The sequence below is a fragment of the Miscanthus floridulus genome, chromosome 1 (genome assembly GCF_019320115.1).
Source record: "Miscanthus floridulus cultivar M001 chromosome 1, ASM1932011v1, whole genome shotgun sequence".
NCBI lineage: Eukaryota > Viridiplantae > Streptophyta > Magnoliopsida > Poales > Poaceae > Miscanthus > Miscanthus floridulus.
Window position 1 is genome coordinate 15911624 of NC_089580.1, and position 69590 is coordinate 15981213.

The 69590-nt window shown below is 46.6% G+C and overlaps 5 protein-coding genes and 1 pseudogene across 7 annotated transcripts; 3 read left to right on the plus strand and 3 right to left on the minus strand.

Annotated features, from left to right (window-relative positions):
* Positions 1–1718: 1718 nt before the first annotated feature.
* On the minus strand, positions 1719–5218 carry LOC136474172 (uncharacterized). 2 transcript variants are annotated; one of them, XM_066471764.1, is made up of 15 exons: positions 5012–5218; positions 4767–4875; positions 4590–4654; positions 4434–4472; positions 4255–4351; positions 4050–4146; positions 3874–3940; positions 3708–3784; positions 3396–3474; positions 3150–3229; positions 2987–3071; positions 2809–2877; positions 2659–2726; positions 2527–2575; positions 1719–2323 (listed from the first exon to the last, which is right to left on the minus strand). In XM_066471764.1, the coding sequence occupies exons 1-15, from the start codon at positions 5216–5218 to the stop codon at positions 1940–1942; spliced, it is 1572 nt and encodes a 523-aa protein (XP_066327861.1). In that variant the 3' UTR covers positions 1719–1939. The 2 variants fall into 2 exon arrangements, with proteins under 2 accessions (XP_066327861.1, XP_066327869.1); XM_066471772.1 differs by having other exon boundaries at positions 3150–3268; positions 5012–5150.
* A 2401-nt stretch (positions 5219–7619) lies between these two features.
* LOC136474181 (pescadillo homolog) lies at positions 7620–14417 on the plus strand. Its single transcript, XM_066471781.1, has 14 exons — positions 7620–7718; positions 7816–7901; positions 8164–8292; positions 9474–9593; positions 9681–9806; positions 10185–10269; positions 10464–10574; positions 11147–11240; positions 11372–11697; positions 11811–11918; positions 12598–12719; positions 13155–13365; positions 13471–13695; positions 14054–14417. Exons 1-14 carry the CDS (start codon positions 7695–7697, stop codon positions 14144–14146), a joined length of 1860 nt encoding a protein of 619 aa, XP_066327878.1. The 5' UTR covers positions 7620–7694; the 3' UTR covers positions 14147–14417.
* Positions 14418–14995: 578 nt separating this feature from the next.
* Positions 14996–19748, minus strand: LOC136474189 (DEAD-box ATP-dependent RNA helicase 27-like; annotated as a pseudogene).
* A 5336-nt stretch (positions 19749–25084) lies between these two features.
* Positions 25085–28602, plus strand: LOC136474200 (adenylosuccinate synthetase 2, chloroplastic-like). Its single transcript, XM_066471800.1, has 4 exons — positions 25085–25434; positions 27009–27701; positions 27776–28087; positions 28238–28602. Exons 1-4 carry the CDS (start codon positions 25141–25143, stop codon positions 28406–28408), a joined length of 1470 nt encoding a protein of 489 aa, XP_066327897.1. The 5' UTR covers positions 25085–25140; the 3' UTR covers positions 28409–28602.
* Positions 28603–30467: 1865 nt separating this feature from the next.
* Positions 30468–33220, minus strand: LOC136549658 (N-terminal acetyltransferase B complex catalytic subunit NAA20). 2 transcript variants are annotated; one of them, XM_066541126.1, is made up of 6 exons: positions 32755–32966; positions 32584–32674; positions 31888–32020; positions 31091–31160; positions 30869–30929; positions 30468–30775 (listed from the first exon to the last, which is right to left on the minus strand). In XM_066541126.1, the coding sequence occupies exons 1-6, from the start codon at positions 32830–32832 to the stop codon at positions 30684–30686; spliced, it is 525 nt and encodes a 174-aa protein (XP_066397223.1). In that variant the 5' UTR covers positions 32833–32966; the 3' UTR covers positions 30468–30683. The 2 variants fall into 2 exon arrangements, with proteins under 2 accessions (XP_066397223.1, XP_066397165.1); XM_066541068.1 differs by lacking the exon at positions 31888–32020 and having other exon boundaries at positions 32755–33220.
* Positions 33221–33255: 35 nt separating this feature from the next.
* LOC136549783 (F-box protein At1g55000-like) lies at positions 33256–36733 on the plus strand. The gene is made up of 2 exons (XM_066541224.1): positions 33256–33645; positions 36141–36733. Exons 1-2 carry the CDS (start codon positions 33265–33267, stop codon positions 36513–36515), a joined length of 756 nt encoding a protein of 251 aa, XP_066397321.1. The 5' UTR covers positions 33256–33264; the 3' UTR covers positions 36516–36733.
* The last annotated feature ends 32857 nt before the right edge of the window (positions 36734–69590 follow it).

The following is a 69590-nucleotide window of genomic DNA, read 5'->3' on the forward strand; positions in this document are numbered from 1 at the left end:
ATGAGGGGTGTTTTGGTCTTTATAAACATGTACATATCAGGTTTAGTCACCTAACCAAACATGGCTTTACTAAAATTTAGGAGGCAGTTTAGCTGCCTAGATTTAGGAGCTGGGAACCAAACATAGCCTAAGATAGAGTACATGAGCACATACATGCATTAGCATCACCAGTTCACCACCCTTCTCTCCAGCATGCCGGAGTATCTATATGCCATAAAGCAACACCATATTTTTGCTATTTAGACTTACTTGCTATTTACTTGCGGCAGTGTTAACGCCCGGACGTCCAGACGGACGCCTACACTCCTGAAAAAACTAAAACACGTGTGTAGCCATTGCAAACATATGCAAACATCAAGATGAAAACACTTGCAACATACGTATAAAAACACTTGAAACACTTGCATATATACAGTATCTCGATCTAGTTTTGCAACATCCAAATGAAAACACTTACAACATACGTCTGAAACAGATGAAACATTTAGAACATACATTTGAAACATACATGTATAGCCCATTGCAACATGTGCAACATCTTGATCTACTTTTGCAACATACTTATGAAACACTTGCAACAGACCTCTAAAATATCTTAAATATTTCAAATGTACACTTGCAACATGCATCGTATCTTGGTGCGGCCTCCTCCGCTGTGTGCATAGGCACCGCAGCCGTAGCAGGAGGCGAGGACGCAGAGCTTCCATGCCAGGGCCCGACGCTTCTCCTTGTGCAGCGGCCTCAGTGGCTAGCTGACGGCCGAGGGAGCGGTCACCGCGCGTGGGTGCGGCGGTGCTTGCGCCGTTAGGCGAAGCGGGCCGTAGAGCAGAAGCAGCGGGATGGGGCGGTGGAGCAGGGGAAGGAGCAGTGCGGAGTGACCATTGACGACAGAGCAGGCCGCAGAGCAGGAGCAGCGGGGCGCCCGATGGAGCAGGAGCAGGCGGGGTCACCGTCGACATGCAGAGCAGGTCTCTCGTCTCCTTCTCCTTTCCTAATCCAACCGGCGCAACGAAAGAGATGGACACAGATACCGTAATAAAAAACGAGCGGGCACAGAGCATAGGTTTATTGGGCTGGTATGCAGACCCACGAAAGGGCGTCCGGTCGGACGGATACCATAGCATTTACGATTTACTTGCTATTTCTCCGAATAGCAAGACTACATGTATAGTGTGGATATCTATTTTTTAGCCCAATCCAATAACTTCTTTATTTAGCTTAGTATTTCCACTCAAACGGCTAATTTCTAAATGGTGGTGCCAAGCAATACTTCAATATTGCAATGACAGTGTTTCCAACGACTATATCGCTGGTCTGTATAAAACGTAGGAATTTCACAAGAATTTAACAGGAAAAACGCAGGAACAGTATTGTTCCCATGATCCAAACAAACCTGAATGAATAATTTCCCAATGGACACTTTTGCAATAGCTATTGCAAGAATGTAAATGCAAGAGCTTAATTGTTTATTCTACAATGTTATAAAAATATCATATATAGTTTATGAATGGTTGGCCGTAGATTTAAGCTGCTCAATCTTCATCAGTTTCGGCCTTCTCTGTTTCACATTGACAGACAACAAACAGCTGGTATGCATTTTGGCATATGCCCTCATGCAGATCCAGAGTTCAAAGCACAGTGCTCTGTGCTTTAACTGAAAATGCCCTTTGAATTTAGAGATTGACTGAAATATTTCTTCAATTCTGTCAGACCGAGCTCAGTTGAAAAAACATTATTACAAAGTAAAAAGGAGGGTGGTTCTGTAATACTAAATTATGTACAACCGCATTTCCAAATGATCAATAATGAGCTTGACCACAACTAGACCTACAGAAGAATTTCCCAAAATTTGCAGCTGTTTCACCATAAGTTAAAGAGAGCCCTAGTCTTCATGGGTCAGGGCCACTAAGAATTCTGGGGACCAGCTATTTATCAAGATTCAAGATGCAGCACTGGCAAAGTAGTCCCGAATCGTTCTCCGTTTCAATGATGGCGGCGGGCTCAGAACAGAAGAGGGACTGTTCATCTGAGCTTCCGGGCTTTTCCTTGCATCAAAGGCCTCCTCCTGGAACAATGTGAAGGCCCTCTTCTTTGTCGATTCAGGAGTGCCGAAGTCCAGTGCTCTGGGTTGAAGGGGAGAGTGGCAACCGCTTTGCAATTCACCATCACCACTAGTGCAGGCAACTGCATCTCTTGATGTAGTAGCATGCTCATGGCTACTGGACCTTCGGTACTCAGTGTTTGGTGCAGTTATCCGCTTACGAATCACTGTTGGTGAGCTTACATTTGTGCATTCCATTTTCTTGGTACTCCACACACGTACCTGATACACAGAATACAGAATTGTCACATGTTCCGAATTCTGATTCATTTCATACTCTGCTATGCATTGCTTTGCTCACAAATTGTAGATGCTCTTGTCTACAACAGACTGTCACAAACACATATTATATATTGAACAAATGGAGCCATCTTTAGTATGTGTCAAGAAAAAATTTCAGGCATAACCAAACCAAGTAGACTTACCGTAGAATCATCAGAAGATGTTGCTATCTTTCCAACCTCTGACGCACACCTGAAATATAAATTCATATTGAAGCATGAGGATTTGGTTATCAGTAAGGGTTTCACAGAAATATTTATGTTTGTAGATCGTACCAGTCAACTGAAGTTGCTTCGCCTTCATGGCCTTTCAAAACTATAGGAGCACTTTCAGGTTGATCCACCTATATCAATGGACAAGCATGGATGTAAATATTATAATGATGTATAGTGTAAGAAAGCAGGCAACGGATCTGCGACAAGTACCTGCCACAGGTATACATTTCCATCACTTGATCCACCAAGGATGTGAGTTCCATCAGGACTGATAGCAGACTGCATGATACAAAGTTTAGGTGTTTCAGAACATATATTGATCAAACTAAACATAAGCAGCTCTTTTGGAAATTTAAAGGAAGTCAACCCCAGATGGCCACTCACTGACCTTGACAAAGAAAGACTCAATTTTGCTGCCAGTGTAAACCTTTATGGGACCCTTGTTCATATGGAGAACACTGTACAAATAGATTCTGAAATGCATAGTCAAATCAGTATTTACCAATGGCATGAAAACTATTTAGTGTCTGATGGCAAGGTCTGAATTTTACCTGTTATCCATACATGATGCAGCAATGTATGCACCGTACGAATCTTGAGACAGGCAAGAGATGCCATGTTTCACCCCCTCCTTCAGAAACGAAGGACCAGTAAGTTTGTTCAGATTGAGCTAGGAAAACACAGCACACTGTAAATATTGATTCAAATTGGCATACATGTTTATACTCTGAAATACACGATTCTATTGCTTTTTGTACTACTAGTTTTAACATTCTTTAGTGGATAGAGATGTTTACCAAAGGCTGGGCCCCTGCTTGAGAGTTTTTGTTGGAGACCGGCACTTTCAGGTTCCGTGTATCCCATATCTTCACAACACTGGCATACATTTAAAAAGGTACAATATTAGTATTTCAAGATATATGAAAATTATTCTACAAAACTGGATTTTTTAAGAAACAGAATGAGTAGATGGCATGAGGCTAACTCATCATCAGGTAAGTGCATTGTGTTCACAATAATATCACAATTAATAAAACTATACAAACCATACAAAAACTGTGAAGGTTGGTAAAAATTAAAAAGCAGAATAAAATGAAAGAGCAGCTTACTTGTCTGCAGCTCCTGAAGTAGCAATGGAAACATCATCTTTCAGATAAAGAACTGATGTGATACTTGTTGAAGCCGCCTAAATGTCACCAATTTCAGCAAACCAACATAAGCATAAGAGGACATGAGATCATCATAAGCAAAAGCCATATCATGCCGATTTAATACCTTTGCTCGAGACCGGGTCCGGTTCCTCTGTATGGGACTGTGGGCTGCTCTGACAACAGCAGATGACCTAACATGTAGCAGAACTTTCAATGAATTTGTATTGTCGCTACAAACATTTATGATCACTTAAAATTTGTAGTTGAAAGAGAACATTTACTAGCAATAGGACAACATACGTGAGGCACGTTTCACCATGGCTGTTTGGAGATGTAGGGTCACATCTTAAATCCCAAAGAGCAAATGAACCATCCCTTGAACCGGAAACAATGAGCTCTGCAAAGAAAATAAACTACTTAACAGGAGTTTGTGGCCAACCTTTGAGGATTAAATACACAAAAATAAACTGAAAGGCTTCAGCCATTCAGGAAATACATTACTAACCAGAATTTGAAGAATGGCAAGACAGCGACTTCACGCTCCCGGTATGCCCTGACAAGACACCAATGCATTTCCTGTTTCCTACACTCCATATTTTGACCTGATGCAGAACGATCATAATGAGATTTTGCAGAAGACAAGGAATTAGTTCAATGAAATGACGTGATCCTGTTGCGACTTACAGTTTGATCGCCCGATGCAGTCAGCATTTGGGATCCCTCCTACATTAGTAACACGCAAGATGGAAACTCCGTCAGAAAGGTACGCGTATCGCTGAACTTTTAACCTGAGGATCGGCTCTTTCGTTGGACTATTCCAAACAGTGCAAGGGAATTTACCTTGATCCAGCACACGTCAAAGATTGCATTGTTGTGAGCAACCCAGTCCGACACCCTCGTTTCAGCTGCAAAGGACGACGTCAGAATGGAACAGAACGGATCGCACGACCCACTGTAAGGTCGAGAACACTCAAATCTTGGATCAAATCGGGGGAAAAGGGTAGGTTTCCAACCAACCTGATTTCTCTAGTGACGAGGATGCGGAAGGGAGGCGCCAGCGGGTGTCGTAGAGGCCAACGTACCCGTCTTCGTCGGCGACCGCCAGGAGGTTACAGGTCTGTGCAGTCTGGACCGATGAGGCAATTCATCAAAATATTGGTACTCGCAAATCGCAGCTAGAAAGAAGATTTGACTTTGCAAAAGCACGCGAGACGAATGAGATCCCTTGTTTCAAAAAAAAAATCAGATCCCAGGCTCCGAACCTTGCCGAAGGAGATGGCGAAGGGGATGGCGGCGTCGCCGGAGTGGTCGACGGCTATGACCCCACCGCCGCGGCCGCCGGGGTCGGAGGACAGGTCAGCGAGGTACGGGAGCCCCGCCATGGCTCGGGAGCAGCCACTGGAGCCGCCGAGCTCCCGGGCCCGTAGACCGCCGAAGAAAGTCGGAGACAGGCGCCGCCGCGTCGCCATGAGAGTCAGAGAGAAAGAGAGAGATGGGCAGAGGCGCAGACGGAGAGAGGGAAAGGAAATGGCGGGCAGGCATTGAGCGCGAGGGGTTTAATGGAGGAAGGATTCTGCCCCGCTCCGCGCGAGGGGCGCGCCGGCGGGAAGAGCTTTTTCGTAATCGCGCGCCGCGAAAAAAAGAAGCCGCGGGAGCTGCTGCCGCGCTGGTTCTTTCGCTGCTGGATTTCGTGGGCGATGCCTCACTGGCAGGTGGGCCCAGGACGCTCAAGGCTCTTGAGCTCTCTTGAGCTGGCGGGGCACCGCGGGTTTCGTTCCGTTCGGGACAAGATTCTGAAAACTTGCAAAAGACCGGTCTTTGCGGGCTTGGTGTGGATCTGGCCCATTGAGCGTGGTCAATGATGGGCCGCTACGATCAAAATTTGCAAGGTTTCTCAAGAAAATAACCCTCCCACTATAGAGAGAAGTATAGAAAGTTTATGAGGGTGGTTAAAAATATCTTTGTGAAACACGTGCATGCAAACCTTTTCTTATGGTGTATGCACGTCCAACCGTCCAATCTATCTCTAGTACATCATACAGAAGTTTTAGATAGTACGTAGATCGTAATAAAATTAAAAAGTCACAAGAGATATCATTGTATGCAAATGATAAGAAGCAACTAGAAAACCCCATGTAATTTAGAGCATGTTTGGTTTACAGAACGAGGCAATTCAGAATGATTTGAACCTAGAAGCGAAGCTAACAATACTGTTTGGTTTGCAGCGTGGAATCACACCGTTCATAGCCGAGTGCTTCCACGGAGAGTTAATTCTAAGTGATCGTGAGGAACCAACAAACACGTCATTCCATGAAAAGTGCTAGACTGACTCATTCTGCTTTTTGACAAGTTCACCTGATGCCGGATGAATTCAATCGCCAAACCAAATAGACCGTAACAGTTCCACATTTTCCCTCGTGAAGAAATCAGATATGTTTTTTATGAGATAAATATGGCATCGGCCCTATGGGAGATTCAAATGCCCAATGATAGTTGTGGAAATAAAGGAAAACCAAAAATCGTTAAGGACCCAAAATGTTTCCATTTTCTCATTTTTTTCATATTTGTGGCTACCATTTTTATTTATTTTTACCCTAAGACATGGGAAACATCGGAAAAAATCTCATGAGATGGATTTTAATTTTTTTTCCACTTCCATCACTGTCGCCATCGACTATGCTGCCTACAAATAGAAATGAGTCAAAACTATAGTTTGATCGTTAACGGGCAAGGGGTGCAACAACCTTCGGTAACTATCACTTGGTTCTCGATTTAAAAAAGAGTAAAGTGTCATCTCAGCCTTTTGAACACGCAAATTTCTCGTTTATCGCCTTAAACTTGTTCGGTTGTGTCATCTCGATCCCTAAACTCGCAAGTTGTTTGTTTAAATCCTCAAACTTAAGGAGTTTTCATCTCGGTCCCTAGACTCACATATCATAGTTGGGATCAGTGCGGCCATGACATCGCTCGGCTATAGGGGCTTGCTCAGGTAGGGTGGTGGTATAGACCCGTTTAGACTAGTTGTGAGACCCGAGCAGAGACTGGAGTTTTGAATAGGTGATTTGCAAGTTTAGGGATCGACGTGACATGACAGAATAAGTTTGAGGATCTAAACAGACAATTTACAAGTTTAGGGATCGAGATGACACATTAGAACAAGTTTGAGAGAACCCAAATGAGTGACTTGCGAGTTTAGGAACGTAGATGATACAACCGAACAAGTTTGAGGTTCGCAGTGGGCTTTACTCAATTTAAAAGGTATATGTTAAGGTTGATGGACTATCTCATGAAAATGGCAAGAACACAGATCATGCATGTTCTCGATAAAAAGGCATACATACCACCAAATTTAACTAAGCTCCACAATAAACCAAAGACCAACGTAACATCGAAAAAAAATCCTGGGTGTATAAAAAAACATTTGTTAATATATATAGTCGATACATATTCATAAACATTAACCATACATATATGCGTGTTAAGACCAAAGTTGATACTTTCTCATAATCATATGGCATACTCCCTCGTCCAACTTCGTAGCTAGAATTATGTTTTTTTTGACGGATGGAGTAGTATACTGTTTTGCAAACATATAAACTTTAAACTAAACTCATAAACAAATAAGTATAACGTAATAAATAAAAAATTTCAATATCACCCCGATGTATTCGACGTAAATAATTTGTTCGGGCTTAATTTTGCATGCACCGTTTGGCGTTTGCCACTTTCATTTGATTATTTGGTCAAGACAGAATATATTATTTTTTTCCAAAAAAAGGGAAAACTTTGCAAGCAGACGCTTGGGCAGGCCGACATCTTCACTTCTTCAGCCCAAGTGCCAAAGCCTCCGCCCGCCGGTATATAAACCAAAACCCTAAAACCCATCTCCTCCTCTCTTTTCCCCTCCCTTTCCCGGCGCGGGGAGCGACCTCCGCCGCCGCCGCCATGCCGAAGCACTACCGCCCTGCGGTAATCGTCTCATCGCCCTGGTCCTCCCTGTCTCTCGAAGGACCTTCTCTTCATGACGTGCCGTGGTCTCTGACGTGTTGTTCTTGCCATGTCTTAGGGTAAGAAGAAGGAGGGGAATGCGGCAAAGTACATCACGAGGACCAAGGCGGTTAACTACCTGCAAGTTAGCCTCGCAATCTTCAGGTTCGTCACTATCTCCCGATTACCACTGTTTATTGCCGGCGAGCCGTCATCTAGACGGCGTACTATCTTGAATAAGCTCGTGGGATGCTGATGCCAACCGTATAAGCTATAACTGGGATTTTTTGCAGTTATTTTGTCCATCGAGCTTAATTACTACTATTTGTTGTGTCCTTTATGTAGCTACTGTCTTCTACATGGCTCGTGTTAGTTCGAATCCTTGAACTCCATTTTTTTTTTTTTGACATTTTCCTATTTATTGCAGGAAGCTATGCATTCTAAAGGGTGTCTTTCCGCGGCAGCCAAAGAAGAAGGTGGAAGGGAACCACAAGACCTACTACCACACGAAGGATATTGCATTCCTTGCTCATGACCCTTTGATCGAGAAGTTCAGGTAGCTTTTCATACCAAATATTTGTGCCACATTCCTCAGTTCAGGGAGGCTACAGAGGGAGTCACTCTAATTCCTTATTGCTCTATATAGTGCCTGGGGAATATTATAATATTCCATGAATACCTTTGTATATGTATGTTCAGCTTGAAAAGTGATTTTATGTGTGTTAAGTAATGGAACGGTATTAGGGATTGTTTGGATTTTTGTTCTTTTAACACTGAATAGCTTGATCTGAACAGCCACTTATTCATGCTAGTTAACCATAGCCTTAATTTATTTGGTTTTATGAATCAAGAACATCTTTTTTGTGTGCATTAGTCTATTTCCCCTTTTCTGCCATGTGGGGTGAAAATTTGTATTTTCAATTGAAAGAATGAAACAAACTTAGTGTGGGCAACAAAGGCCATTAGCTGTGCATCGTGGACTCTTGTACATAATGCTACAATTTTGGTATATTTGTAAGGGCCTGTAATTTTTTAAAAAGCTATTCTGGATTTTGACTTTGGAAAAGCTGATTTTGGATTAAAATTCTGTATGATGTAGTGTACAACATATGGAATATCACTAGCGCTAACCATTACATCATATCGGAATCCACAAAAGAAGCTCCAGAAGCATGCTGTTTGTTTCAGCTTCTGCTTCTTACTGGCCCTAAGAGTGGTAGCCTCTTGGCTCCTTGTTTGTCGGTGATGAATATCTTACTGGATTATTGTGAGACGAACTAGTGGTGTCTTAGTTACTTGGCTGAATTTGTTTTCTCTAGGAGCGAATAGAGTATATGAACAAGATCATGCTAAGGGCCTGTTTGTTTCAGCTTTTTGCTGGCTTAGCCCAGCCAATAGCCAGAAGCTGAGACAAACAGCCTAGCTCTTGAGCTGGCTTTTGAAAAGATGGAAAGCTGGCTTCCAAGGAAATGAACTGAAAGCTGAAAAGCACGCTTTGAGGAGCTTTTCTGGCTTTTGGTGTGCTGAGAAGCTAAAAAATTATTACAAAAGCTAATAGCAAAAAGCGAACAGCTAGAAACCAAAAATCAGAAAACCAGCTTTTGAGCCAAAAGCCCAAAAGCTGCAGCTCAAACAAACAAGCCCTAAGAATGCTACATTTTTTCCTGAGGAATAATTCCTATTACATTGTTTAATGTGCTTAATTCCTTAATGGTATTCTTATTTCATTTAATTCAGGGAGATTAAGGTTCATCGAAGGAAGGTTAAAAAGGCTGTTGCTAAGAAAAACAGGGATCTCGCAGACAGGCTGTTGAATCGGCCACCAACTTACAAGCTTGATAGGCTTGTCCTTGAAAGGTATCAAGCGAACTAAACATGATTATCCATGAGTTCATCAAGTACTCTCTCTATGCAGCATTAACTGTTCTTTTCTTTATCGAACAGGTATCCAACATTTGTTGACGCTCTTCGTGACTTGGATGACTGCCTTACAATGGTGCATCTGTTTGCGGCATTACCTGCTGTTGATGGTGAACGTGTTGAAGTCAAACGAATCCATAACTGCCGCAGGTATGCTTTATTTAAAATTACCATGTCTTTTTCTTGGCCTGAGACTCATGTCCTTTTCAAGTGCACTAGGTAATTTTGCTCTGAATACCTATTTTTGTTGTCACTATGTGTACAGCTATATCTTGCCTGGAATTTTGGCTTATCACAAAAATTCTATAGGTTTCTCTAATATCCTACATGGTAACCTTCAAACTTGCATGTAATCTGTGGATGTTTGTGGTCCTCACCAAGTCACATCCAAAGTAAAATCACAATTTTATAAATGTAAAAGCGTGTGCTTTCATCATTTCTTTTTATATAGAGGATATTTATTATTTTCTTCTCATATGATGAAGTCATTTCAAATCTTATGTGCTTTGAAATGTTTTGTTTGTATAGGTTAAGCCATGAATGGCAAGCATACATATCCCGAACTCATTCCCTGAGAAAGACATTTATTTCCGTGAAGGGCATATATTACCAGGTAATTATGTATGGGGGAATTCCTTGTGAGCCATTATAAAAGATTGCAATTCCTTGTGAGCCACTGAAAAAGTTCGGTGGACTTCAGTGCCACTGCTCCAACTTTTTTTTGCCCTCCATGCCACATCCCATGATTCTTTTATCTGTCTTTGCATACGTGATGGTCAAAATTCATGATTATGCCACGTAATGCAGGCTGAAGTTCAAGGACAAAAGATAACCTGGCTAACTCCTCATGCTCTTCAGCAAGTATTAACCGATGATGTTGATTTCAATGTGATGCTCTCTTTTCTAGAATTCTATGAGGTAAACAAATATGGACCGCTCCTTAGTTCTTGTGTGTTTCATGTTTTGTGCAACTGTCAATAAATTTCAGGCCAAGACTAATGATATGGTAGTATATTTTATCTGATTTCCGATTATTGGTTATTTGTCTTGTTTTTCATCAAAGATGGGCTTGTTATAGACAAAACGGTGCTGTGGTTTTCCTTGGTGCATAAGCCGCCTTTGGTCGTTCTAACCCGTAATCATGGAATGCTAATTTGCAAAGGGCTGAGAATCCTGTAGGTTCTTGATCAAGACACAGTGATGATATTGTAGTGCTTGCATTTCCATTGTAGGGTCGCTGAGCAATTCATTGTCAATCAAGATATCATATTATGACGTCCAATAACTAATGTGGTGTTTTAGAAGCTATATACCGGTATTACATGGTTTTTTGTTGTTATCTATAACTCCCTTTTCCATGAGCATAGTTTCAATAGTTGGCTATTGACACCATACATGTTGACATTTTCATGAATGCTCCCTTAGAAAGTTCAACAGTGCTATTTCTGGTGTTTGTTTCAACCTTTTGACTGAGCTTGTTGTGCCTGCAGACTCTTCTAGGATTTGTGAACTTCAAGCTCTATCATTCAATAAATGTAAATTATCCTCCTATTCTGGATCCACGTCTGGAAGCTTTAGCTGCTGGTATGTTCTGGTGCTTATTATTATTAATCGCCTCTGTCCATTTTCTTGGATGTATACACTGCCATATTATTTTTCTCTGTTCTCTAGTTTTATGCGGACTCCTTTTCTGATATCATGTTGCGTGGTGCCAGAGCTATATGCATTGTGCAGATACATGTCTGCTGGTTCCAGAAGAATGATTGGGAATTCACAATCTGACGAAGTTATGGAGGATAAGGACGAGAAGACTAAAGCTGATGGAGTAATTGAGGAAGACAAGGATGTGAAGAATAAAGCAAGCTCAAAAGCAGATGAATCTGAGCTCAGATTAGCACAGCTTCAACATCAGCTCCCAACTAATGAACCTGGTGCACTGATGAATCTTGTAGAAGAATCGACTGCTGATGATGCAGATGATGACGATACTAAAGAATGTAAAGGTTTATTTAAGAACTTAAAGTTCTACTTGAGTCGGGAGGTAGGTTATTGGAATTTGTCATTACTGCAAGCCAAATTTGGGGTTGCAGATCAATTGATTTTTCTGATTTGAATATCTTTCAAATGTTTTTAATCCTTTATATGCACTTTCAGGTGCCTAGGGAGTCCCTATTATTTATTATCCCAGCGTTTGGAGGGACTGTTTCATGGGAAGGAGAAGGAGCTCCGTTTAAAGAAGAAGATGAAGATACCACTCACCAGGTTGATTGCATCCTCAATAATATATTACACCAAAGTTTAACTATATAGACGGGGACGTTGATGTACCATCTCTAAAGTAAGATGCCAAAGTACCACGACAGAAATGTCATACTAGGGGCAATAATTACTACAATACAATTTTTGTATGTGACTAACTGTTCAGGTTACACTCGGTACCATCATATCTCGTAATTCATAAACATAAAAGGTGATCAATGAAAAGTGCACAAGTGAAGTAAAATCAAATGGTCCATGGAAGTTTTTTTTTATGCTTGCTAGTATCCCATATTGTAATAAAAAATAGGAGTATGATATCACATCCTCACACTATATAACTTTTTATTTTGAAGAGTCCATGATACGCCTTTGAACAGATACATGATTCACAGTGACAATACTGCACTCATTGCCTGCGCTAAGACTGACTGACTGACATGTGGGGCGGGGATCATCAGTGATGGTGTTACCCCTTCTAAGCCAATACACTATCACGTGTTTGCCCTAGTATAATATCTGTTGTCTGTTACAACCGTTTCGTACGTCTACTTTGAGTTTCTTTTTTTTCCACACTATTCTTTTATTAATTTATGATAGAAGGTTGTTTTATGTTTGTTTGTTTGTTAGGTTTCTTTGAGTTGCATCTCAATTTACTTAACCTACAACTTCTGTTATAATGCAGATTGTTGATAGGCCGACACAAAGCCATGTTTTCCTCTCCAGGGAGTATGTTCAACCACAGTGGGTCTTTGATTGTGTAAACGCTCGTATCATATTGCCGACAGAAGGTTATCTTGTTGGAAGGTATGTCACATGGGGATTGTGATAACTGCGACTTTACCATTGCACCATATGTGGATTCTGTCAGATATGCTAAATTGTAACTGCTTATGCTGTAGAATCTGTTTAGGGACAATGAATATTTAATATGATGCATGAGACATGATTACAAATTTGCCAAGTCCTGCATTCTTTTGGTGCCAGATGCCTAGATTTCCAGTTGCTCTCCATTTGCTACTGATAGAACTTTTTAGCTGTATGCCTAGCCTATTACTTACTAGTTGCTAGCGCTGCTACTAATTTCTTGGTACTGCTACAACTATACCACATGTTGCTGCCAGCTACAATATTGTGTTAATTTTTCGCTGCTGACGAGAAGACCATGAATTATATTGTGCAATAATAAAGAAAAGTAATAATTCGTAGGCAAGTATATGACAATTTTTTTCCATGTTGCAGAGTACCTCCACCACATTTGTCTCCTTTTGTGGACAATGATGCAGAGGGCTACATTCCTGAGTATGCAGAGACAATAAAGAGGCTGCAAGCTGCTGCACGCAATGAGGTCTTGCCTCTTCCAGGTATTGGTGATGAAGATCTAGACAATTCATTGGTAGCAGCAATGATGGATCGAACAGAATCTAACGAAGCTGCTGAAAAGAAGAGGAAGGTGGGTAGTGTTTCTTTCAGTTTAAGTGGTTTTCAATGCTTCTGTTTTTCTTGTATTGAATGCATTTCGTGTAATGATCTTGGCATGTCTTTTCTTTTTCCCTAGTTGGAGATGCTAGAGAAGCAATACCATGATGAACTGAAGATGGAAATTGATGGTGTTGCTTTCTCTAGTCTGTCAAATAAGGAAGGAGATAAATCACCAGATGCCAAAGATGATACTCAGTCAGATCGCGAGGAGGATGCCAGTAAACAAGAGGAGAAGGATGATGATGACATTGGTACTGCTCTCATGTCTCGCAGGCAGAGAGGCCTTTATAAAGCTATGAAGGTATGTGTACTTCTTTTGCTGTATGCCTGTATGCACTACTGGTTTTTAATGTGAATATGGTTACAAGTCCTGATAATGCTCTCTATAGAAATAACTTCCGTTCCTGTTAAAAAAGGTTCTAGTATAGTGCATGACTTAGATTGATACTAGTAAAAGCTTTTCTTGTTGACTTGATAGTTCCCTCTTTGATAATATCTACCTTCACATGCATTTTTGCAATAATTAGTTGACAGTTCTATCATAGATTCGTAGTCTTTGATTTGTCTTGCTTCTGATTGCCTTTCTCTATTATCTCAAATTATTATTAACATCTCTTTTGGATGGTTTTTACGACTATCCTGTTTCTTTGTGAACACAGATGGGCAAAGAAAAGAAAAAAGAGAAAATTGAGCTACTTAAGAAGAGAAAAAAGAACACGGATTCTAGTGCTTCTTCCAAGAAGCGGCACTGATGCTCAGAGTTTGCCAGCGCCACATAAATCTTCATCGCATTGGTGTGGCATCTCTAGTAGAAATGTTGCCATGATCAGCTCGTCTGCGTGCCAAGTCCCCGTGATGAGTGGTTGTCTTTTGATATCTCCTATGTATGCTGAAGATGATCTCAAGGAATATGTACCAGGAAACCTGAATAGAAAAGTTTTGATCTGTCTTTATTATTGTGTACCAGGAAACTTGAATAGAAAAGTTTTGATCTTCTATGTACTAAGCATTTAGAGTCGTTAATTTTGTTTAGCCTGGATATATTGCTTGTCTTTTTTTATATAGAAAAGGTACAAGAATCAATTGTCGTTTTCTATGTACAAAGTTTTTCTCGTTGGCAGGGTCTACTTTTTTTTTTGAAAAGGTAAATTACATTCAAAGCTTAAATACAAAGTATAGAGATGGGGCAAAAATTGTCCCATTCAAAGTTTTCCAGAGCCATCTGGTTAGAACAGTTAGTACAGTTTCTAGAATGCGTCTAAGATTCACAGGAGAACAAGCAAGGAATGTAAATTGGCAGGGTCTACTTGTTTTACGCTCGCACTGGACTGGTTGGCACTTGGCAGGCCATTCCGCATATGCTTGCATGAGTTTGTAGGCGTAGATGAATTACTGGTCGCAACCGAAGTTCAGAGAACATATGACGAGCCATGATTGCTCAGAAAATGACGAGCCATGATTGCTCAAAGAAAATGACGAGCCATGACATTTAGGCGTAGGATGAATTATTGGGCGCCACCAAAGTTCAGAGAACATACGACGAGCCGTCTGTCGTCTAGGAAAAATGCATTACAATTGTTGGTGTCCTACGTTTTTTTTTTTGCTGGTCCAGATACGGGTCTTTTCCTGACGCAAACTTCGTTACAGCCTTACAGGAATCGGAAGATGCAAACTTCGTTAGTCGTTACAGGAATCGGAAGAGGAACCGAACAAATCCGGTATTCGCCCCATCGGATTGCATTACCGTGACTTTCTGCTACCATTACAGAGAGAACCAAACACTGCCTATAACTATAAGTAATGCTTAGAGATCTATAAAAAAAATAAAAAAATGGGGGGCTTCCAGCATCTGATTCCCCTAATGTCCTTTTAGAATCTTGCAAATTTGCTGTGATCATATCCATGTCCTTTTAGAATACCAATAGGGGTTTGAAGGGCCAATTCCATGCCTCTGTCCACTGTACCCTTTCCTCATCTTTCGATGTTTTGATGCACTGCTCTCCAGGTTCAGATTCACTTTAGAAGGCTCCTTAAAACAGAATGATGCTGCTACTTTCTGAAATACAACAATGAGTTAGACATATTCAAACAGAGTTCGTGAAATATCAGCAATTGGTATTTTTCATTGGTCTTCAGCTACCTTGAAACTTTCAAGGGATAAGCTAGGCTACCACTAAATTTAAGGAAATAACAAACGTGCTTCTACTTGACAACTTAAGATTATGTAAACTTGCAATGAAGCAAAATGCTGAGCCAATAAAAATGAACAGAAACCAATAACAGAACATTGAGAAAGAGCGTCACAAACATTTACCTTGAGATCAAGCTGATGGATATCAAAAATATCTTTCATAGAGTGTGAGTTGTATGCCAAAAGGTAGGACCTGTAGGCTTCCTTCGCAGACTTGTTTAGAAAGTAATTCCCAGTAACAATATTCTCCTGTTCCAAAACTCACGTTATAATAAAATAGATTGAAACGACGGGATTGAGTTGAGAAAGAAACACTCACAAGTTGTGATAGCGATTTTGGGACATGCTTTTCACTGAACACATATTCAGTCAGAGAAATTTTGGCTGCCTGCAAGCAAACACTAAATGCGTCACTCCCTCTGTCCAACTAAATGTAGGACACTAGAGCTTCCATGTTACTCGTACTGGACTAGTAAAATTGTAAAAAATGCGTAGCATATAAGATTATACAAAATTCATATTTCAAAGTACTTTCACACTACTGACTTTGTATTTAGACATAATGTCAGAAAACAGCGATCACTTTGAGTTAAGAAAATAGTGCTGCATAAACTGATACACATCAGGTTTCCTCTTAATAAAGGGAGACAGACATATGTCACCGTAACATTAATTACCTGCAGGTGAATGAGCAGCTTTAATTCTTCCGGTAGTAAGAACAGTAATGCACTTCCTTTGCCTTTATCACCTCGGGCAGTACGACCAACTCTGTGAATGTAATCCTACAAATTAAATTCAAATGTCAAACTTAGCAAAATTGACAAATGCATAATTTCTTTAGCATGGTTTGGAAGCACTAACCTTTGGGTCATCTGGAGGATCATATTGCAGAATATAGTCCTAAGCAAGGCACCAGATCCTTACATTAGTAAGGGGATATACCATATACGTAGAAAGGAGTGGTATGAATGGTTTAAACTTACCACATCAGGAATATCAAGCCCACGTGCTGCCACGTTAGTGCATAATAAGATGCCCTTTTCTCCCTTCAGGAATCGGAAGAATGTACTAGTTCGTTTCTGCTGCTTCAGTTGCCCATGGATCTCGTAACACTCTATCCCGAGGAAATGAAGAAGTTCTGCATGGAATTTGACTGAGCTACATGATGAAAAGAACACCATGATCTTCACCTTCTGCTCCTCACCCACTTCCCCTCTTAGGACCTTCACCATCTGCTCCTTGTGAACTTTCAATCTTAGGAAAGTGTACAAAACAAGAAACCTTTTCTCGCTTGGGATGACACAGTAGCCCTGCTGCAAGCCCTCAACTGTAGGCTGCCAGAGCATCAAAGTTATATTTCTCATACCAAATAATCCAGAAAATGTTTTAAAGAGATATGAACAGCATGGTGAAACAGTTGCATACCTTCAATTCAGAATCATCAACTCCAGCATAAACAAGTTTCCGTTGTCTTTCTTCATTTTTCTCAAATGTAAAATTCGCAAAATCTTGAACCTGTGGGATTACAATTTATAACACATAAGCATTTACACCAACAGGGGAAATCAAGGAAAAGTTTGGATAGGATGAATAACTGACCTTTTGAGTCTGTGTAGCAGAAAAAAGAACAGTTTGTCTATCCTGCATATGATCCATAATAATTCCAGGACAAAACATAGTAGTCTCAGACTCAGTAGAAATTTTAATGGCTGCACTATGCACATGAAACGAAATTGGCAGATGGTCACATACCCGAGGGAGGCGTTTAAATATTTGTTTCATATCCTCCTCGAAATTTTGCTCAAGTATCCGATCAGCTTCATCAATTATAAGGCACTGCAACATATGATGAGTTATGCCAGAGAAAATTAGAGGGTGGTAGTGGTCAGTCATGATATTCACTGCCTTAACAGCAAATTCTCATGTTTTTCTTTTCCAAGAAATTCAATGCCATTTTCCTGCCAGATAGGGACCCATATTACATGAGCCAGTAAACAAGGCTTCGCCTTCTCCATGGGCAGCCCAGCACAAAATTAATTGGCTTTAGTATTCTCTGTGCCGAGGTATGAGTGGGCAACAAGATTGATTCCATCCCCGCTCGAAAAGATATTTACAATGCAATTATATGTTAATTTAATTGGAGAACAGAATCAGTTTGGTTTTAAGGATGGTTACGAAGAATAACTTTTAGCTACAAATCCAATACTTGTACCCATACTGTATCGGTTTTGTTTACAGAAATAACAAATAACATTATATGCAATTCCACTTGACTTTTGTCAAGCACAAATTTGCTGCAACTAATAGCAAACAAAGACGAAACACATAACCGAGCTAATATAACAATACGACTTTATCCAAATATAAGCTATTGCCTTTTACAATTTTGCATATACTTGGCATAATGTATGCTGCAATTTGATATATACTCTAATTCAGCATTAATAGGTAGATGGAGTCATGGACAAGCATAAGGTAGATGTACACAAAGATTTCATATATAAAACAATCAGGTAACTGATCATGCAAATAGATAAGCATGAAATTTCTGGTTGTATTTTTTATCTAAATGTGACAATTTAAGTATATGCACTATCTCAACAGAAATAAGGAATTTGGAAAAAAATGATAGTAACCAGAATGTCTTTACCTTTAGCTCTTTGTATTTGAAACTACTGGTACTTCGCAGATGGTCCAGAAGCCTGCCCGGTGTGGCAACTAAGACATTGATCCCTTCTGCGAGCTGGTTGGCCTCACTTCTCATGTTAGTGCCACCAATTACATATCCAAGAGTTTGCGAGTGATACTTCATTAATTCCTTGGCAACATTGTGTGTCTAGCACAAATGAATTGACGAAACACATAAGGATAGCAAAGTGTCAAGTATGAGCCCCTGCCCCTACAGGTGAATAGTCTCAGCAACCATCCAACATTCAGATACACTATAGAAAGCTACCTTTTGAAGCCTCGTTTCAAAAAAAAAAAGCTACCTTTTGAAGCCTAACGATTTGGTGATAAATTTGGTAATATATAGCAACGTGAAAAGAAGTTCTCATAGCTTAATCTTCAAATCAAAATACTGTAAAAACAAACAGCATTGTGTATTTGTGTATTATATTTACACACACGGCATTATGTTAACAAAGAATAACTTAACCTTAGATCAGTTGACACATCTCATTTTGATCGTTTCGCTCGCAGCAAATTCTAGAACAGTCATAAAGCGTGTAAAATCAATCAAAAGATAATTGTTGTGTCATGCATAAACCTGAATGGCAAGCTCCCTCGTTGGGCAAACCACAGCAACTCCAGTTCCGTTCCTCGGCAAGAAGTGCGATCTGTGGAGCAATTCAATCGCTGGTATAAGGAAAGCAAGGGTCTTCCCTGAACCAGTCTTTGCTGAACCCATCACATCACTTCCTTCCATCAGATGCGGTATTGATCTAGCTTGAATCTGCAATCATGAAAATTAAACAACCGTGCATGCATGCCATTGTTACATTACATCAATACTAAAACCCAACGGTGCATGCATTGCCATTGCGGTATCGACTCACATAACACAATCATCCACAGAATGACAGAAGCATTCGACTACATGCAATTGTGGAGTACTTGGACTTGCACCGAGAACAGAAACATGTATATGTTGCCAAAAGATGGTGCAATGGTAAAATTTAGTCGGGTGGGAGCATCACCTTGGTGAGGTGGGTGTAGTTCATCTCTCTGATGACCTTGGCAGTGAGCTCCGAGATGCAGAGCTCTGAGAAAAGCCTGTTTGTCAGAATCCCGCCAACCTTGCCCTTCTTCAGCTTTTCTTCCCCATTCTTCTCCTTCCCCGTTCCCCCCATCTCGCTGTCCTCCTCTCGCTTCCTCTTTCCTTTCTCATCCTTCCGCTTCTCCTTCTGGGGCTCATCGCAGGCCGCCCCTGGGCAATTTTGCACGTCCCTGCTGGTCGTTGGCCGCCTGGGCAGGGCCGCATCGGGTCGAGCCGGCGCGTCGGGCGGCGGTGCCAAGTCGGGCGGAGCAGGTGCTTCGGGCGAGCGGGGCCGCGTCCTCCGGCGTTCGTCCATGGGGTCGCCGGCGCAGTCGCAATCGAGCGAGCGGACAGCGGACGGCGATCGCGTGGCGGCGGGCTGCTGGGCGCGGGGAGACGAATCGGTTTTGCCGGATTCAGTTGCCAGCGTTAATTTGCCCCAGGGGCAATCTCGTCTTTTTGAGTGCTAGACTAGGTGTTTGGAGAAAAATAAGAAAAAATGCGGGAAAAAAAGAGAAATGGTGTAGAAGGTGCTTACTCTTTTTTTTCAAAGAAGAATTATATTATATGATAGATGGGTACATCAACACGTTACAAGCACTCTGAATTATAAAATAGTACCCACGTTGTGAATAGCACAACTCAAAACCTAACATGTTAGATGCTTTGCAGTATGGATGACCATACAGACAAACGCTCGGCAAATGCCCTGAGAACAAATGTCCAACGAACGACGGCCAACATTCTTGTAGGCGGAATTGAGGAACTTCTTCTTTTCTGGTGTCTTCCTTCTTCTTCTTTCTGCCACCGAAGAGTGAGATAGACTGATCTGAAAAAATATTCTCCCTAGTCCTTCATCATGGCCAGATCTAACCACGACAAAATAGAGAAGAGACCGGAGAAAATTATTCCATAGTGGCGACATCATCTCCGCCTTGATGCCGCCGTTCGGAAACAAAGTCTCCATGTCGTCATGTCGATGAAGATGTTGACGCCGAAGTTGTCGCCCTCATCTTCAACGGAGATGCCATGGAGAAGACAATTCCACCATTTCCCTTCACCATCGTCGGAGAGGAGGAGAAGGAGATAAAACTCCAATACCAAGAAATTTGGCACGGAGAGACATTAACCCTAATGACTCGATCTACTAGGAAAAACTTATTAAATTGCATAATAGTTTTTCAAAGCCCGGACTATAATGGTAATTTTGCGGAAGTCCACTCTTGAGAATGGAAAGTAATTAATTTTCCTTTCGGCAAAGCACAAGGAGCGGCAAAGTGCTTCAACGGCTAGGTCGAGCGGCTGTAGGTTCTCACATACATGCCGGTTGGTGGTAGGGCGGCCTTGCCTTCGCTAGATTGTTAAGATCGATGCCCTGTTCGCTTCCCTAAGTCGGCGACCGTCTCTAAGCTTAATGCTTAGAATCACACCAACCACTCCCAAATCTTTCATGTTAAAACTTTTGGATAGAAAGCCTCTAATCTCTTCAATCACATTCAAGTTGGTCCCAAAGATCAGTATGTTATCGACATACATGAACAAGATCGTTCCTTCTCTACCATAGCGATAATACTTCTTTTGTACCAGGTTGCTACTAGAACCTCCATCATCAAACACTTTCTTGCTACGAGTGTCCTTTGCCCTTGCCTTCTCAACACCAAGAGTAGTGCAAAAGCTAGCAGCTAAAAAAGACCTATCAAGAGAAGAGATACCGCCAGCAATCTCGTCTTTTTGAGTGCTAGATGTTTGGAGAAAATAAAAAAAAAGAAGGAAAAAAAGAGAAATAGTGTATAAATCAAGGTGCTTACTTATTGCATGATAATTTCCCAAGGCCCACGGCTAGAATGGCAATTATGCGGAAGTCCACTCTTGAGAATGACAACTACTTCCTCTAGGTTGGTAAAAGAAGTCGTTTTGGACAAGTTTGGATGAAACATTGGAAACATAAATCATGAATAACTTTTAAGTTGTTGAGTTTGGAAATGTGAAAACCATATGAATAGATTTGTCTTGAAATGTGCTTTCATAAAAATATACATATATCACTTCCAATAAATATTTTTATAAAAATAAGAAGTCAAAGTTATACTTTAGAGACCATCTCGCTGTCCAAAACAACTTCTTTTACCAACCTGGAGGGAGTAATTAATTTTCATTCTGGCAAAGCGCAAGGAGCAACAAAGTGCTTCAATGGCTAGGTGGAGTGGCTATAGGTTCTCACGTACATGCCAACTGGAGGTAAGTGCGGCCTTGCCTTTGCTAGATTGTTAAGATCGATGCCCTGTCCGCCGCCCTAAGCCGGTGGCCGTCCCTAAGCTTAATGTTTAGAATGACATGAACCACTCCTAAATCTTTCATGTCCAAACTTTTGGACAAAAAGTCCCTGACCTCTTCAATCACATTTAAGTTGGTCCCAAAGACCAGTATGTCATCGACATACAAGCACAAGATCACTTTTTCTCCTCCACCATAGCGATAGTACTTTTGTACTAGGGTGGCGCTAGAACCTCCATCATCAATCACTTTCTTGCCACGAGTATACCAGGTTGGCGCTAGAGCCTTCATCATCAAACACTTTCTTGGCACGAGTTCCCTTTGTCCTCGAGTTCTCCTCAACACCAAGAGCAGCACAAAGCTAGCAGCTGAAAAAGACATGTCAAGATAAGGGCTTGTTTGGTTCTAAATAAGTCACATACTTATAAGTTAAAAAGTGAAATAAAGTGACTGATTTTACCAAACACCACCAATTTATAAGTCACCCCTGCTTATAAGAAATAAGCTGGTTCACCCCTGCTTAAAACTTATAAGCCACCCTTTTCCGTATGGGGCCCACACCTTTCACTTAACAAGCATGAGCTTATAAGTCATCTACAACCAAACATGCATGACTTATAAGTCACTGGTTTTAAGCCACCTGACTTATGAAAACCAAACAAGCCTAAGAGACACCGCCTTTAAGTAACCTTTGGCCTAGCACATCATCTCCGCTCAGGGCATGGCGTGGTGGGATGCCCCCCCCCCCCCCCCCCCCCCCCCCCCCCCCCCCTCCTCAATTTGTCTACACGAGCACACCAACTTTCTATTTAAGTTGAGCATCTTTCTAGTGCATTTTACATGTTGTACTAATCTCACTCCTCTTATCACTATTGTGGTTCTTTAGAATTGTTTGATTAATTGCTATACTAGTTATAGGTCAAGCCCAAGTAATCCAACCGTTTGAAGGTTTATTAGTGCGTTCGAATATAGGCACACATGTTTGAAACGCCAAAGTCGTCCCACGTTGTAAGTTTTTCTTTGTGGGTGTTTTTTCTTTTTTGAGCCTGGATTCTTTGTGGGTGTTGCTCCAAGACAAGTTGTGGAATGCTGTTCGGCTACAACAACGAGGGCACGAGGCTGGCCAAACTCATACTTTTAATTTGCCAATTACGTTGCAGGAATCTAGAAACAACAAAACACTTGTTTTTGTGAATGCCCAAGCCCAATTGCTCCGAAGGTCTGGGAGGGATCAGCAATGTGGGCAAAACAAGCATGTCTCCAACCTTGTAACTGGCCAGGACTAAGAGCCTGTTTGTTGGCCAGGACTGGGAGTCTGGTTGTTTGAGCTTTGCAGCAGCTTTTGGTCGTCAGCGCACCGAGGCTAACACTTTTAGTGGTTGTAGTATAAATAAAGTGATCTATATGGACTAGGAAATATTGAGACTACTATTCACACGATGTAAACTATCACTATTTGTGGTATGTAAAGAAACTTTTTTCTTTCATCATGCCTCACTTTTATTTTCTCTCTCTTCTTTTTTAGCATGGACCGCCTTCTCTCTCCCCAAGCATATATAGCTTCTGCAAGTCACTATGACAAATATAGAACACCTACTTTTTTATCTGATCCTACGCCCTGTTCGTTTAGGTTTGTTTGGCTGCTAAGCCATGGCTGAAAGTACTGTTGGCTGATTTGATGTGAGAGAAAAATACTGTTCATTGGTTGAAAAATACAGATTATAAGCCAAACAAGCCCAAACAAACAGAGCGCTACATGGTATGGGGCAACAAATAAAAGCATGACGTTGGGGAAGGCCTCAGAAGCTGGAAGCCCAAACAAACAGCTGGCTTTTGGTTCCAGCTTTGACTAGCTAGGAAGCACACCAAAGCCAAATTTGTACACAAAAGCCCTAGAGCTCACTAGAAGAGGCTTCTTTCAGCTTTGGTGGAAAAACCCGCCTTGTCACCGGTTATGTTGCGAAACATTTTCTTTTCTTTCCCCTCCCGTCCGCTACCTTGCGCTTTTTCCCATAGCACCCGCACAAACCCTAGTCGTCGGCGACGCGGGCAGGGTTCCGGGACGGGCGAGTCCTGGTTCCGGCCGTCGCCCCGTGCTGGTTCCGGGCCGCCGTTGCCCCAGCTTGTCAGAACAGGCGCCAGAGATCCCGTTGCCACCCTGGGCCCTGCCATGACTTCTAATTGATCCATGCAATTTAGTGTTTTTTCTAAATAAAGCTATTCAAATACCATGACTCAGGCCCCGTTTGGTTCAAAGGATTTTCACAGAAAAAGTGAAGGAAACAGAAACGGAGGAAAGGAATGGAAGAAGATCGTTTGGAACGGAGGAAACAACGACCGCTTTCCTTTGGAATACTGTAGCTAGATGCTGATTTCACAGGAAAGAAAGAATCCACTCCGACCCCTTGTTTTCTCTTCCTTCGCGGAAGCCCGAGGCAACCTGCGGCAACAACGGAGGCAACTTGCGGCAGTTAAGAGTAATTAGTACCCATATTTGCCTAACATGTTATAATTCATATGTTATAAATTCCTGTGTTCCAAACAACCTAAATTTTCTGTTCCTGTGTTTTGAAATCCCGTAGTTTTTCACTTTTCATCATACCTTATTCCTGTGTTTTTTCCTATTTCTGTGTTTTGGATTCATTCGTTCCAAACAAGCCCTCAAAGTGCAGTGCAGACAGATAGAGATACTTTAGACATTTGAGACCTCGTTCAGTTCATATGCCATCTCAAAAGCAGGGTTGCCAAACAGCCTTAGCTTTTGCACAGGTTAGCTTTCAGAAAGCCAAAGCCAAAAGCTGCAGCTCAAAGGGCACCATGGTATGAGCAGCGCCTACCGCTACCACTGGAGCTCCGGTGCTCGCTAACTTGATATACCGGACAATTTGGAAGAAGATGAATCGGTGTATATATTTTTTTTATAATAAATCGGTGTATAAACTAAGACAACTTTACATTTGAAGAAAAAAACTATTCATATTGATGGGATTCTAGACCAGCTAGGTTGATATCCAAAATTTACCACGTCAAAGATTCGGTAAGCCAAAAGTTAGCAAAAACATTACCATAGATTTAGAGCCAAATATAAAAGTTTGATAAATTTTGATAGCAAACTAAATACTAGTTAAAATCATAGTTTGCTAAATTATTGGTACGACAAATTTTGGAAGCGAAACAATCAAACCCTTTTGCCCGTAAGCACGGACACAATCCTATAGTCGAATAATAAAGGAATGCAACGATTATGGGCATTTATATGTGATCAATCTGCGCGATTGTCAATTATTGAGCGAATCAAACTTTAGATGTAACAATGATTTTTTTTTTATACTGGTAAGTGGTAACAAATGATTTGGTATTGGTAACAAATGATTTTGAAAGAGCAATGCATCGTCCACTTGCGCCCACAACAGTCCAACGCAGGCAGTACATGAGGCCCACCCACCAGCCACTCATCAGACGCCGCCTCCTTTCCAAGTTCCTTACCCCTTCTCCCTCCACCCGCGCCACGCCAACGCCACGCCATGCCGCTAGCTCCTCTGTCGCTGGACCCCGCCCCCTTCCCTCTCATCCGCCCCGCCGCCGGCTGCGGCGGACGCGTCCTCCCGGTCCCGGGGCCTGCACCGCGCCTATGTTGGCCGCTGAGGGCGGCTCCCGTGGCACCCGCCACCACGGATGAGCCGTCTGCGGCCGCGCGGGGCCGGCTGGAGTCGCTGAGCCAGGTGGCCGGAGTGCTGGGCACGCAGTGGGGCGACGAGGGAAAGGGAAAGCTCGTCGACATCCTCGCCCAGCGCTTCGACATCGTCGCTCGGTGCCAGGTCTCTCTCTCTCTCGCACGCGCCTCTCGCGAAGGCGCAATGCTCGCCGCGCTGCTACTGTTTGTTGGCGCGCTGGTGTTCGATGAATTGCATTGCGCCGGGTTGTAAGTTAGTTTCATTCAGGGTTCATGTAGGCGTCAGAGGAGTTTGTAATTCCTTGATATAAACTTGTTTGCTGTAGAATATCTTTCATCATTTTTTTTACATTCTTGATCCGCTGTGCTTCTATCTTCTTTGCATTTGGCGCGGTCCCTTGTCGTCTTAGAACAATGCCATCATCGCGATCGCTGTAGTACTTCCATGGAGGTGGCTAGAGATTAGCTACTCCAGGAACTTTGTTAAGTCTTCACAAAAGCTTTTTTTAGAGGCTCTTCATCTGCGGAAACCTGTTCGGTACTGAGTAGTTACTACTTAAATACTGTCATGCAATTATCTGAATCTTCCAAAGCACATGTCAAGGTAGTTTGATCACAAGTTGTTGAGTCGTGCTTCTTAAGGATAAATCATACCCCTCAAGCTTGGGTGTTTATCATCGGTCCCCAGTTCTCATGAATTGTGTGAAAGATTGTACCGTCCGACATGGTAATTTTAGAAATATTCAGTAATGTGCTCAGTTCAGGTAAAACATGTGAGGTGCCTGTTCATAAACATCCGACTATTTGTGTCTGCTCAGTGAATCAAATGTTTCATCAACCTCTTAGTTCACTGCTAGAACTTAGGCAATGCTAGATCACTACCTTTAGAGTTATGGACGTGATAATAATTTTAGATTGGCAAACATGCAGTATTAGTATATTCATGAGGTTGTATAGAACAAACAACAGGCTGCCACGGTTTTTAGTAGAAGACTAACAGTTGAATAGTTGATTAAAATTCATTACTGCTGTTTCTTACCAGTTCTTGTATATTGATTTGCATTGCACTGCATCACTTTTAACTTTTCTTTATGTAACTTTCCTGTTTCTCAGTCATGTTATTGACTTCTAAACCACAATGATTATGGACTTGAAAACGCTGCATTTTCTCAACATAGACTTTGCGTTCCTCTGTTCTTCAACAAGCAGAAGAACAGTTATGGGTAGTGAAACATCAATATGGTTTCTGTGGAAGCCAAAGTTTTATGTTACTTCCCACTTATGCTGTACTCAACAAGTCATTACTTTTACGGTGTACATATTTTTGATGGCATGTCCTATTAATAAAAATGGGATCATATGACTTAACTTTTGCAATAACAACGTTTCATCCTCTATAGCAATTCACTACCAAGCAACCACTATTAAGAGTGCCAGCTACTAACATGTGTAGCTCCTTGTGGTTTGACATATGGTTATGTATTCGTGTTTCCTTGTGAATAATATTGCCTGTGCAGAGTCCACTCAACTTACTATTTCTTCTGCTGTTCTATGTGGTTATTTGAGGCTCTGTTAGTTTAAGTTGATCCTTCCTCTGAAAGAGTTGGTGACAGTAGTACCAGGACCTACTATTTGCAATAAGATTTGATGCACGAGATTTTTTTTTTTTATGCACCCCTGTTTTCCCCCTTTAACTTGTAGGGTTGTTTATGTTCTTAGGGTGGAGCTAATGCTGGACATACCATATACAATTCTGAAGGGAAGAAGTTTGCACTTCATCTTGTTCCGTCAGGCATCCTTAATGAAAACACTCAGTGTGTGATTGGTAATGGAGCAGTTGTTCATCTTCCTGGATTCTTTAAGGAAATCGATGGGCTAGAGTCTAGTGGAATTTCTTGCAAGGGAAGGCTTTTGGTATCAGACCGTGCCCATCTTTTGTTTGATCTTCATCAAGTTGTTGATGGTCTTAGAGAGGTAGAGCTTGGGAATTCCCTTATAGGGACAACGAAGAGAGGAATTGGACCATGCTATTCCAACAAGGTTACGAGGAATGGACTCAGAGTTAGTGATCTGCGACACATGGATACCTTTGGTGCAAAACTCAACAACCTACTAAGAGATGCAGCTCTACGCTTCAAAGATTTTGAATACGATAGCAAGATTCTCAAAGAGGAAGTTGAGAAGTATAAAAGGTTTGCTGAACGATTGGAACCTTTTATCACCGATACTGTGCATTTCATGAATCAGTCGATTTTGCAGAAGAAGAAAATATTGGTTGAAGGTGGTCAAGCTACCATGTTAGACATAGACTTTGGGACCTACCCCTTTGTTACTTCCTCAAGTCCCTCAGCTGGTGGAATCTGTACTGGGCTTGGTATTGCTCCCAGAAGTCTCGGTGATATCATTGGAGTGGTATGCTCAATTACTTAAACTGCTTAAAATTTCCTATGTCCCTTTCTTCCTGAACGTAATGTTTTTATGTCCAGGTAAAAGCCTACACAACTAGGGTTGGATCCGGTCCTTTCCCAACAGAACTATTGAGTAAGACTGGCGATTTGCTTCGTGCTTCTGGAATGGAATTTGGTACTACAACAGGTCGTCCTAGGCGTTGTGGCTGGCTTGATATAGTTGCACTTAAATACTGTTGCCAAATCAATGGTTTCTCATCTTTGAATCTCACAAAACTCGATGTCTTAACTGGACTCGAGGAAATTAAGCTGGGTACCTCATACTACACCGATGACGGTAACACTGTCCAATCATTCCCGGCAGATCTTGATCTTCTAGAGCAAATAAAGGTAAGGCTCGAAACAGTCTATCCTGTTTTACTGAGTTGTGTTTCATTGGTATAACTTTATATACAACAAAATCAAAGCGGTCTCCGGCATGGCACTTAATTTGGGTCTTGTTTCTCTTGACAACAATTCCTGTGGTCTCTGGTTGTGTAGGTCAAATATGAGGCCCTTCCTGGATGGGAGCAAGACATTTCCTCAATACGAGACTACAGTGATCTCCCAGAAACTGCTCGTCGCTATGTGGAGAGGATAGAGGAACTGGTCGGCATTCCAGTCCACTACATTGGTGTCGGGCCTGGACGTGACGCCCTCATATACAAATAATTACTCGTCTTGATTCAGAGATCCCTCACTTAGCTCAGTAATGTAATTGCTTTGGTTACTAATAAAACAGGCTGATCGTGGAGGGTGTAGAATTTATCATCCTTTGCTAAATGAGTTCAAATCAGCTTCAGGAAGCATCTGTCCAAATTGCCCTTTGCATTTGTTATTTTTACTGGTCACCTAATTTAAGCATATCTTTCCAAAAACTTGAGTGGCCAAATTTGGGCAAGAATTTTGAAGCAAAAGAAGCACCGAATGCTCAGATTTTTTTTTTAATTTGTTTGAAACTCCAATGTCCAAATAAGTTGAAGCATTGCTGAATGAACCCTTTAAAGTCGAGTCTGCATATCTAGCCTCGTCGATCCTACATCCTGAGACCTGGAACTTCCAATAACTCTTTTGTGCTAGCATCGGCAATCTTTCCCGCACCTGCGAACCAACACGCACATGCAACCTGTTCGGGAGGCCGTATCGTATCGTGGATTATTTACTGCTAGCTGGTTTGGTGTGAGAGAAAAATACTGTTCCCGACTGAAAATTTACGATCGTTTACGAGCAAGCGAACAGGCTGATGATCTCTTGCGCAATGTATTGCTGCTTGCATCAAAAGCAGTATTGCTGCTTGCATCAAAAGCAGCGTCAGTGTTGATCACCGCACTTTTCTCTGGACGTTTCCACTTCCAGTTTGGTCTCCTCTTCCCCGACTATTACTTTACAGGCGTGGCTACCGCCCATACGCCCGCTCCCGTCCGCCTTCGCTCCGCCCCACATGTGCACTTCGCCCTGTCTTTGCACCCGTCGGTCGCCCCTGACCCCTTCCTCTCTCCCACGCGGGCAACACTCAGGAGCCGGGATGAGCAGCCGAGGACGAGCACGCCCCAGCGCGCCCCGACCGTAGCACCACCGTCCACCGCCCCCCTCGGCATGTCGCGCGGCTTGCCCTGGCCTTATAGCATAAAACACTTGCAACATGAAAAACATTTGAGTGCAACATATGTTTGAAAGTAGATGAAACATTTGGAACACACACTTGCAACATATGTGTGAAACATCCAGATTTGCAATTTGCAACATGAAACCACTTGCTGCAATGTAAGACTAAAACAACTGAAACATTTGGAACATACTGTTGCAACATGTGTGTGAAACACATGCAACATCCACATAAAAAAATATTACAACAAACGTCTAGAAATTGATGAAACATTTTCAACAAACGCTTGCAACAGACCTATGAAACACTTGCGACATATGCGACATGTGCAACATCATCCGATCTACTTTTGCAATATCAAAATAAAATAATTGCAGCATACATCTGAAACGTCTGAAACACTTGAAACATATGTATACAATGTAGGGAGAGAGAAGGCCGGGTCAGTCCATTCCGGCCGTCGGGGTGGGAGCCGACGGCGAGCCGTGGCGCACGAGCACCGCCCATGCTTGTGTGTGCCCTTGGCTCGGCTTGGGAAGACCTGAGGCGTCACGATACATGTGCCCCAGCGGCCATGGCGGGGTCAGCAACGCGCCCAACGGTGATGGACAACGGACGAACGACGAGGGAGCGAATGACGCAGGTGACTGCCACGTAGGTGAGCGACGCAGGGAGCGAGGGCGCGCAGTGCGGCTGGTGATTGAGGAAGGGTACGGCGCGACAGACCGACGAGCGCGCGCTAGGGAAGGAGGCGGGCGGATGAGCAGCCACACCAAGCGATGCAGGGAGCGAGGGCGCGCGGTGCGGCCGATGACAGGAAAAGGAAAAGGCGCGGCAGCCCAACGAGCACGCTGGAGAAGGGGGCGGACGGATGAACAGTCATGCTGTTTTGGGGCCGGGCGAATAAGCATGAAGAAGTTAAGTGTGGGCTCACAAGGGACGGACGGATAAGCATAAGGAATAGTGATTTATTTTTTTGTTTGGGCCCGCGCCGGACTCTAATTGCAATGCAACTCGCCTATCACCGCTTAGCATGGGTCAAATGTAACTTGTACTGTGCAAGCTGTATAAAAACACATCACACATCAAATCACACAACAAATAGCATCACAGGATAAAAATGGGTGCGACCTCAGAACAAAGAAATTTGATTCCATGCCAAGACATAGTTCCTGCTATTCTCATATAAAAACAGCAGAATTCACCTTGAAAACCTGTCCCCTAACAGGTACGAAAAGGAGAACAATACACTGACAACTAATGACATTACCAGATATTCCAAGCCTGTCAAATTCCACACCGGAGCTTTCAACTTAAGGACCAGGTAGTAAAGTTTTAACATCAATCATATTCAAGTTCATCAGGCGTAATTGGCCTCTTGAGCGGTATGATGGACTTCTTCTCAACATCTTGTGATAATGCTTTTCTCATATCTGGAGCAAAAACATTTACAGGCAGAAGTGCACCATAATAAGCAACAAATTTGGAATATGTATGCCTTGAGATTTGGCACTGCAAATGCTTACCAAGGCCATCTTCTTCCCCTGAGTAGTACCGGAGCACCCTTCGATAAACCACATAACCAAGCTATGAAAAATAAAGGAGTATAATTAGGCAAGTTCACTCACTAAATTAATGTTTAATCAAAAACTTGGTTTCACTGGTTGACATTGATGAATATTAAAAAGTTCTGTTCGGAGCAGCAGAATGGAGTATTGGCAGATCCTGAAATTTGTACACAATATTACCTTTTCGTACATCCTTATCGCTGGCATGTTAGATGCTCTTACAAAGAGATCCACAAAGTAGGCCTTATCCCTGAATAGGAAAACTTGGTTATAATAGTATGTGAAGTAATGCAACTGATAATATGTATGACTTCAAGAACATCACATCTATCCAACATGATAACACTAATGTGGGTAAGTGGGTTGAACATAGCAGATATTCAGTGCCTATTATCAGATTGACAAGTAAACATGGTAGCTTATGTGGGGAAAAATGTAACCAGACTAGGGCACAGAGGGGATGATATGTCATGAATTCAGTTATCCCCTTCAATGCAAATGTGAGAATGGGAGGGTACTATGCTCTTATACCACTCTATATGCCCTGCGAGGAATGACACCTTGTTCTTAACTAGTAACTACTGATCAGCCCTCACATATGCATAACTTGAAATAAGTTGGGTAAGGGGAGAAATGTTCCTTGATCTAGTTAGCAAAATCTGGAACCAAGAAATAGAAGCATGAACCATAATTAATTTTCTGATGGATAAAGTGTGAATCCAAGACAATGGGATTTTTCTTTAAGATTGCCAGAGCATTAAGATAGGAAAAGAATATGAAATATCTGGAGAGAAGAACAGATTATGTCAACTATTAGCATGTCATGAACTATAAACTCAACAAACAACAATTAAGATTACAACAATCATACATTGTGAAGATCCAATAATAGCACAAGAACTCTGTATCCATAATAAAGGGGAAAAAAGATATCATAGGGACTAAATCAGAACGAGAAACAAAAAGATGTTACTTACATCTTATCGCTGATTTCCTCAAGTAAGTTCATAAGCTTCTTGGCTAATTTTTGTCTCCGAAATTCAGAGGCAACAGACACTGCTGTGACGTGTCCATGCCAAGACTCACCTTGCCCTTCAACTTTACCCATGACTGCAAAAGATTTCTAGCTTAATTCCCCTAAACTAAACAAAGGCGAAAGAAAGAAATGGAACGTGCGGAATACTATTGAATTCTATGCTTCAGAAGGGGATAAGATAAAGCTCTAAATTTGATGCTCACCATTCTAGATTAAAACCAACAGAGACAATAGTGAGGTAACCAGTCATCCTATTGCTACCTTCACCAGCCATTTCAGACTTCAAACACTCCTTTTATGAACCAACATCTCAAATCCCAGCATCTTACAAGTGCACTTTGCACTCCTAAAACAATGCCTACTTGGAGAACACAAACCATGGATTGCACCAGGCAGCATCTACATCTACATATGACTAATTGCGTAATGCATAAAAAACATTGCAGAAGAAAATAATCCTGTGCCTTTACACCACTCATGTCTGAACACTCTTAACATCCAGGGTTTGCACTCTACATTTTCAGTTAATTTTTCCAAGCAAAGATGCAGACGCACTAGCAGCACACAATTAGCTGCGAATATATGAGAGGACCGGGACGCCCACACAAGCAAAGATGCAAGGGTACGAGAGACATACTGTAACCCATGACGCGGCCGCCAGGGTTGACGGCGGCGTGGAAGTAGTCGGGCCAGCGCGCCAGGTACGTCATGTAGAACGACATGTTGAACTGCGGCGACCGAATCGTGAGATCAGAGAGGGGATGCGCTCGTATAAAGGAAAGAGAGGGGAGACGCGTCGGTGGCGCACCGTTTCGGTGAGGTGGTCCAGGTTGACGGAGGCGAAGCGGAGGAGGTCGTCGCAGCAGAACCGGCGGATCGTCGTCATGCTTCCTTCTCTCCTCGCTTCTCTCTCTTCTCGGGGCGGCGGCGAGCGGGGCCGGCTCGGCGGGTGGGGGCGGCGCTCTATCCGGATTCGTCGTGACTCTCTCTCGCTCGTCGGATTGCGGCGGTCGGTCGGGCCTAGAAGCTCCGGTGTTGAAGGGTGAAGACGGCCAGGCCCATGTGGAATTTGGATGGAGCAATTGAGCCCATGTGGAATGAAATGCCCGTCCAGGACCACTTAAAATTTGGATGGACCAAATGAGCCCAAACCCAACCGCGAGGAGGAAGAGGAGCACCACGCAGTGGCTAGGCAGCTCTCCGACACCACACGGCCCTCCCGCTCGAGTCCGCCGCCGCCGCGCCAGACCTCCCATTTCGTCACCCGACTCCATCCACGCGTCCCCAACGCCAGCCACAGCACGGGTCTCTCAAAGCCATGGACTCGCGCGCCGTAGACGGCGCAGGCGGGGGTCCCGACGCCTCCTCCCCGGCCGATCCGCCGAGCCCCGAGGCCGATCCGGCCGCGGGCGCGATGGACGCGTGCCTCCCGGCGGACCTGCTTCGCGCCGTGCTGCAGAGGCTGCCGCCGATCGACCTCGCGCGGTCCGCCTGCGTCTGCCGCGCGTGGCGCGCGGTTGCCTCCGACCGCGCCGTGCTCGAGGCCGCCTTCTGCGCGCCCTGGGGCGTGCGGCGCGTCGTGGGCGAGCCGGCGACGGGGGCCTTCTGGCGAGCCGCCTCCCTCGGGAGATTCGCGCTGTCGCATGCCGTCCGCCGCGGGGATACTGTCCCCGGCGTCGCTCTGAAGTACTCCGTGCAGGTGCGTGTTCTGTATCGTTCGCGCTCTATGTTCCAACGATGTGACGATCGACCTATTGTTTGCTGAGGTGATATCCAACTTGAAGCGCCTATAATCCTCACATGAATCTGGTTTTGATCACCCCTAAATATTCTGTGGCAGCAGATCATATGCATTAAGATTTGATCGCTTGTATTGTATGTACTCCGTCGTAGCATTAATTCGGATGTGAGGGTATATGGAAACGGGAGTAGATAATCTGGGGTACTTCCACATCAGGGATGTGAGGCTCGTTCTTGTCATCATAGAAAGACGGAGCTAGTCAAAAACTCAAAATTAATCACCAGTTGGTCATCAGTGCTTGTTGAACTAGTATCCTAGAAGGAAATGAACAAACTGTTAATAATTCGTAGGTACGCGCAAAGCGTGTAAGAACATCCGCCAACTTATGATCAATCAAGCGTGTAAGAACATCCGCCAAACTGTTAATAATTCGTAGGAGTGCCCTGTTCGCTGGGCTTATAAGCCGTACTTTTTCAGCCAACGAACAATATTTTTCTCTCACAACAAATCAACCAACAGTACTTTCAGCCATGGCTTATCAACCAAGCGAACAGGGCACTCATCAATCAAATACTTACTCCCTTTGTTCCAAATTATAGTTCATTTTCACCCTGTCTTGAGTCAAAATTAGTTAACAACTTTAACTTCCACAAGTTCAAATGAATGCACCATGAAGAGTTCAACACATATTTCATGGATAATTTAATGAAACTAATTTGATGTTGATGCATTTTTCTATCAACTTGGTCAAAGTTTAGAAGTTTGACTTAGGACAAGGCTGAGGCTGAAGCTAACTATAGTTTGGAACGATGTTAGTGCATCTGTGTAGTTTGAGATCTGTCATTTTGATGCCTTCTTCACACTTGTGTAGCTTAGTACTTGTGTAGAGTACATTGTTTTTCATGCTGCCGATAACTTTTGTACTTTGAAGTAAATGAAGAGGTGCTCCAATTGGGATTTGTTGATCTGGCAGTAGTGGTCAGGAGTTTTATGTGGCAGATAAATATAGCCATGATTGATTGGAAGGAATGAAGCAATGGGGTTGGAGCACGGGAAGTTTGCTATGTCATTGTTAATGGTGTTGTTGAGCTGGGATGGGAAGAGAGAGGGACCTATATCATATTCAGCATCGAGTATGGTCACTGTGGCTGTAAGGAGTCTTGTGCTCACCGCTGGGTTTCTGGGTGCTTGCAATTACTCCTAGTGTTGAAGGTCGTGGTTTTTTGGTCTCTTAATGTAATGTCATTACTCTGGAATAATAACTATAGGGTTTTATTAGATTAAGAAAGTTTTCTGCCTGTGGGTTGGACATCACTACTGTAACTACTAAGAACTGCAGTTATAGCTGCTATACTGTGTCACGGTGTGTTTGAAGCTAGTGTCATGAGTTTCTGGTAGTCACTTAGGTGGTTGTTTGGACACATTGATTATGTGTATGTTTGATTGTTTTTACAAAACAGTTTTTTTTTAGGATTTTTAGGAAAATTGGTTTTAGGTTGTTAGTTAGGTAGGTCCAGGTTTATGGATTACTTTGTTTGGATTTCGTAAACTAAAACAAATATTCTCTGATGCCATTACATAGCACCAGATCACTTTTCTTCCAATTTAACAATTCATTAGACATTAGGGAAGTAGTATGGATTATGGTGCTTACTTTGTTAAGCACATGACGTAAGATGAAAGAAAAATGAAGCACATGGCACCGAACATGAGGTACAGGAGTTGGTTTCTAAAAAAAGCTAGGAACCATTTTTGTTTTTTTAACTGGATTTTTGGTTATCCCTGTTTTTTTTTAATATCTATCCAAATGGAATTTTAGGTGGTTAGGCTCACATCAGGTAGGAATCTACTTAGCTTGCTGCATCTGACCTTGCTGTTGAGGGATCAGACTTCATACAGATGTTAAGTTTTGGATAAAAGTTCTTATTATCAAAAGCTTTTTGTGTTCATACAGATCAGACTTCATACAGACTAAGAACAGGATGCCAGGTCATATCCTAACACCTGGCATCCTGTTGTTAGGATCTGTTTTGTGTTCGATGAGGCTAGAGTTTCCTAATATAGTGCTTCAGTAAGTTTTTATCAGCTTTATGTATTATTATACATATCAAGTTCGAAAAGCAGATGAGTCTTGAAATATCTCTTTTTGCTCAACCACTACTGGTCTTTAAATTATCATGGTCTCACTGCTTACAGCATGCTTATGCCCAGGATTGTGTTGGTTTGATAGCTTTTCGAAAATAAAATGTTTATTGGATGCACTGCACTATTGAAGGGATGGTCATTTTATTTAGTGACTACTGCAGGATTACTCAGCATAATCATATGCTTAATGCAACTGCAATAAAAAACCATTTACCCTACCAAAAGTTGTCCAACGGGTCATCTACTATAAAAGGACCCTCTCCATTCTTCATGAGACTGCAATTTCATGCTTGTTGAATTGCATGCAGGTGACAGATATCAAACGATTCAACAACATGATGAGTGACCATGGCATCTACTCGAGGGAGAGGCTTCTGATTCCGATCAGCAACCCAGAAATCCTTATGGGCAGCACCTGCTACATCGAGATGGACCATAATGCCAAGAGAGAGGTTGCAATCTTTTACCCTGAGGGACGCCCAGGTGGCAAAACTGAATCCGTGGCAAGCATTGTTGCTGCAGAGAGGCGAAGCCAAAGGATTCTCGAGTCGGTGAGGCGGAGCCTGCACGTCGACGATGGGACTGCTGCGTACTACTTATCTGTTACTGAAGGTGATCCGAGAGCTGCCATGATGGAGTACTCCGAGGACCTGAGGTGGGAGCAGCAACGCGCAGGGCGGTAGATTCAGATCAATGGCATATGTTATGACATTGGTGCTTGATGATGGTTATTGTTTGATGTGTTATATTGTATAATTCGGATTGTTGTAAGTACAAACTTTGGTCTAATGAATATAGATGTATGTATGTAGATAATAATTGCCAAATGGCGTCGGTGTTGAGAACAAAAGTCGTACCGGATGATAATTGGCAGCTGAAAGTATTACATGTCATTCGTGAACCTGCTTGTCTGTAAGTAAGATAGTTTGTTATTGATAAAATTCTCGGGGAATCCTCGATGAAGCTGTCTTTCACTCTTGCTAGTGTTCAAATAATCAACCTGTCCAATCTACTTAGACTGCGTTTGATTTAGTTTCTGAAAAGTGTTTTTTTTTGGTTAAAAAGCAGAAGTTCAAATCAAACAGACAGAATCATAAGTTGCTTTTTCAGAAGCAACTGTTTTCGCATGGTACAATTTTAACAACAATTTAGGCTTTATTTTTTTACTTTTTCAAATGGGTGGAAATAAATAGATGTGTTAACGGCTGTTTGAAGGGAGATAAAGAGAGTATGTTTTATAGTGGTTTCAACCATACAACTACATTTTCACAGCTCACAACTGAATCAAACATACCCTTTTTATAGTGATTATTGCATTTGCGTAGTGAGACTGGTGTGCTCGAGCTCGAGGACGTAAAACGACGCCCACCAATCGGTGTGTACTCGAGGACGTAAAACGGAATTGATGGAACGATGCATGTACCATGTGTCCATGTGCTAACTAAAAAGGACGTGTCATCTGTGATCTGTCATGATTCATAGAGTACGAATTTATTTTGGTTGGTAGTAGTCCTAGCTCCCTAACTTTCAAGCTTGTGAACAATTTCTGCGAGGCCAACCAACAAAAGGGTCCACAAGTTAATTAAGCAGGTTTGCCAAGCTTATTTTTCTCTAGATGACAGATAAAATGTCTTGAGTACGTAAGAACCAATAGGATACTGTTGGAAGCACATGAACGGCCAAATTTATGACCTGTCGCCAATCAAGCACGCTACCTAGAGGACGAGGATGGAGGTAAAGGCTAGAGAAAGATAGGATCTGATACCCATGATAAAATGTTAAGAGCTAGACTCATTGAAGAATGTCTCATATGTTATCTCTTAATGACATGGCAACACATAAGCTAGCAAGTTATTAATATTTAATTTTTGCAAACCACGGTAGACACTCGTACATACGCGCACACTCACCCTATATATGTACGTACGCGCACACTCACGCTATATATGAACGCACGCAAACACTCTGCCTCTATGAGCACATTCGAGAGTCTAATCATAAGATTAATGAAGTCACAACAAACGTCTTGATGTTGATGGACACATCACCTACTACTGAAAGAACAACACCTTTAATCTTTGAAATAAATAAAAATTTACGAGCAACCATCTGAATGCGTAGGTTCACTGTAAAAGAAACTCAACCAGACAGTTTGCAGCAGTTCTCAGCTATAGCAAGTTAACTTATGCCACGCATGCATCATCATGCATCATGCAAGTTAGCTTAGCTAGGGCGTGGGATGCATGCATCATGCATGTGTGGACCTATGAAATATGTGCCAGACTGCCATCATCACCGTGATGCATGTAAAAGAGAGTATGATCGATGCAGAGGGCGGCCGCCCGGGATCATAATAATAGAGAGGTGGGCAAGGACACCAATGAAAAGATTGAGAGCTAACCAAGGGCCCCTTGTTGAGTCGGAGTCGTGCATTCGCGTGCTGCTTATACTAAAATCGCTACACAAACACAAGCATGCGCCATAAAGAAATGCGTATCATATCGACAACCGAAAGGGGACCGATACTTTTGACTAAAACTAATTAACAATGTGTATCTACCCCACCGTCTTGTGTATTTTTTTTAACCTACCGTCTTGTGTATCTAGCTATCTGTTTGGCTGAAACTAACACAGTGCATCTCTGATGTGGTTATGGATATAGAATTCACTGTTTCACATGCACTCTTTCGTCTTATATCCACTCAGTTTAACCATTTCGTACTACTCATTCTGTCTTTTTAAATGTATCCTTGCGCTTAATCTTTGTTTTCTTGAGTATTCAGGTAGTCAACGGATGGGTGAAGCATTTCACTGCTATTAACTCAACAAGAAAAAATAGTTTCTTTTCTTGTCGACATCCATATTTTGTTGCACTAGTTGTATTATACATGTTGAACATGTAGATATCATATTTGTATAATATATGTAATGATAGATCGACCTGATCCCATTCCGACATCAAGTGTGGATTCCATTTAGAAATACAGTGTTATATGCTTGAGATGTCATCTGTTAAATGAATTGACGTATTTTACGAACAAATGAATTATCTGAAACCATTTTGTGTTGGCACATCTAGCGCTTGTCCAATCTCTACTTACTAATATATGCCGGTAATCAATCTGGATCTTTTAGAAAAAAATTACTAATTTATAGATTTTAATTTTCCTATCAGTTAATAGATTCTCTGACGGTACATGGAAAGACAGAAATAAAACGCCCTTTTTGACGTTACTGTACTAAGCAACGACGGGCGATTGATCTTTTTTTTATGGTACTGTACTCACAGGGCAATAATGGGTTCTTTTTAGGGTAGAAGCATATAATTTCTTTCGTGCGACAGGAGTAAAAACCTAGATCTAATTAACAACAATTTCTCTGTCGGTAAGTACCATGGAACTTTTTTTATGGTGGACCGACAACAATTTGGTCGGTTGGTTATTTCCTGTTAGGCACTATTTGGTTCTCAGAAATTGAAAGGAATTGGAAAGTAATCCAACAATGAAATGGAAAGCAGTTTCTAAGTTTTGATTTCAATTTATGGGATCCCATTCTTTTTTCAATTTTCATGTCAGTAGTTTGTATTTCTCCATCGGTTTTGTACCGAAATTAGTTTTGTTTCCTTGTAATGCTAAGAGATCGTCAACTTGTGTTTCAGTACTAATCTCCAATGTATAGTGGCATGCTATTGTACAAGTCAATCATCATTCAAAAATGACGCATGATGGTTGATCAAATTGTCCAAGTTGGCAGAAGCTGACGTGAGACAGTTTTTATAATTTCACATATTATAATACGAGAAGATAGATTATACAACGGATTTCACAATTGGGATTCCTTGTCCTTGCAAGAATAGAATAACGATGGCTGCTAAGACGAGAACGATAATGATAATGGCTAGGAGATCCGATAAGGTTAGGCGATCCTGGCAGGAGAAGTCAGGAGAGGGGCCCTGCTCTCATAATTTCATATATATTTCGTACTACTACATCATCGTGAGTCCATGGGCGGGCTGGATATCCGGCAAAAGTTTCCTTTCCTGATCGGCTCGTCACGTTTCTTCAACCAACACACACCAAGGGCGACGAGTTGATCTGACACGTGCTGCTGCATACGTACGTCCATCGCTCTCGCTACGAGTGAAAAACATGTGCCAGTCCCGTTTCGTCCATTTGCCTGCCTTCATTTTTTTTCCTATGGTCTCGCTACAGAAATAGTACAGCTGCTGGTCTTGGAGCAATGGGCTTCTAAGCTTGATCTTGCACTCTTAACAAAAGGCAACGCTCATGCCAATTTGTGTCAAAACGTAGGTAAAGATGCCTCTGTCTATCTAAACTGATCAAATTATTTGGAGTTTGATCAACTGTATAGAAAAGAACATCAATATTTATGTTGGGGCACGGATACGCGAGTAGTGGAGGCCAATGCAAGCGAGAGCTAATGATAACAGAATTGTTGAAGTAATGTCGTGTAGGGACAGCTGGCGGGGCCTTCGCCCACCATCAGGCGAGGACGGAGGCCGTGGCGCGACAAGCGAAGGCTGTGGTGCCACAAGCGGAGGCCGCCCGACGAAGGCGGAGGTCGTAGCTGAAAGGTCCTAATATGGCTGGAGGGGGTGAATAGCCTATTTAAAATTCTACAAATCAACTAGAGCAATTTGATTAGTAAGACAAATAGAGAAATACAAACTTGCTCTAGCTCTACGAGGGTTGCAAGCCACCTATCCAACAATTCTAATTGTAATTATTACTAGACACACAACTTGCTATGATACTACTCACTAAGAGCTCTCAATCTTGGTACACTAAAGAGTTCCACTAGATGAACTTAAATAACAAAACAAGCTCTCAATTCTAATTACACTAAAGAGTTTGGCACAACTAGTTTGCAAGAATATAGAAGAGTGAGTAGGGTGATTATACCGCCGTGTAGAGGCATGAACCAATCACAAGATGAAGATGAAATCAATCACCAGGAGAATTCCAAAGGGCAAGAGACAACCAATTTTCTTCCGAGGTTCACGTGCTTGCCAACACGCTACGTTCCCGTTGTGTCGACCAACACTTGGTGGTTCGGCGGCTAAGAGGTGTTGCACAAACCTCGTCCACACGATTGGACACCGCAAGAACCTACCCACAAGTGAGGTAACTCAATGACACGAGCAATCCACTAGAGTTATCTTTTGGCGCTCCACCGAGGAAGGTACAAATCCCCTCACAATCACCGGAGATAGCCACGAACAATCACCAACTCGTGCCAATCCTCCATCGCTGCACCAAGCCATCTAGGTGGTGGCAACCACCAAGAGCAACAAGCGAAATCCACATCAAAACACGAATACCAAGTGCCTCTAGATGCAATCACTCAAGCAGTGCACTTGGATTCTCTCCCAATCTCACAAAGATGATGAATCAATGATGGAGATGAGTGGGAGGGCTTTGGCTAAGCTCACAAGGTTGCTATGTCAATCTAAATGGCCAAGAGGGTGAGCTTGAGCCGGCCATGGAGCTTAAATAGAAGCCCCCATGAAATAGAGCCGTTGGGCTCCTCACTGCACTGAACACGGGCTGACTGGAAGCTCCGGTCAGATTGACCGGACGCTGGACCTCAGCGTCCGGTCATACGATGTGCGCCACGTGTCATCGACTTCAAACGCCGATCGCCCAATTTCAATGGTCAAGTAATGACCGGACACATCAGTTAGAAATTGACCGGACGCTGGATCTCAACATCCGGTCGTTTCCAGTAAGGTTCCAAATGCGATATTTCACGATCAGACACGTCCGGTCATGCCCGACTAGACTCACCCAGCGTCCGGTCACACAATGTCTCCTCTGTGCATCTCACGTCAACGTACGTCAGCACTAACCGGACGCACCCTGCTAGCGTCTGGTCACTAAGTGACCTAGCGTCCGGTCATAAGACCGAAACACGCACCCTCTGCTGCCACTGATCGAACGCGCCGGTCCAACCGAGGCCAGCGTCCGGTCACTTACAGTGACCTCCAACCTTTCTGTCTAGGGCACCGGTGAAGTATCTTACCCTTGCTCAAATGTGCCAACCACCAAGTGTATCACCTTGTGCACATGTGTTAGCATATTTTTACAAATGTTTTCAAGGGTGTTAGCACTCCACTAGATCCTAAATGCATATGCAATGAGTTAGAGCATCTAGTGGCACTTTGATAACCGTATTTCAATACGAGTTTCACCCCTCTTAATAGTACGGCTATCTAACCTAAATGTGATCACACTCGCTAAGTGTCTTGATAACTGAAACAAAATGGCTTCTACTATTTATACCTTTGCCTTGAGCCTTTTGTTTTTCTCTTTCTTCTTTTCCAAGTTCAAGCATTTGATCATCACCATGCCATCATCATCGTCATGATCTTCTCTATTGCTTCATCACTTGGAGTAGTGCTACCTATCTCATAATCACTTTGATAAACTAGGTTAGCACTTAGGGTTTCATCAATTAACCAAAACCAAACTAGAGCTTTCAATCTTCCTCTTTTTGGTAATTGATGACAACCCTTTCACAAAGATATAAATTGAGATTTAATTGAATCCACGTTGCTTGCCTAAGCATATTTACTATGTGTAAAAGAATATGGACAAGTTTCATGAACTCCAAATGGTAGCAATTGCTCCCCCTACATATGTGCTAAGAGTTTGGATTGTAGCTTGCACATATGCTTAGATAGGAAATATAGGAGTCAATTTCTACCAAATGATGCTAAGGTATAAGAGATGAACCTTTGAAGCGTGATACCAATCGGAGTGCACCAATATACCATCCTTAGCACCATTAGTAACTAGACATACATAAAAACTAGAATACCCCATGAGATCAATATTACAAGCAAGGGTCTAGTTTCCATAGAATGAACATAGGTCTAATTACTTTAGCCTATGCATGCTAGTTTTTCCTTTCAACATTCAAACCTACAACTAGCATACACCACACAAGCATGGATATTGAAATTAAGAACTTGTACCATGCAAACAAATATATAAAATGCACATTCAAATGTATCATACAAGTTTATGAGCTTACTCCCCCTACTTGTGTGTAATTTTGATTGATCCCCTTACAATGTCATTTCATTTGTTTGCTCCCCCTATCTATCTTACTATCTTTGTGCATTTCTCTCCCCCTTTGTCAACAATTAGCACAAAAGGTGAGTTTAAATTATAGATAGGTTGGAGTGAAACCATGTGAAATGAGGATTATTTTCTAAATTTGGTTCAATCTAGATCACTTGCAAAAGATATTTAACTTGGTTTGATCCAAGAACAAGCTTCTTCACACCTCCAAATAAGGGTTATATTGTACCATGTTGAGTTAAACACTTATAGCTTATTTTCTAGATCAAACACTAGGTTTACAAGCCCACAAACATGTTATATGCTACCACTAGATCATTTCAAACATACAAGCAACAGTGGTACCATACAAGCATCAAATTCATTTGATTTTCATGAATGAGCCTATTCAAATGTGAATTATGTCTAGATGTACTAATCATGTCCTTAGTAAGGATGTATGCTATGCCAATCAACTTTTACCCTAGATTGCTCGAAGGAGAGTCATGTCATATAAATTTGGGGGTGCATCAACACATATTGAAGAAGTCAAGTATGTTCAATTCATTCCTGTGGGGGATATACCCCTGGGTACCACAAGATGGTACATGGGCCGCACCATCCGAGGTGGCCCGGCCCGTAAGATCAAGGCGTGCATAGCAAGATTACAAGTTGTACTAGATATTGTAATAGTACCAAATTGGATACTTTACTTGTAACCTTGTCTCTTCAGAGTATATAAGGAGAGACAAGGGTCCCCTAGAGGACAGGTTAATCTGTATACATCTCAGTACAATACACCAAAGACACAGGACATAGGGTATTACGTCGATCAGACGGCCCGAACCTGTCAAAATCGCTGTCTCTGCGCCTTGTGTCACCATCTAGTTCCTGATTACACGCACCGTCTACCGATAATCTACCACTATGGGCACCCCCCTTGGTGGACTGCCGACCATATTTCGTCGATAGTGGCGCGCTAGGTAGGGCCCCCTTTAGGGGTTGTGTGTGCTGATCCACGGCGAACCAGATGGGATCTCAAGATCAATGTTGTTTGCGACAACGTCCTTCGGCAACGGCGACTACGACCTACAGCGGGACTCGCCGTGCTTCCCGCGTGAACCTTCCTGCCAGATCGGGTCTACATGCATCAACGCTGAAGATTTAAGCGTAACATCATGTCATCACGTGATGACATATCTACACCGCCATGCAAAGCTTCCGTCGGGCACACGAATGGCAACAGCAAGCAAGCTAATTATGGATATCATGGAGACAGAGGCTTCCGTGGATCACCAGATGGATGCATCTACGATGAACCTCCGATTGCTCGGATTACTAATTTGACCCTAGGCCTAGAAGTCTACAGACCACGTCGACCACGTCTCGAGTGGCCCCGCCGAGCTCTGACCATGACCACGTCGACCGCGACCACGTCGATCACGTCCCGAGCAGCTCCGCCGAGCTCTGGCCACGTCAACCATGACCACGTCCCGAGCAGCTCCGACCACATCGGCCACCAGACCACGTCGCAATGATGATCGCTGCGAAGAACAGCGCTACGATAATTGCGACCACAGTCATGGCGACAGGCCGAAAAGCTCGAGGACCGGACAACTTCATCGCGACCAACCAGATGTCTATCCAAAGATAATTTTCCTCAACAACGCCATCCGCGGCAACCCAGCTTCTCGCGGCAGGCGTTCAACGATCACTGTACCGGGGATACATGCAAGAGGTGACGTCAACTAGTATATCCATCGTATTCATGCACGATGGACATGCAATCCAACAAGATCAAGGCGATGACATGTGGAGTTTCGTCAAAATTGCGGCAACTCGGCGTCAATCCGTGATGGCGGTTTTTTCCATCATATCGTCCATGACGGCCCTCATGTGCGTCCGTCATGAGGCCAAAGTTCTGACCAGGCGTCGGCTCAATCCACAGCAGCCTGAAGACAACGCAAGCTAGCCAAGAGTTACGCATATACGTGTATACATCTACACAAGTATACATGCAAGCCATCTCATTGGGCAGAAGGCCAAGACGATTTGTTCACACGCCCAAAAGCTAAGTGAATTCTCAATTAAATATTTATTACTTGATTTCTATTCAATGACACACAAATCTTTTTATTTTTCCTCATGCACCATCTCGCGCGGCATCTCACGATGACCGAAGCAAGATGCGTGCATGATGGGATCATCGACTCAAGGCACACGCCTGCCGCTGGAGCTTGGAGGAGAGGGTGTACAGACACAGGTCGGAACATCAAGGCCAAGTACATGAGCTCTGGAGCACTCAGAAGCCAGATGTCGATCAACTCATGTTGAGCCATCGGCGAGCCGTGTCGATCCGTCAAACAAGCCATCCGAGCTGTCTAGCAAGTCACGACGAGCCGCGTTGAGCCGCGTCGAAGCCGTTGAGCGAGCCGCGCTGAGCCACAAGCGAGCCGCGTCAAGCCATCTCTTGAACATCGCAACACGCCGACTACTCCCACCGGTCGTCAATAAAGCTAAGTATTATTTTTAATTGAAAATTTCTTCGATCATCGTACACCTCCGCCGACCACCCTAAGGGTGCGCTCCGCGTCGAATTTTCTCCATACATACAATCCAAAACATGTATAAGTTTTTACAATGGTTCGCCGATACGTTTTCCTTCTTGCTTGAGAATCCCAGAGCCGGCACTGTCTCTAGCTCCACCCCATGCGTGCATGAGAGTCCGCCCTCTGTGCTACGGGTAGTCGGCAGTCGCTCCCTGGTAACACTGGCACTCTACGCGCGACAGCGTTCCGTACCTCACGCTACGAGATGTTGGTCAGCCCAGGGCTGGCGCATTCTTCAGGACAGGTTAATACATCGCGCTACGCCACTACATAACAAAAGGGCTAAAAACAGCTAATGTTATTTTTCGAATATTAGACCAAGTATAATTCATCGCCAACCAAACACCAAGTGTTTACTTCACCTCCTACAGAGAGGTCAATATATTTCGTACATCATCATGTACTACCGCTCTCCATGTTTATTTTTTCAGGAACACAGTTCGGTCAGCGAGCTCATGCTTCGGGGTTCGCCAAGACCACTACGGTGCTCGAGGACTCTGGCTAGACCACGCTCGTGCTCGGGGACTCTGGCCAGACCACGCTCGTGCTCGGGGACTCGCCAGACCACTCCATGCTCTAGGACTTCTCGCCAGACCACTCCGCACTCGGGGACTCGCCAGACCACTCCGTGCTCTAGGACTTCTCGCCAGACCACTCTGTGCTCGAGATATATCGCCAGACCACTCCGTGCTCGAGATATATGCATGCATCGTGTATGGGTATATGCATGTGAACGTTGTGGCCATGCAAGCAAACAGGAAGCAAGCAGGGACAAGGCATATATGGATATATGCATACATCGTATATGGATATATGCATGCAAACGTCATGGCCATGCAAGCAATCAGGGGCTACACGTATTCATGTTCATGCATATACGTTGCATAGTCGGCCGAGCCTCTTGCTCACTCGTAGCGATGCTCGGCAACCTCTCGCGCCCGTGGTCTACGGCATCAGATCAACACGAGGCAAAGCAGGCAAGGACGTACGACAACATCACCATGAAGCCAACGCAAGCAAGCAAGGCCAAGTATGCATGCATATACGCGTGCCATGTAGCTCTACATCAATTTCCAAGAGCCAAGCTTGATCAACACACAAGCCAACGACGACGACGAGTACTCCAGCAGCGGCAAAGGCTGCTCCTACACCATCGCCAACCACCGAACTGATCGAGCGACCACGTCAACCACAGACCACATCGAAAACGTCCCGAGCGGCTCCGCCGAGCTCCGACCACATCGACTACCAGACCACATCGCAATGATGATCGCCGCAAAGAACGGTGCTACGATAATCGCGACCACAATCATGACAACAGGTCAAAAAGCTTGAGGACCGGACGACTTCATCGCCACCGATCAGATTTCTATCAAAGATAAGTAAACTTCTAATATTTATATTTAACATAATTTTCATTACGACGTTTCTCCACAACGTCCTCGTCATGATTATTCTTCAAATAACATTTGTCCATGTATACCATCTTAAATATAACATACATCTATACTTAATGCAAATCCTCGACCAGTCATGTTGACGCTTGATGCCTCTAGAGACGGCCCTGTCTCCGGCTCCTCCCTACACGTGCACGAGCGTCTGCCCTCTGCGTTATGGGTGGTAGGTAGTGGCTCCTTAGCGATGCCTTGTTCTTCCTACACGTGCACGGGCTCCGTGCCCCATGTTATGGTTAACGGGCTAGCTAGGGCTAGAGACTCAGCTACATACTAACTGGTCGAGCAGTTTATATTAAGTATAAACACAAACTTCACATTAACACTGATGTTTACAAAGCACCAACTGCTTTATCACATCATGCTCATTTGCAAATGACTACTGAGCGTCATACGCTATTTCTTCACCGCTGATTTTTTCTCCATAATTTATTATTTTATACATCATGTACTACTATTCTACATATTTATATTGCAGGAATTTTGAGCTATGCTCGGGGACTTCATCGCTCGCTTCTCGACCATGGCTCGACGATTGCCTCGATCACTCTCCGACCATGGCTCGGGGACTTCGTCGCTCGCTCCTCGACCTGTGCTCGAGGACTGCCTCGACCACTCTCCGACCACGGCTCAGGGACTTCGTCGCTCGCTCCTCGACCTGTGCTTGGGGACTGCCCCGACCACTCTCCGACTATGGCTCGGGGACTTTGCGTCTCGCTCCTCGACCGTAGCTCGGGGACTGCCTCGACCACTCTCCGACCACGGCTCGGGGACTTTGTGTCTTGACTACATGTGACTGGCAACTCGCATACAGTTGGGATATTTTTTCTCACTTAGACCTTGCTACAAGGCTCATACCTCGCCTTCTAGCAAGCTCGGGGACTACATCGGTACGATGCACCTGCCGGTGCATCTCATATTGCTTGTTTGAAAATTGGGTTCTCAACTTAACTGGGAATTCTTTTTAGACCCTGGCACCACGTGCCTACGTCACCTACTACTAGGCTTGGGGACTAAGTGGGCATACTTCACCTTGCGGTGAATGTGTTTGTTTTTCGACCCCTACGCCTCTGATGATCAAGGACGCTACGCTTCAAGATACACTTACATTTCTTTTCAGAAATACAAGTGGGCACACTTCCCGAGACGAAAATCTTTTTCTTTCTTCTTAAGAGCACCATACATTCTTCGGACAACCTACTTCTCCGGCGACAACGGTGGTTAGAGATGTCAAGAACTCAAGCCTCACTGTTTGGAGAAGCTTAAAATGGCGTGTCGCATCAGAATACATGGCGCTCGGGGACTAGCTGTGGGGGATATACCCCCGGGTACCATAAGATGGTACATGGGCCGTACCATCTGAGGTGGCCTAGCCCATAAGATCAAGGCATGCATAGCAAGATTATAAGTTGTACTAGATATTGTAATAGTACCAAATTGGATACTTTACTTGTAACCTTGTCTCTTCAGAGTATATAAGGAGAGACAAGGGTCCCCTAGAGGATAGGTTAATCTATATACATCTCAGTACAATACACCAAAGACATAGGACATAGGGTATTACGTCGATCAGACGGCCCGAACCTGTCTAAATCGCTGTCTCTGCGCCTTGTGTCACCATCTGGTTCCTGATTACACGCACCATCTACCGATAATCTACCACCATGGGCACCCCCCTCGGTGGACTACCGACCATATTTCGTTGACAATTCCTTAGCTTGCAAAACCTCTTTTCATCAAGTGGCTTGGTGAAGATATCGGTAAGTTGATCTTTGGTGCCCACACTCTCAATGCAAATGTCCTCTTTTTGTTGGTGATCTCTTATGAAATGATGGCGGACATCAATATGCTTTGTTCTTGAATGTTGAACCGGGTTGTTGGTGAGCTTTATGGCACTCTCATTGTCATATAGCAATGGCACTTGCTTGAATTTGATTCCAAAATCACTCAAAGTAGCCTTCATCCAAAGTAATTGAGCACAACAACTTCCGGCCAAAATATACTCTGCTTCGATGGTTGAAAGTGCTACACTATTTTGTTTCTTTGATGACCAAGACACAAGTGATCTTCCCAATAGCTGACATGTGCCCGATGTGCTCTTTCTCTCAACTTTGCATCCCACATAATCGGAGTCCGAATATCCAATCAACTCAAATCTTGCTCCTTTGGGATACCACAATCCAACATTTTGTGTATGCTTTAAGTACCTCAATATTCTTTTTGTTGCTTTCAAATGACTTTCTCTTGGTGAGGCTTGGAATCTAGCACACATGCTGTCGGTGTTTCGGACCGGGGGGTCCTCGACCGACTAGTGAATTTGTTCTGCGTGCTCCCGATTTTGGATGGTGATGCAAAGAGACACAAGGTTTATACTGGTTCGAGCAATCGGCGCCCTACGTCTAGTCTGAGGGATGGAACTTGTATTCCTTGCACCGAAGTGCTCATAGTAGGGGGTTACAAGCTAAGGGAGAGAGGGAACTAGTCCCAGGTCTCGGCAGGGTGTGAGTGGGCCGTCTGAGACGTTGCTCTCAAGCGGCTAGAATGTGTGCGTGTGTGTATGTGTTATTTGGTCTTTTTTCTCCTTCTCCTAAGAGGCCCAAGTCCTCTCCTTTTATAGTTGAAGGGAGGACAAGGGCAGTACATGTATCACTATGCAACGTCGTGCCAATAGGAGTGGCACATCCAAACCCTGTGGCCCGTTCCGGTGGTGGCGTGGCTGTAGGAGCGATCCGTCCTTGGAATACTAGAGCGGCGTGGTTGTCCCATCAGGTCCTGTGCGTCGTGGGAGCCCCGGGAATGTCTCGGAGCAGACATGGCGGCGAACGTGCAAGCCCCGGTGGACAGATTGTGCGTGAGGCTGAGGCCTGGTCGGTGCCGAGGCTTATACTGCGGTGGGGGGTCTCGGTAGGCACGAACCCTGAGATTGCCGAGGCCCCGGTGTACAGTGCCGAGGCCTTGAGCGGGCGGCGGGTCGTGGGTGCAGCGTTAGGACACAGTGGCCGGTAACCCCCGTCATACCCTGTCCCAGGCGCTGATCATGGACACAGTGCTGGGACACAGTTACCGGTAACCCCCATCATACCCTGTCCCAGGCGCTGATCGTGGACACAGTGCTGAGACACAGTTGCCGGTAACCCCCGCCATGCCCTATCCCAGCTGGTACAACACTGATGTGACTTCGGGTCGCGTCGGCCATTCTGTGACGTTGAGCCGCTGTCCGGCTGAGATTGCGGGAGTGGTTGAAAGTATTAATGAGACGTGACGCGCTATTGGGAGGGTCGGCTAAGGCGGGGGGCGACGGACCATGGATGAGCCGGCCTCGAGCGACATGGAGAATGAGGCCTCACGCGAGATGGAGATCAGGCTCCTTGCCGAGGCCTCGTGCGAGAGGCCTCACGCGATACGGAGAACGCGCTTCCTGCCAAGGCCTTCCGTGGAGAGCCTCGGGCGGGGCGGAGACGGCGTTCCTTACCGAGGCCTTCCCTAGCGAGTCTCACGCGAAGCGGAGTTGGCGTCAGGATGCTGAGACCTCCTGCTCGAGGTTCGAGGCGAGGAGGGGGAGGACCCGGTGGGCTTGGTCGTGGCGGGTGAGGGGCCCACGACTTACCTTCTAGCTTTTTCTTTTTTGATGGGACTTTAGCAACTCATTTTGATGTTTTGCTTGGGGTACCCCATTCTAAGATACCCGACAGTAGCCCCCGAGCCTCAGGGGGAGTGCGTGCACTCCCCCTGAGGGTTTGCTGAGGCTTGGTTCATACCTGCCCCGTAAGAATTGGGGTTTATTTTTTCGAGGTTCTGGTGGGTGCGCGTGAGCGCACCCGCCGGGTGTAGCCCCCGAGCCCCTGGGGGAGTGGAGTTACTCCTCCAGGGGCTTTCTTCATTTCCGTGTCTGAACGAGTAGTTCTTATTGCATTTGCCGAGCCTCCAAGCGCAAGTTCGGGTTGCGGGGGTCTCGGCGAGGCTGCAGAAGAAAAGCCCTCTAGCCTCCATGCGGGGCGAGAGGTTCGTCAGGGGGCCCCTGACTTTGGGTATGACCCTCACGCTTCCTTTTGCTCGAGAGGAGGGGTGGAATGTGCCAGGCTACCCTCGATGGGCACGAGCATGGACACTTCCGGTGAGCTGTTAGCGGGTGGTCTGAGTGGAGGCCCGAGCCCCATTCGCTGGGGGTCGGCTAGTGGTCCAGAGACGCACTCCAAGAGTACTAGGGGGTTTCTCTAGTGGGTGCCGAGGCCGTTCGTGGGCCTCGGTAGCTCGGTGCCTCCCTACGGTGGGATTCCATTCGGATACTTCCCCGCCGGTCTCGGACACGACTTAGGACGCCCCGAGCGACCGTTCGCTCGGGCCTAGGCCATTCGTAGGCTCGTCCCGATGTCGTCCCTGACTCTGTTGCCCTGGGGCGGCTGTCGAAGCCTTTTGGAGGCCCAACCTTCGAACCCCTGGACCATAACGGGCTCGGCGCCCTTTTATCGTGTTTGTAGCGAAACCTCTAGCGCAGTTTTGGGCTGTTTGTCTTTGTCTTGGGTGTTCTAGCCCTTTCATCTGATCTTCACATGTCCTTCTCGTTTGGACGGAGGGTTAGTTTGCCGAGCCCATTCTAGTCTCAGCGAGGTTGCAGGAAGAGCCCCTAGCCTCTGCGTGAGAGGGCCGTCGGGAATTCTCCTGACTTTTTATACGCCCCTCGCGCGTGAGGGTTTGTTTGCCGAGGCCCCTTTGGGTGCGAGCCCGGAACATGGGGTCTCGGCATATTTGTAGGAGGAGCCCCCTAGCCTCTGCATAGGGCGAGAAGGCCGTCAGGGGTTCCCCTGACTTTTTATGTGACCCTCGCGCTTCCTTTTCGCTCGGAAGGAGGGGTGGAATGTGCCTCGCTACCCTCGATGGGCACGAGCGGTGGCACTTCCGGTGAGCTGTTATCGAGTAGCCTGAGTGGAGGTCCGAACCCCATTCGTTAGGGGATGGCTAGCGGTCCAGAGACACACTCCAAGAGTACCAGAGGATTTCTCTAGTGGGTGCCGAGGCCGTTCGTTGGGCCTCGGTGGCTCGGTGCCTCCCTACGGTGGGATCCCATTCGGATACTTTCCTGCCGGTCTCGGACATGACTTTGGGCGTCCCAATGGTTTCGCTCGCTTGGGTCTCGGCCCCGTATAGGCTCGCCCACAGTCGCCCCTGACTCTGTTATCCTGGGGCAGCTGTCGAAACCCTTTGGGGTCCAGCCTTCGAACCCCTGGATCGTAATAGGCTTAGAGCCCGGTTCCTTCCTATGAAAGGAACAGGCCGCGGGAAATATCTTCCCTATCGGCTCGGCCGCGGGTGGCGCGTCTTTTGAGGTGGTTTCATGGGGAGGCGAAACGACGCCTGCTGCCGTAGTGGCCGAGCACAACGCGATGGACGGGATGTAACTGTCCTCGCATTTAATGCGGGAGACGTGGGCGCGTGGGCCGCCGAAATCGGCTCGTGGTTAACCGCGCCGGACAGGGAAAACCTCCCCGATTTTGTCACTCGTTCGTTTCGCCTCCTCCCTACATAAATACCCGAAGAGTCTTGCCCCTCCTTGTCTTACCTTGCCTGCCACCTCCGTCGAGCCATCGCCAGAGCAGCGAGTGCCAGGAAGAAGAGGAGAGAAGAGCGAGCCTAGGGAGAAAGCGAGAGCATGGAGGGAGAGAGAAAAACTGACCGCCGCGCCCGATTCCTCCATCGCACTCATGGCCGGCAACATTGTCGTTGTCGAGGCGGACCCTTGGGATCCGTCGGACATCACCGAGGAGATGCTCCAGTCGCTTGTCGACGGTGGACTCCTCCGCCCGGTGACCGACCCTAGTAGGCTAGAGTGGATTGCTCCGTACGGCGAGCTGGAGCCGAGGCCCCACGACGGCTACGTCGTGAGCTTCGTCTCCTTCCACGAGCGTGGCCTCGGCGTTTCGGCGGACCGATTCATGCGGGCGCTCCCGCACTACTACGGCGTGGAGCTCCACAATTTTAATCCCAACTCCATCGCTCAGGCGGCTATCTTTGTTGCCGTCTGTGAGGGGTATTTGGGGATCGCTCCCCATTGGGATTTGTGGCTCCACCTGTTCCGGGCGGGGCATACTACCAAGCCGATGGGCATGTCGGGCAAGAGGAAGGCATCGAGGGCCGGAGGCTGCACTCTCCAAGTGCGTCAGGACCGCCTGCACCTCTACATCCCAGCCCAACTCGCGTCCTCCAACCGCCGATGGTACACGAGTTGGTTCTACCTCCACAACGACGACGGAGGGCTTCCCCCTTATACTGGGCGGATCATGGGCAGTTGCCTGGAGAAATGGAAGTGGGGTGTCCCGAAGGTCGACCAGCCCAAGCTGGAGCCGCTCCTGGAGGGGCTGGCGTGGCTGCGGGGCCATGGCCTCACCGTCGCTGTGGTCGTGGCTGCCTTCCACTGTCGGAGGGTGCTGCCGCTGATGGCTCGATGGCGGCGGCTGTTCGAGATGAGGCCGGGTGAGCCCGTTGAAGGCACCTGGATGTCTTCCTCCGCCCTCTCCGACAAGGAAATTCATTGTCGGGTGGGGGAGATGGTAGACGCGAAGTTGAGGGGCGGCAACCTCACCCCCTTCACGATGCGACCGTCGTCGGGGTTCCTTTCGCTGGTAAGTCGAGTGCCGTTGTAGCCTCTGAACCGCCTCAATCTCCCTTTATCCCTTGTTTCCTTATGAGCATTTGTCGTTTCTTCAGGGGATGAGGGACGTGCGCTCCTCCCCGCCGCCCGTTCCCGAGGACGCGGGGCAATGAGCGATCAACCGCGCTCATGCCGACGCGCAGAAGAAGCAGAAGGATGCTAAGGCGGTGAAGCGCATGAAGCACATCCTTGCGCGCGAGGCGCTGGATAAGCGACGCCGTCAGCAACGGAAGGATGGTCTCCTGTTGGAGGAATCCCTGTTGACGTCGTTGTCGACGGAGGCCTCGGACGGGAACGACAAGGGTGAGGTAGGGCGAGGCCCCCTAGACCACCTTCCTGACATCGTGGAGGTGGCGCCCGGGGCGTCGGCAAGCAGCCCGGCACCCCTGGGAAGGGGAGGAGAAGCGGACCCAGGGCCAACGGTGCCCCCCTCCGGGGCCAAGGCCGACACGCCCGAGGCACGGGCATTAGGCAAACGCGCCGTCAGCCTGGTAAGCTCGGCGGTCGCGGTGGAGCCGGTGGCGGTGGAGGCGACGCCACCGGCCCCGCAGAGGACCGAAGGGGCGTCGGGGTCCACTGAGGACCGACCAGCGCCGATGGATACGGATGCGACGCCACCGCCGCCGCCTTCGTCGTCGCGGATGAGGTTTGCTATGGCGAAGCTAGGGCTGCCCCGTTCAAAGTAAGTGTATTTTTGGCTGGGTTATGGTGTCTTCCGTTCGCCTTTTTGGTCTCGCGCTGACCCTGTAGGTTAATTTTCTTTAGTCAGAAATGGCCTGTGGACGACCTCCCCTTGGCGCCCCTTAAGGCGCTTAAGGCGAGCCCCGGCTCCTTTGCCCACTGGGTGGCGGAGGCGCAAGCCGCCATCCAACACGGCGTGGCGTCGGCGAGGGTCGACCCAAAGGAACCGATCGCCTAAGGAGGGGTTGCCGAGGCGGCCCCTACATGGTCAGATGGGGCCATCGTACCCTTTGTTGCCGAGGCTCCCAGGGCCTCTAGGGCTGAGGCGAAGGAGGCCCCTACGCCCATGACCGCCGAGACCGCAGTGTCCGCGGTCGGCGATTCTGCGTCTGCCGAGGCCACAATGACGAAGGCCGGAGCCCTCGAGACCGTCGAGGTCGTGATTGCAGAGGCCGGAGCCCCCGAGGTCACCGTGGCCGTCGTGATGGCGGCGAGGCCATCTGTGCAGGAGGCGGAGATGCAGGCGGCGGAGGCCTCAGCCATGCCCTTGGCTCAGGGCCCGCCGTTGTTGCGGGAGAGTGCCCGGGAGGCGGAGGTCTATCCGATCTCCTCCGACGACACTTCCCAGGCGCGGGAGGTGGTCGGCGCCGAGGAGACCAATGCCGTGGAGCAGCCGGTGCCGCTCCTAGATGAGGGAAGCTCGGCCCTCATGCGTGTGTGACCCGAGCCCCGCGGGTGGGATCACCCGCGGGTACTGTGGTGGAGCCGGGACGACCCTGAGGGGGAGCCTCTGTTCGCCCTTGAGGACACGACCGAGGGCGGGCGCTGGAGTACCTTCGAGCAGTACCGTGAGCTGGCGGAGCGGTCGCTACGGACGGCGCTGTCTGTGGTGGCCGACAAACTGCCCGGAGTTGCTAGGTTCGTGTTTTCCTTTCTCGCGCGACGTTATTCTTTCCTTGGTTTTGTCGCAATCAACGACCTCTGCTCTGCCTCCTCAGGAGCTCGAGACCCGGTCCCTCGGGAAGTCGGTCTTCCTCCGGCGGGAGAGGGGAATCTAGGACTAGCTTCAGAGGCAGAGGGGCCTTCTTGCCGATGCTAACAAGCTTCTGTCGGCATGAAGCGTGGAGGTGGAGGACCTCCGCCTTCGCTGTGCCGATGCGAAGGTCGAGGCGGCCACAGCCCAGATGCAGCTCGCTCCCTTGGTGGCGCGGATCAAGGAGCTGGAGGAGGAGCTTACCCGCGCCGTCAGCGATCGGGATGTCTTCAGATCTCGGGCTGAAGAAACGACGGCCTCGGGCAAGGCCCTCGCCGGGCAGCTGGGGGCAGAGGAGAGTGCGCACCGGCTGACCAAAGGCGCTCTGAATGAGGCCCTTGCTGCGGTTGAGGCCTCGCAAATCGAGGCTGTGGTTTTGAGGGGGGCGGTCGAGGGTGAGTTTGAGTCCCCTTGTTTTGTTTTCTTCCTCTTATGTTCGCTCCCTAACTTCCTTGTATGACGCAGAGCTGGGGAGTGAAGCTTCCAGGGCGGCCAAGGCCTCTCGGGTCGAGGCCCAGTGGTTGAAGGAGAAAGCCAAGGCCTATAAGGCCGAGACCCGACACTGGGAGCTGAAGGCCAAGGGTGAGCTCCGTGGGCTTCCGTCCCTAACTTAGGTTGTTTCTTCTCTGGCTCGACTTTATTCCATTTTCCGTGGTGCAGAGTCTGAGGCGGAGATCATTCGGGCCGCCGAGGCTTCCAGCGCGATGCAGACGGTGCTCGAGACCGAGATCGGGGAGCACGAGGTGCTAAAGCGTGCTGCCCTTTCTGCCTGCGAGGCCCTGGAGGTCAAGGGGGTTCAGTCGGGCAGCTCCCTTGGGAGCCGCTTGATTGCGCTGAGCAGCCAGATGCATGAGCGGCTTCGAGGGGCGCTGCACACGGGTGTCAAGCAGGCGATGGCCGTCATCTCCTCTCACTACCTTGGTGTCGACCTCCCGGCCATTAGTGATGGCTATGTTCTGCCTGATGATGATGAGGAGGCCCATGCGGCGGTTGCGAAGCTGCTGGAGGCGGCGGAAGGCCCTGGCACGGCGCTGGCGACGCTCTTTGAAGATGAGGTGGTTCCTCCCCTGCCATCTGCCGGTGCTGGAGGCCCTAAGCCTTAATCTGGGCCCCGGGGGCTATGTAAAGATAGAATATGAGTTATTTTTATATCATAACGTTTGTGGCCGTCGAGGCCTTTATTTCTGACGTATTTGTGTTTCTTAGTTGTTTTTCTCATGTTTCCGAGCCTTTGCCCTCTGTTGCTTCTGATCAGATTTCGTTTGCAAAACACCCCTGTGGGGCCTAAGCCGTCCCTTGAGCGAGAGGTAGTGAGGGAGTGCCGTAGCCCGGGGGCATAGGCCGTCTCATGACTCTACCAGCCTCTTGCTTAGGAAATGGACCTTGGTCTGGCGAGTCTTTACAAATGATTCGTCAGAACCTGCTAGAGACTTGGCATAGGAATTTTTTCGAAAAGCAACTAAAAAATGGTGCGTGGGACCTAGGGGGAGTCCCCCATCTAGCCCCCGAGGGAGGCTTGGTTCTGCTGAGGCAGAGCCGAGTCTCCCTTGTTGTGTTTATTGTACTGCCGAGACCTACGGTGGGCTCGGGGGGTTTCTCGAAAAGTAAAGACCAACTAAAGAGCGCTTTTTAATTGTATTTCGAGAAACGACATATACAATGCTTGGAAATTTAGGGATAAAAGCGACGTAGCTGTTCTATGTTCCAAGCGTTGGTGAAGATTTCGCCCTTTTCGTTGGCCAGCTTATAGGTCCCAGGCTTCAGGACTTGGGCGATGATGTACGGTCCTTCCCATGGCGGGGTCAGCTTGTGGCGACCCTTGTTGCTCTGTGCTAGCCTCAACACCAGGTCACCTACCTTCAGGTCTCGGCCTCGGACGCGTCAGGCCTGGTAGCGCCGCAGGCTCTGCTGATACTTGGCCGAGTGTAGTAGCATGACGTCTCGGGCTTCCTCCAGCTGATCGAGGGCGTCCTCTCGGGTTGTGCGGTTGCTTTGTTCGTTATAGGCTTGCAGCCTCGGGGAACCATATTCCAGGTCGGTGGGGAGGATGGCCTCGGCCCCATAGACTAGGAAGAAAGGCGTGAACCCCGTGGCTCGGCTTGGAGTGTTTCTCAGGCTCCAGATGACCGACGGGAGTTCGGCGAGCCATTTCTTGCCAAACTTTTTCAACCGGTTGTGAATTCTTGGCTTGAGGCCTTGTAGGATCATGCCGTTGGCACGCTCTACTTGGTCGTTGGTCCTTGGGTATCCTACAGCCGACCAGGCCACATGGATGTGGTGGTCATTGCAAAATGTCAGGAACTTTTTGCCAGTGAACTGCGTCCCGTTGTTGGTGATGATGGTGTTGGGGACTCCAAACCAGTGGATAATGTCAGTGAAGAACAGCACTGCCTGCTCGGATTTGATTCAATTGATCGGACGGGCCTCGATCCATTTGGAGAACTTGTCGATTGATACCAGTAGATGGGTGTAGCCCCTGGGGGCCTTTTGTAGAGGCCCGACCATGTCGAGCCCCCACACGGCGAACGGCCATGTGATGGGGATGGTTTGCAAGGCCATGGCCGGGAGATGTGTCTACCGAGCATAGTACTGGCATCCTTCGCAGGAGCGTACTAGCTGGGTAGCGTCGGCGACCGCCGTCGGCCAGAAGAACCCTTGGCGGAAAGCGTTCCCTATGAGCATCCGAGGCGCCGCATGGTGCCCGCAGGCGCCTACGTGTAAGTCCTAAAGCAGGGTTTGGCCCGCCTCGGAACTGATGCCTTGTTGAAGGACACCTGAGGGACTTCGCCTGTATAATTCGCCATTGTAGAGGGCGTAGGTCTTGGCTCGGCGCGCAAGCCGTCGTGCTTCAGTTCGGTCGTCAGGAAGCTCCCCCCGATCAAGCCAATCGAGGAACGGGACTCGCCAATCCGCGTCCTGATCAGTCTGCGGAGGTTCGGCGTTGACTTCCATGACCTCGGGCTCGGCCGAGGGGGTCTTGGCAGCAGAGGGGGCGTTGGGCTTTGCCATGGGTTCTCTAGGTGGGCCCTCCTCTGCTGTCAAGGTGCAGCCGATGGAAGGTTTGTGAAGGTCTCTGGCGAAGACGTTTGGGGGGACCAGGGCCCATGCCGAGGCCATCTTTGCCAGCTCGTCGGCGGCCTCGTTATACTTTCGCGCGACGTGATTTAGTTCAAGACCGTCGAACTTGTCTTCTAGGCGTCGTACCATTTTGTAGTAAACCTCCATTTTAGGGTCGAGGCAGTTTGACTCCTTCATCACCTGATCTATGACGAGCCGCGAGTCGCCTCAGACGTCAAGGCGTCGTGCCCCAAGCTTGATGGCGACTTGTAAGCCATTGATGAGGGCCTCGTATTTGGCCACGTTATTGGAGGCGGCAAAGTGGAGCCACACCATGTAGCGCATGTGTACTCCGAGGGGCGAAATGAAGAGCAGACCCGCGCCTGCCCCGGTCTTCATCAGGGATCCGTCGAAGTACAGGGTCCAGCACTCTGTCTGAATTTGAGCAGGTGGCAGTTGGGTATCTGTCCATTCAGCCACGAAATCGGCCAAGACCTGAGACTTTATCGCTTTTCAAGGCGTAAAGGTCAATGTTTTCCCCATGAGCTCGACAGCCCACTTGGCTATCCTACCTGAGGCCTCCCGGTTATGAACTATCTCGCCCAGGGGGAAGGATGATACCACAGTCACTGGGTGCGACTCGAAGTAGTGGTGTAGTTTGCGCCGGGCCAGGACCACAGTGTAGACTAGCTTCTGGATGTGGGGGTAGCGTGCTTTGGTCTCGGAGAGCACCTCGCTGATGAAATAGACAGGTCATTGGGTAGGCAGAGTATGTCCTTCTTCCTGCCTCTCTACTACTACGGCGGCGCTGGCCACTTGGGTTGTTGCGGCGACATAGAGTAAGAGGGCCTCATCCATGTCCAGGGGTATCAGAATGGGAGGATTGGTGAGCAACCTCTTGAGTCCATCGAGGGCTTCCTCGGCCTCGGGGTCCAAGAAAAATGCTCGGATTTTCTCAAGAGTTGGTACAGAGGCAAACCTTTTTCGCCGAGGCCCGAGATGAAGCGGCTCAGGGCCGCAAGGCATCCCATGACCCTCTGTACTCCCTTGAGGTCTCTGATTGGTCCCATGCTGGTTATAGCCAAGACCTTCTCTGGGTTGGCCTCAATGCCGCGTTCTGAGACTATGAATCCCAAGAGCATGCCTCGGGGGACCCCGAACACACACTTCTCGGGATTGAGCTTGATGCCCTTCTCTCTAAGGCATTTGAAGGTTACCCTCAAGTCATTCACGAGATTCTCAGCCTTTCTAGTTTTGACCATGATGTTGTCTACGTAGGCCTCGATGGTCTGCCCGATGTTGTCGCCAAAAACCTGGGTCATGCATTGCTGGTACGTGGCACCCGCGTTTCTGAGGCCAAAGGGCATCGTCACGTAGCAGTACATACCGAACGGTGTGATGAAAGAAGTCGCGAGCTGGTTGAACTCTTTCATCTTGATCTGATGGTAACCAGAGTACGCATCAAGGAAAGACAGGGTCTCGCATCCTGCGGTGGAATCAACGATTTGATCAATTCGAGGTAATGGGAAGGGGACCTTTGGACAGGCTTTGTTCAGACTAGTGTAGTCTACACACATCCTCCATTTCCCATTTTTCTTCTTGACTAAAACAGGGTTAGCCAACCACTCTAGGTGGGACACTTCCTTGATGAACCCAACCGCTAAGAGTTTCTGTACCTCCTCTCCGATGGCCCTGCGCTTTTCTTCGTCGAAGCGGCGTAGGCGTTGCCTCGCCGGTCTAGATCCAGCCCGGATGTCTAGGGCATGCTCGGCGACCTCCCTTGGTATGCCCGGCATGTCCGAGGGACTCCATGCGAATATGTCGGCGTTCGCACGGAGAAATTCGATGAGCACGGCTTCCTATTTGACGTCGAGGGTGGCGCTAATCCTCAGCGCTTGGTGGTCGGGGCAGGCGGGGTCGACCGGGATGAGTTTGATGGTTTCAATGGGCTCGAACGCCCCCGCGCGACGCTTGGAGTCAGGCACCTCGCCACTGAGTTGGTCGAGGTGGGCGATGAGGGTCTCGGCCTCCGCAAGAGCCTCGGCGTACTCGATGCACTCGACGTCGCAGTTGTATGCATGTTCGTACGTGGACTCGATTGTGATGACACCATTAGGGCCTGGCATTTTGAGCTTGAGGTAGGTATAGTTGGGCACTACCATGAACTTGGCATAGCACGGCCGTCCCAGAATGGCGCGGTAGGCTCCCTCGAACCCGACTACCTCAAAGGTGAGGACTTCCTTGCGGTAGTTGGAAGGGGTGCCGAAGCAGATAGGAAGGTCGATACGCCCAAGGGGTCGTGTGTGCTTCCCTAGCACGATGCCGTGGAAGGGTGCGACGTCGCCTTGGAGCCTCGACCGGTCGATCTCCAAGAGCTCCAGGGTGTTGGCATAAAGGATGTTGAGGCCGCTGCCTCCATCCATCAACACCTTGGAGAGTCGGGTGTTGCCGATGATCGGGTCGACGACCAGTGGGTACTGCTCGGGATTCGGAATACGGTCAGGGTGGTCATCTCGATCGAAGGTGATCGCCTCTTGAGACCAGTCGAGGTACTGGGGGTGGCCACCTTGACCGAGAAGACCTCTCGATGTTCCCTCTTGCGCTGCCGCGCCGTAAGGCATGCCGAGGGCCCACCGAAAATCATGAAAGTGTTGCGTACCTCGGGGAACCTGTCATCCTTGTCTTCGTCCCGACCATCAGCGCCCTTCTGCTTGGTGTCGTCGTCGGGGAGCCCAAGCCTAGCGTAGTAGTGCCGCAGCATGGTGCAATCCTCGAGAGCGTGCCTGACCGGGCTCTGGTGGTAAGGGCTGGGTTTCTTGAGCATGTCGTCGAAGGGCCTAGGGCCTTTGGAGCCTCGGGGATTCTTGTGCTCTGCGGCCGCGACCAGATCAGCCTCCAGGACCTCCTGCTTCCCCAGGCGCCCCTTTTTCTTTTTCTTAGGGAGGTGGGAGGCTGAGGCCTCGGGGGCCTCTTCCCTCTGCTTACCCTTAGTGTCGGCATCAGGGAAGATGGCTCCGACAGCCTCTTCACCTGAGGCAAAGCTGGTGGCGATGTCGAGGAGCACGGCAGCAGAGCGCGGGACGTTGCGACCTAATTCTCAGACCAAGTCCCGACAAGTGGTGCCAGAGAGGAAAGCCTGGACGATCTCTGAGTTGCCGACGCTGGGTAGCTCGATGCACTGTTTGGAGAAGCGCCAGATGAAGTCTTGGAGAGACTCGTTCGGCTTCTGGCGACAGCTCTTAAGATCCTAGAAATTCCCAGGGCGCACGTATGTGCCCTGGAAGTTCCCGACGAAGATCCTAACCAAGTCGCGCCAGTCGTGGATTTGCGAGGGGGGGAGATGCTCGAGCCAGGCTCGTGCCGAGTCCGACAAGAGCAAACAAAGATTGCGGATGATGAGTAGGTCATTGTCCGTGCCACCTAGCTAGCAGGCTAGGCGGTAATCGGTGAGCCAGAGTTCCGGGTTGGTCTCACCACTGTACTTCGTGAGATTGACCAGCTGTCGGAACCAGGTGGGGAAAGGAGTAGCGCGGATGGCCCTGCTAAAGACCTGAGGGCCTGGCGGCTCAGGGGAAGGACTGCGGTCCTCACCACTGTCGTAGCGACCGCCTCGGTGTGGGTGGTAGCCCGAGCGGGCCCCTTGTTGTCGTGGCGTCGTCGCCTGCTGACCACCTCATGGTCTCCCTACACCTCGCGTCGATTGCCAAGGCGGTCCAGAAGCATAGGGACCCAATGGGCTATTGACGCTCGGTCGGGCTCGGGATGAGCCGGGGCTTCCCTGTCCTACCGAGGTAGTGCTGTGAGAAGGTTTGAGGCGCCCCCATGCCATCGGGAGGCGGAACTCTCAGCCTGCTAAACCGCAGCAGTCTCTAGGAGATCGCGGAGCTCGCCGCGGACCCGCCGCCCCTCCATGGTAGAAGGCTCGGGCATTGCGCAGATCAGCATTGCCGCAGCTGCGATGTTCTAGCTGGCGCGATTGAAGACTGGGGGTTGCTCACTCCCTTCGTCATCATGGATGCGGTGATGCACATCATGGGCTCTTCGTCGGGCTCCCCCGCCTTCGCCACGGCCTCGCTGTTCCTGTTTGAGAGAGTCTCGAAGCTGCTGCAGAAGGAGTTGGTCTTGTTCGACCTTGGCCTGGAGCTCACGGAGCTGCTCTTGGTCTGGGCGCTGAGGTCGTGCAAGAGCGACATTCTCATTTCATGCGGGTGGCAGGACATTGCGTGGGGGTGTGACGGTGCCCGCCCCTAGACGAAGTGGGGAGCGGCTACCTGCCCCCTCATCCTCTTCGCCTGCCCTCGGCATCCCGAGCCCGACGTGGAAACACTCATGAGTGGGGTCGTAAGTGCCTTCGTCGTTGGAGTAAGAGCAACCGAAGCAGTAGTCGCTTGCGGCCAAGAACTGTCGCAAAGCCCTAGGGTCGTGGAGCCCGGAGAAATCCACCCTGGGCCATGCCTCGTCCTCATCCGGAGAGTCGGCATGGGTGCTTAGGTCAAGACCGAAGCGCTGGCAGCGCTCTGAGGGATCCTCGTGAGTGGCAGCGTATGCATAGGCGTAAGAAGCGGCGGCATTTCTCAACCCAAAGGGGTATGAGGATGGTGCCGTTGCTAGATTCTGCTCTGCCAGGGTCGGTTCTTTGGGGAGTGGTGGAGCGGAGCTTGACGACTGGGCGCCATCGCAAGCCACCGGCGATTTCCCTTTGTCCAAGCTCAGGCCAGACAGGTCCCCGGCCAGGGACCCCGTACCAATAGCTGGTCGTAGGATATCGGCAGGGAGTGGCGTGCCACCCCGGGTTCGCGTAGCGTCGGGGTGGCCCTGCTCGCGTCGTGCCTGGCGAGCGCGGCGAGAGCGGCCGCCCGGGCGCCACCTGCGCCTGGGCTGCCGGTGCGTAACTTCATCGTCGGACGGCGGGGCTCGAGGAGTGAGGAGTACCATGTCATACTCATGCCCTAGAGACATGAACTCTAGGCTCCCGAACCAAACTACGGTGCCGAGACGCAATGGCCATACCGGGTCTGCCATCCGGAACCTACTGGGATGACAAAACCAACACGCAGCGCCCCTACCTGGCGCACCAACTGTCGATGTTTCGGATCGGGGGGTCCTCGACCGACTAGTGAATTTGTTCTGTGTGCTCCCGATTTCGGATGGTGATGCAAAGAGACCCAAGGTTTATACTGGTTCGGGCAATCGGCGCCCTACGTCCAGTCTGAGGGATGGAACTTGTATTCCTTGCACCGAAGTGCTCATAGTAGGGGGTTACAAGCTAAGGGAGAGAGGGAACTAGTCCCAGGTCTCGGCAGGGTGTGAGTGGGCCATCTGAGACGTTGCTCTCAAGCGGCTGGAATGTGTGCGTGTGTGTATGTGTTATCCGGTCTTTTTTCTCCTTCTCCTAAGAGGCCCAAGTCCTCTCCTTTTATAGTTGAAGGGAGGACGAGGGCAGTACATGTATCACTATGCGACGTCGTGCCAATAGGAGTGGCACGTCCGAACCCTGTGGCCCGTTCCGGTGGCGGCGTGGCCATAGGAGCGATCCGTCCTTGGAATACTAGAGCGGCATGGTTGTCCCATTAGGTCCTGTGCGTCGTGGAAGCCCCGGGAATGTCTCGGAGCGGACATGGTGGCGAACATGCAAGCCCTAGTGGATAGATTGTGCGTGAGGCTGAGGCCTGGTCGGTGCCGAGGCTTGTACTGCGGTGGGGGGGTCTCAGCAGGCACGAACCCCGAGATTGTCGAGGCCCTGGTGTACAGTGCCGAGGCCTTGAGCGGGCGGCGGGTCGTGGGTGCAGCGTTAGGACACAGTGGCCGGTAACCCCCATCATACCCTGTCCTAGGCGTTGATCGTGGACACAGTGCTGGGACACAGTTACTGGTAACCCCCGTCATACCCTGTCCCAGGCGCTGATCGTGGACACAGTGCTAAGACACAGTTCCCGATAACCCCCGCCATGCCCTGTCCCAGCCGGTACGGCACTGATGCGACTTCGGGTCGCGTCGGCCATTCTGTGATGTTGAGCCGCTATCCGGCTGAGATTGCGGGAGTGGTTGAAAGTATTAATGAGACGTGACGCGCTGTCGGGAGGGTCGGCCGAGGCAGGGGGCGACGGACCACGGACGAGCCGGCCTCGAGCGACACGGAGAATGAGGCCTCACGCGAGACAGAGATCAGGCTCCTTGCCGAGGCCTCGCGCAAGAGGCCTCGTGCGATACGGAGAACGCGCTTCCTGCCGAGGCCTTCCGTGGAGAGCCTCGGGCGGGGCGGAGACGGCGTTCCTTGCCAAGGCCTTCCCTGGGGAGCCTCGCGCGAAGCGGAGTTGGCGTCAGGATGCCGAGACCTCCTGCTTGAGGCTCGAGGCAAGGAGGGGGAGGACCCGGTGGGCTTGGTCGTGGCGGGTGAGGGGCCCATGACTTACCTTCTAGCTTTTTCTTTTTTGATGGGACTTTAGCAACTCATTTTGATGTTTTGCTTGGGGTACCCCATTCTAAGATACCCGACACATGCATACACTAAACATCACATCCGGCCTTGATGCGGTTACATAGAGTAGGCTTCCAATCATAGACCGATACATCTTTTGATCCACCATGTTGCCACTAGCATCACTATCCAAGCTTCCACTTGTCCCTAATGGTGTACTAATAGCTTTACTATCATTCATTCCAAACTTCTTGAGCTTGTCTTTGATGTACTTGCCTTGACTCATAAATGTGTCATTCTTCATTTGCTTGATTTGAAGACCAAGGAAGTAACTAAGCTCTCCAATCATAGACATCTCTAACTCACTTGCCATCATCTTGCCAAACTCCTCACAAAAATCTTGATTTATTGACCCAAAAATAATATCATCAACATAGATTTGCATTATAAACAAGTCGTTTCCAAGCTTCTTGGTGAAGAGAGTGGTGTCAACCTTTCCCATCTTGAATCCCTTAGAGAGTAGGAAATCCCTCAATCTCTCATACCATGCTCTTGGTGCTTGTTTCAATCCATACAAAGCCTTTCTCAACTTGTAAACATGGTTGGGTTTCTTTTCATCTTCAAAACCAGGAGGTTGCTCAACATACACAAGCTCATTGATGTACCCATTGAGAAATACACTCTTCACATCCATTTGATACAACTTGATGTTGTGGGCACAAGCATAGGCTAACAAGATCCTAATTGCTTCCAATCTTACAACCGGGGCATATGTTTCTCCAAAGTCAAGACCTTCAACTTGAGTGTAACCTTGAGCCACTAATCTTGCTTTGTTCCTTATTACTATCCCATCTTGATCTTGCTTGTTCCAAAAGACCCACTTGGTTCCAATCACATTATGATCCTTAGACTTCTCAACTAAATCACATACTTGATTTCTTGTGAAGTTGTTTAGCTCTTCATGCATAGCATTGACCCAATCAACATCTCTCAAAGCTTCATCTATCTTCTTAGGTTTAATGGATGACACAAATGAGAAATACTCATAAAATGAAGCCAATCTTGATCTAGTTTGCACACCTCTTGAAATATCACCAATGATAGTGTTCAATGGATGATTTCTTGCAATATTGGTTGGTTGAAGCACTTGCACTTGATTGCTTGCATTTGATAGATCACTTGGTTGAGATGATGAACTAGCCACTTGTTGTTGATCTTGCACTTTGTCATCACTAGTTCTTGCTTGAACTTGATCATGAGAACCACTAGCTTTCACATTTGAGTTAGAGAGCACTTGATTCTTGTTATCCTCAACATCAATCACCTCTCTAGGCCTTAACTCACCAATATCCATGTTTCTCATTGCCTTGATCAATTGAGTGTCTTTCACATCATCTAGATTCTCATCTTCCTCTTGGGAACCATTTGTTTCATCAAACTCCACATCATGAACCTCTTCAAGAGTACCACTAGCCAAATTCTAAACTCTATAAGCCTTTCTAGTAGTGGAGTAACCAAGCAAGAAACCTTCATCACATTTCTTTTCAAACTTGCTCAATCTAGTGCTTTTCTTCAATATGTAGCATTTACAACCAAAAACCCAAAAGTATGCTATGTTGGGCTTTCTTCCATTCAAAAGCTCATAAGGTGTCTTATCCATCATGGAGTGACAATAGAGACGGTTGCTATAATAGCAAGCTGTGTTGATTGCTTCGGCCCAAAATGAATGACTCACATTGTACTCACTCAACATTGATCTTGCCATGTCAATCAAAGTTCTATTCTTCCTTTCAACTAAGCCATTTGATTGAGGAGTGTACTTGGCCGAGAATTGATGTCTAATTCTAAATTCATCACATAACTCATCAATTCTAGTGTTCTTGAACTCACTTCCATTGTCACTTCTAACTTTCTTGATTGTTGTTTCAAACTCATTGTGAATACCCTTGACAAAAGATTTGAATGTTGTAAACACATCACTCTTGTCACTAAGAAAGAAGACCCATGTATATCTAGTGAAATCATCCACAATCACAAATCCATATTTGTTTCCTCCAATGCTAGTGTATGTGGTTGGTCCAAACAAGTCCATATGCATTAGCTCAAATGCCTTAGATGTGCTCATCATACTCTTCTTAGGATGTGTGTTACCAACTTGCTTTCTGGCTTGACATGCACTACATAGCTTATCTTTCTTAAAAGTGACATCTTTCAAGCCTCTAACTAAGTCATGCTTAATTAACTTGTTTAATTGTTTCATTCCAACATGACCAAGCCTTCTATGCCATAACCAACCCATGCTAGACTTAGTGATCAAATATGTTGACAATTGAGCTTCTCTAGCATTGAAATCAACCAAGTATAGATTCTCATATCTAAATCCTTTGAATATCAAGTTAGAGCCATCTACACTTATAATCTCTACATCATCCACACCAAATATGCACTTGAAACCAAGATCACACAATTGAGCTACCGATAATAGGTTGAAGTTCAAGCTCTCTACTAGTAGCACATTGGAGATGCTCAAATAATTGGATATTGCAATCTTACCAAGTCCTTTAACCTTGCCTTTGCCATTGTCACCAAATGTAATACTATCAATCCCATTGCTCTTGTTTTCATTGATTGAATTGAACATTCTTGAATCACCGGTCATGTGTTGTGTGCACCCACTATCAAGCACCCAATGCCTTCCTCCGACTTTATAATTAACCTATAAAAGAAGATCAATACTTTGTAGGTACCCAAACTTGCTTGGGTTCTTGAAGGTTAGTTACCAAGGTCTTTGGTACCCAAATGATCTTCTTCTTTGGGCCCACAATTGGTGTACCAATGAACTTAGCCTTCACACCATTGGCACCCTTAAAAAGCGTGTAACAAGAATCAAATTTAATTGAGGATACATTAGGTAGCTTGTTCTTGTTAATCTTGCAATATTGCTCTATATGCCCAACTTGCTTGCATCTATTGCAAAACCGACCATTGCCCTTCACAAAGCTAACTTTGGGAGTGACAAAGGTCGCCTTGCCTTTCTTGGGGGTATAGCCTAATCCCTCTTTGTTGAGAGAAAACCTTTGGCTACCCAAGCACTTTAGCAAGTGGGCATCTCCACCATAGGTATTGCCAAAGGCACGAGTGAGCTCATTCACCTCCTTCTTGAGGGTCTCATTTTCCACTTTTAGTGAGTTTTCACAAGTGAAACCATCACTCAAGGGTGAAGTAGAAGTGGTAGTGCTACAAGAGGGGTTAGTGGGAGCAACTAAAATAGACTCATCAATAAGATCACATGCTAGTCTCACATCACATGATATGATCACTTGCTCCTTCTTGGCTTCCTCTACTTTGACTTGCTCAATGAGAGACGAGTGAGCCTTTTCAAGCTTAGAGTGAGCTTTGTCAAGCTTCTCATAGGCTTCCATTAGCCTCTCATGAGTAGCATTGAGCTCATCAAAGGATTGCTCAAGAAATTTTACTTTCTTGCGTAATTCTTTGCACTCCTTTCTCTTCATCTTATTGCAAGCATGCACTTGCTCACACATGTCCAAGAGCTCCTCCTTGGTGTACTCCTCATCATCATCATCGTCATCATCATCATCATTCCTACAAGAGTCACTTTCACATTCATCATCATCACTCTCAATATATTTTACCTTGGTAGGCTTTGCCATTAGACATGTCGATGGAGTGTCGAAGATGGAGAGCTTCTTGTTGATGGCGATGCTTGCTAGTGCTCTCTTGATAGATTTCTTGTCATCATCACTAGAGCTATCACCATCCGAGGAACCATCACTATCCCAAGTGACTACATAGCCTCCACCCTTCTTATTCTTTTGAAAGGTCATTCTCTTCTTCTTCTTCTCCTTTTCATTCTATCTTTCTTGTGCTTCTGCTTCTCATCGTCATCATTATCACTATTATAGGGACAATTTGCTACAATATGATCGGGACTCTTACAATTATAGCATCTTCTCACATATTCTTTGCTTTTGGTGTGATCTCTTCTCTTTCTTGCACCATAGCCCTTCTTCTTCATGAATTTTCCCATCTTGCGTACAAAGAGGGCCATAGGTTCATCATCAATATCACTAAGATCATCATCATCACTTGATTCTTTCTTGGACTTGCCCTTGTTCTTGGATGATGATGAGCTAGCCTTGAATGCTATACTCTTCTTCTTCTTCTTGTCTTCTTCTTCCTTTTTGTCATCCTTGTCATCCCCCTCCCTTTCCACATAGTATGTCTCTTGGGTCATGACATCACCTAGTACTTGGTTGGGGGTAATCTCCTTCAATCCTCCTCTTATGATGAGCAATCTCAACATCTCAAATCTTGGAGGTAGGCACATCAAGAACTGATGAAAGACATCATCATCCTTGATCTTTTCTCCCAATGCCTTCAAATCATTGACAATCACTTGCAAACGATGGAACATCTCTAGAATGCTCTCATCTTCCTTCATCTTGAAGCTTATCAATTTATCCTTGAGGATATACAACTTGGCACTCTTCACCGCCGGTGTGCCCTCATATGTTTCCTCCAATCTCTTCCATGCCTCATTTGCTCTTTTACAATCCTTGATTTGCTCAAACACCTTGGAATCAATGACATTGTATATGGTGTTGAGAGCCATTGTATTGCATTGCTTGTTGATCTTATCTTGGTTGGTGGGATCATCGGGATCAATGATAGCATAGTCATTCTCGGTCACTTCCCATACTTGATCATTGATTGAACCAAGATACATCCTCATCTTTCTCTTCCAATAATCATAG

What these genes read in the sequence shown, in the direction of transcription:
- LOC136474172 (XM_066471764.1), bottom strand. Translation starts at nt 5,218, where the DNA reads ATGGCGACGCGGCGGCGCCTGTCTCCGACTTTCTTCGGCGGTCTACGG. An exon ending in TTGCCATTCTTCAAATTCTG is followed by an intron (nt 4,147 to 4,254) that starts GTTAGTAATGTA and finishes TTTTCTTTGCAG; the next exon opens with AGCTCATTGTTTCCGGTTCA. An exon ending in GCATCATGTATGGATAACAG is followed by an intron (nt 3,072 to 3,149) that starts GTAAAATTCAGA and finishes TATGCATTTCAG; the next exon opens with AATCTATTTGTACAGTGTTC.
- LOC136474200 (XM_066471800.1), top strand. Translation starts at nt 25,141, where the DNA reads ATGCCGCTAGCTCCTCTGTCGCTGGACCCCGCCCCCTTCCCTCTCATC. An exon ending in ACATCGTCGCTCGGTGCCAG is followed by an intron (nt 25,435 to 27,008) that starts GTCTCTCTCTCT and finishes TTATGTTCTTAG; the next exon opens with GGTGGAGCTAATGCTGGACA. An exon ending in ATCTTCTAGAGCAAATAAAG is followed by an intron (nt 28,088 to 28,237) that starts GTAAGGCTCGAA and finishes CTGGTTGTGTAG; the next exon opens with GTCAAATATGAGGCCCTTCC.
- LOC136549658 (XM_066541068.1), bottom strand. Translation starts at nt 33,220, where the DNA reads ATGGAGTCGGGTGACGAAATGGGAGGTCTGGCGCGGCGGCGGCGGACT. An exon ending in CGGCCGCGTCATGGGTTACA is followed by an intron (nt 31,161 to 32,583) that starts GTATGTCTCTCG and finishes TTTCCTATTCAG; the next exon opens with GGATAAGGCCTACTTTGTGG. An exon ending in CGATAAGGATGTACGAAAAG is followed by an intron (nt 30,930 to 31,090) that starts GTAATATTGTGT and finishes TATTTTTCATAG; the next exon opens with CTTGGTTATGTGGTTTATCG.
- LOC136474181 (XM_066471781.1), top strand. Translation starts at nt 7,695, where the DNA reads ATGCCGAAGCACTACCGCCCTGCG. An exon ending in AGTTCTACTTGAGTCGGGAG is followed by an intron (nt 11,698 to 11,810) that starts GTAGGTTATTGG and finishes ATGCACTTTCAG; the next exon opens with GTGCCTAGGGAGTCCCTATT. An exon ending in ATGAAGATACCACTCACCAG is followed by an intron (nt 11,919 to 12,597) that starts GTTGATTGCATC and finishes GTTATAATGCAG; the next exon opens with ATTGTTGATAGGCCGACACA.
- LOC136549783 (XM_066541224.1), top strand. Translation starts at nt 33,265, where the DNA reads ATGGACTCGCGCGCCGTAGACGGCGCAGGCGGGGGTCCCGACGCCTCC. An exon ending in CTCTGAAGTACTCCGTGCAG is followed by an intron (nt 33,646 to 36,140) that starts GTGCGTGTTCTG and finishes AATTGCATGCAG; the next exon opens with GTGACAGATATCAAACGATT.